Source organism: Saccoglossus kowalevskii, chromosome 4, assembly GCF_978046115.1.
Source record: "Saccoglossus kowalevskii chromosome 4, keSacKowa6.1, whole genome shotgun sequence".
NCBI classification, from domain to species: Eukaryota; Metazoa; Hemichordata; class Enteropneusta; family Harrimaniidae; genus Saccoglossus; species Saccoglossus kowalevskii.
This window is the reverse complement of record NC_140644.1, coordinates 13,831,936-13,904,024: the sequence shown is the minus strand read 5'-3', so window position 1 is coordinate 13,904,024 and position 72,089 is coordinate 13,831,936. Positions and strand designations below refer to the sequence as shown.

At 36.9% G+C, this 72,089-nt stretch overlaps 2 protein-coding genes and 1 long non-coding RNA gene across 3 annotated transcripts; all 3 read right to left on the bottom strand.

Annotated features, from left to right (window-relative positions):
* Positions 1-28,699: 28,699 nt before the first annotated feature.
* LOC100374780 (cytochrome P450 4F4-like) lies at positions 28,700-35,590 on the bottom strand. Its single transcript, XM_085498500.1, has 9 exons — positions 35,370-35,590; positions 34,303-34,447; positions 33,345-33,517; positions 32,306-32,424; positions 31,560-31,821; positions 31,167-31,363; positions 30,809-30,942; positions 29,780-29,927; positions 28,700-29,277 (listed from the first exon to the last, which is right to left on the bottom strand). The coding sequence occupies exons 1-9, from the start codon at positions 35,541-35,543 to the stop codon at positions 29,106-29,108; spliced, it is 1,524 nt and encodes a 507-aa protein (XP_085354626.1). The 5' UTR covers positions 35,544-35,590; the 3' UTR covers positions 28,700-29,105.
* Positions 35,591-49,035: 13,445 nt separating this feature from the next.
* Positions 49,036-65,281, bottom strand: LOC102809529 (uncharacterized). The gene is made up of 5 exons (XM_085498499.1): positions 64,955-65,281; positions 61,829-61,981; positions 56,577-56,668; positions 51,357-51,616; positions 49,036-50,065 (listed from the first exon to the last, which is right to left on the bottom strand). The coding sequence occupies exons 1-5, from the start codon at positions 65,156-65,158 to the stop codon at positions 49,728-49,730; spliced, it is 1,047 nt and encodes a 348-aa protein (XP_085354625.1). The 5' UTR covers positions 65,159-65,281; the 3' UTR covers positions 49,036-49,727.
* Positions 65,282-69,014: 3,733 nt separating this feature from the next.
* LOC144355818 (uncharacterized) lies at positions 69,015-71,306 on the bottom strand. The gene is made up of 4 exons (XR_014929161.1): positions 71,189-71,306; positions 70,453-70,524; positions 69,643-69,804; positions 69,015-69,217 (listed from the first exon to the last, which is right to left on the bottom strand). It is a non-coding gene; the product is annotated as an uncharacterized LOC144355818 (long non-coding RNA).
* Between the last annotated feature and the right edge of the window lie 783 nt (positions 71,307-72,089).

The window sequence follows — 72,089 nt, the reverse complement described above, 5'->3', positions numbered from 1 at the left end:
AACCCGACATTGCTGCAACGCAGCTATATTTAGGGTTTCGAGCCCATTTGGTCGAAACCCTATTGTAATTGTTCCGTTTATTATTATTATTATTATTATTATTCTTCCGCCTAAATTTTTGGTCACGCTTTATGTCAACACCGTTGGACCGATCAGTTCCATACTTGCCACAATGGTAAAGCTGTATGAGATCTGGTGCATATCCTAAGTTCAGACACATAGGTCACATGACCAGGCCGCCATCTTGGATTAAAGGCGAAATTTTCAATGCCGAATTGCGCACCTTTCTGAGGGTCTGAGTGGTCCAATTTTTTTATGATAGTAGCAGTGCGACAAGGGCTACAAATTTCATCAAAAAAAACTTTAGCGGTCACGTGACTAATTTTTTTCTAGAATTTTTTTAATTTTCTTTTGCATCTCATTTGCATAATTTTCGACTAATCAACTATCCCTGAATAACTTTGAATGATCATATGACATAGTATTTAATTCCAAAATATGAAGTCCAGGCGATGAGCCGTTTTTTAGAAGAAGATTTTAGAATGTTTTTTCATATTTTTTTTGTTCTTTTATATGGTCACGTGACCTCATTTTATAGACATAATTGCAATATCTCAAGCACTGTTACAGATAGGAACATGCAACCAGTGCAATATTGAAGTGATGGTACATGAAATTCTACTAACAAACAAGATGACCATATATGGTCATGTGATCTCATTAAATATGCATAAATGTAATATATCAAGCACTGTTACAGATAGCGACATGCAACCTGTGCAATATCGAAGCTATAAGACACGAGATGTGACTAACTAATGTGATGACCATATATGGTCATGTGACTTCATCAAATATGCATAAATGTAATAACTCAAGCACAGTTACAGACGGGAACATGCAACCAGTGCAATATTGAAGTGATGGTACATGAAATTTTACTAACAAACAAGATGACCATATATGGTCATGTGACCTCATTGAATATGATTAAATGTAATATATCAAGCACTGTAAGAGTTAGGGACATGCATCCTGTGCAATATCGAAGGTATGGGTCAAGAGATGTGACTAACTAATGTGATGACCATATATGGTCATGTGACTTCATTAAATATGCATAATTGAATTATCTCAAGCACTGTTACAGTTAGAAACATGCAACCTGTGCAATATCGAAGCTGTGAGACAAGAGATGTGACTAACTAATGTGATGACCATATATGGTCATGTAACTTCATCAAATATGCATACATGAAATAACTCAAGCACTGTTACAGACATGAACATGCAAACTGTGCAAAATCGAAGCTATGGGACATGAGATGTGAGTAACTAATGAGATGACCGTATATGGTCATGTGACGTCATTAAATATGCATAATTGTAATATCTCAAGCAGAATCACAAATAGAGACATGCAACATATGCAATATCGAAGCTATGAGACAAGAGATGTGACTAACTAATGTGATGACCATATATGGTCATGTAACTTCATCAAATATGCATAAATGTAGTAACTCTAGCACTGTTACAGATAGGAACATGCAACCAGTGCAATATTGAAGCTATTGCACAACAGAAGTGACTAACACATCTGATGACCATATATGGTCATGTGACCTCATCAAATATGCATAAATGTTATATCTCAATCACTGTTACAGATAGGAACATGCAACCAGTGCAATATTGAAGCTATTGCACAACAGAAGTGACTAACATATCCGATGACCATATATGGTCATGTGACCTCATCAAATAAGCATAAATGTAATAACTCAAGCACTATTACAGACGGGAACATGCAACCTGTGCAATATCGAATCTATGGAACAATAGATGTGACTAACTAATGTGATGACCATATATGGTCATGTGACCTCATCAAATATGCATAAATGTTATATGTCAAGCACTGATACAGATAGGAACATGCAACCAGTGCAATATTGAAGTTATTGCACAACAGAAGTGACCGACACATCCGATGTCCATATATGGTCATGTGACATCATTAAATATGTATGATTGTAAAACATTAAGCACTGTTACAGACAGGAACATGTAACATGTTTAGTATGAAGGCCATGCAAATCCATTAATATATTCTTGTCGATGATGCTGGTTTTGGAACGCTGCTAATAAGTCAGTGGGCTCGAAACCCGACATTGCTGCAACGCAGCTATATTTAGGGTTTCGAGCCCTATGGGTCGAAACCCTATTGTAATTGCTTTGCTTATTATTATTTTTCCGCCGTTTTTTGTAACCACTGTAATTTGAAAAATAATGCTGCGATTGATTTGCTATTTTGCATGCTGATAAAGGGCCATGAGTTGTGGTTCATACCCCAAAACCAGCCATGTAGGTCACATGACCTGGCCGCCATCTTGGGTAGAACACAAACCGGAAGTGCTCAATTGCACCACTTTCTGAGGATCTAGGAACTTCCGGTTTTTTTGTGTGGCATCATTAGCTCATGTCTAGCAAATATCAGCAATAAAATCTTTAGCGGTCATGTGACCTTGGCCGCCCTATTGGATTTTCCGAAAATTGACAAAAAACTTTTAAAATCTTCTTCTCAAAAATGGCTCATTCATGTGATTATACATTTGCTTTACAGCACCTATGGCCATAGCTCTACAAAGTGACTGAAGCAGATTTTTGAAAAATGGCTTCTTTTGGCAGCCATCTTGGATTTAATAAAAAGTGAAAGTACGTTATAACTCATGAACAATTTGCCAGATTTAAACCAAAGTTGGCATACCACATCCCTTCAATAAGATGATTATGTGTTCATGAAAATATTTCCCATGATTCAAGTGGTTTTGGCGGCCATGTTGAATTTATCACAAAAATGCCAAAAAACTCAAAAAATTATCTTCTTAAAAACTGCTTGCTTGTTTGAAAAACAATTCGGCATATAGTATCTCTGTTGATAGCTTCACAAAGTGACTGAAGCAGATTTTTGAAAAATGGCTTCCTTTGGCAGCCATCTTGGATTTAGTGAAAAGTGAAAGTACGCTATAACTCATGAACAATTTGCCAGATTTAAACCAAAGTTGGCATACCACATCCCTTCAATAAGATGATTATGTGTTCATAAAAATATTTCCCATGATTCAAGTGGTTTTGGCGGCCATATTGAATTTATCATAAAATTGCAAAAAACCTCAAAAAATTATCTTCTTAAAAACTGCTTGTTTGTTTGACAATCAATTTAGCATATAGTATCTCTGTTGATAGCTCTACAAAGTTACTGTAGCAGATTTTCGAAAAATGGCTTCTTTTGGCAGCCATCTTGGATTTAGTAAAAAGTGAAAGTACACTATAACTTATGAACGATTTGCCAGATTTAAACAAAACTTGGCATACAACATCCGCTCAATGAGATGATTATGTGTTCATGGAAATATTTCCCATGATTCAAGTGGTTTTGGCGGCCATGTTGAATTTATCACAAAAATTCAAAAAACCTCAAAAAAATATCTTGTTAAAAACTGCTTGCTTGTTTGAAAAGCAATTTAGCATATAGTATCTCTGTTGATAGATCTACAAAGTTACTGAAGTAGACTTTTAAAAATGGCTTCCTTTGGCAGCCATCTTAGATTTAGTAAAAGAGAAAAAGTTCTATAACTCATGAACTATTTGTCCTTGCATTAAGTTTATCATATTCCTGTGAAATCAAATCCATATGTTGTGTAGTTTGTCTGCTATCTTGCATTCTAGACATGAAACATTCGTCAAATAATCACATCGAGCAAGTGCAATTTGTCATGAGCCACGCAGGCTCGAAACCCGTCATCGCTGCTATGCAGCTATATTTATTATTATTATTCTTCCGCCTAAATTTTTGGTCACGCTTTATGTCAACACCGTTGGACCGATCAGTTCCATACTTGCCACAATGGTAAAGCTGTATGAGATCTGGTGCATATCCTAAGTTCAGACACATAGGTCACATGACCAGGCCGCCATCTTGGATTAAAGGCGAAATTTTCAATGCCGAATTGTGCACCTTTCTGAGGGTCTGAGTGCTCCAATTTTTCTATGATAGTAGCAGTGCGACAAGGGCTACAAATTTCATCAAAAAAAACTTTAGCGGTCACGTGACTTTTTTTTTAGAATTTTTTTAAATTTTGTTTTGCATCTCATTTGCATAATTTTCGACAAATCAACTAACCCTGAATAACTTTGAAAGATCATATGACATAGTATTTAATTCCAAAATATGGAAGTCCAGGCGAAAAGCCGTTTTTTATAAGAAGATTTTAGAATGTTTTTTCATATTTTTTTGTTCTTTTATATGGTCACGTGACCTCATTTTATAGATATAATTGCAATATCTCAAGCACTGTTACAGATAGGAACATGCAACCAGTGCAATATTGAAGTGATGGTACATGAAATTCTACTAACAAACAAGATGACCATATATGGTCATGTGATCTCATTAAATATGCATAAATGTAATATATCAAGCACTGTTACAGATAGGGACATGCAACCTGTGCAATATCGAAGCTATAAGACACGAGATGTGACTAACTAATGTGATGACCATATATGGTCATGTGACTTCATCAAATATGCATAAATGTAATAACTCAAGCACAGTTACAGACGGGAACATGCAACCAGTGCAATATTGAAGTGATGGTACATGAAATTTGACTAACAAACAATATGACCATATATGGTCATGTGACCTCATTAAATATGCATAAATGTAATATATCAAGCACTGCAAGAGTTAGGGACATGCAACCTGTGCAATATCGAAGGTATGGGTCAAGAGATGTGACTAACTAATGTGATGACAATATATGGTCATGTGACTTCATTAAATATGCATAATTGAATTATCTCAAGCACTGTTACAGACATGAACATGCAACCTGTGCAAAATCGAAGCTGTGGGACATGAGATGTGAGTAACTAATGTGATAACCGTATATGGTCATGTGACGTCATTAAATATGCATAATAGTAATATCTCAAGCAGAATCACAGATAGAGACATGCAACCTATGCAATATCGAAGCTATGAGACAAGAGATGTGGCTAACTAATGTGATGACCATATATGGCCATGTAATTTCATCAAATATGCATAAATGTAATAACTCAAGCACTGTTACAGATAGGAACATGCAACCAGTGCAATATTGAAGCTATTGCACAACAGAAGTGACTAACACATACGATGACCATATATGGTCATGTGACCTCATCAAATATGCATAAATGTTATATCTCAAGCACTGTTACAGATAGGAACATGCAACCAGTGCAATATTGAAGCTATTGCACAACAGAAGTCACTAATATATCCGATGACCATATATGGTCATGTGACCTCATCAAATAATCATAAATGTAATAACTCAAGCACTATTACAGACGGGAACATGCAACCTGTGCAATATCGAATCTATGGAACAAGAGATGTGACTAACTAATGTGATGACCATATATGGTCATGTGACCTCATCAAATATGCATAAATGTTATATCTCAAGCACTGTTACAGATAGGAACATGCAACCAGTGCAATATTGAAGCTATTGCACAACAGAAGTCACTAACATATCCGATGACCATATATGGTCATGTGACCTCATCAAATAAGCATAAATGTAATAACTAAATCACTATTACAGACGGGAACATGCAACCTGTGCAATATCGAATCTATGGAACAAGAGATGTGACTAACTAATGTGATGACCATATATGGTCATGTGACCTCATCAAATATGCATAAATGTTATATCTCAAGCACTGTTACAGATAGGAACATGCAACCAATGCAATATTGAAGTTATTGCACAACAGAGCTGACAAAAACATCAGATGACCATATATGGTCATGGGACATAATTAAATATGCGAGATTATAATACCTTAAGCACTGTTACAGACAGGAACATGTAACATGTTTAGTATGAAGGCCATGCAATTTCCTTTAATATATTATTGTCAATGATGCTGATTTTGGAACGCTGCTAATAAGTCAGTGGGCTCGAAACCCGACATTGCTGCAACGCAGCTATATTTAGGGTTTCGAGCCCATTTGGTCGAAACCCTATTGTAATTGTTCCGTTTATTAGGGTTTCGAGCCCATTTGGTCGAAACCCTATTGTAATTGTTCCGTTTATTATTATTATTATGATTCCGCCTAAATTTTTGGTCACGCTTTATGTCAACGCTGTTGGACCGATCAGCTCCATACTTGCCACAATGGTAAAGCTGGATGAGATCTGGTGCATATCCTAAGTTCAGACACATAGGTCACATGACCAGGCCGCCATCTTGGGTTAAAGACGAAATTTTCAATGCCGAATTGCACACCTTTCTGAGGGTCTGAGTGTTCAAATTTTTTTATGGCAGTAGCAGTGGGATAAGGGCTACAAATTTCATCAAAAAAAACTTTAGCGGTCACGTGACTAATTTTTTTCTAGAATTTTTTTAATTTTGTTTTGCATCTCATTTGCATAATTTTCGACTAATCAACTAACCCTGAATAACTTTGAAAGATCATATGACATAGTATTTAATTCCAAAATATGAAGTCCAGGCGATAAGCCGTTTTTTAGAAGAAGATTTTAGAATGTTTTTTCATATTTTTTTGTTCTTTTATATGGTCACGTGACCTCATTTTATAGACATAATTGCAATATCTCAAGCACTGTTACAGATAGGAACATGCAACCAGTGCAATATCGAAGCTATGAGACAAGAGATGTGACTAACTACTGTGATGACCATATAAGGTCATGTGACCTCATTAAAAATGCATAAATGTAATATATCAAGCACTGTTACAGATAGTGACATGCAACTAGTGCAATATTGAAGTGATGGTACAAGAAATTTTACTTACAAACAAGATGACCATATATGGTCATGTGACCTCATCAAATATGCGTAAATGTAATAAGTCAAGCACTGTTACAGACGGGAACATGCAACCTGTGCAATATTGAAGCTATGATACAAGAGATGTGACTAACTAATGTGATGACCATATATGGTCATGTGAGGTCATCAAATATGGATAAATATAATAACTCAAGCACTGTTACAGACAGGATCATGCAACTAGTGCAATATTGAAGGTCTTGCACAAGAGAGATGACTAACACATCTGATGACCATATATGGTCATGTGACCTCATCAAATGTGCATAAATGTAATAACTCAAGCCCTGTTACAGATAGGAGCATGTAACCAGTGCAATATTGAAATTATTGCACAACAGAGGTAACTAACATATCCGATGACCGTATATGGTCATGTGACCTCATCAAATATGCATAAATGTAATAACTCAAGCACTGTTACAGACAGGAACATGCAACTAGTGCAATATTGAAGGTCTTGCACAAGAGAGATGACTAACACATCTGATGACCATACACGGTCATGTGACATCATTAAATATTCATAAATGTAATAACTCAAGCACTGTTACAGACGGGAACATGCAACCTGTGCAATATCGAATCTATGGAACAAGAGATGTGACTAACTAATGTAATGACCATATATGGTCATGTGACATCATTAAATATGCAAGATTGTAATACCTTAAGCACTGTTACAGACAGGAACATGTAACATGTTTAGTATGAAGGCCATGCAATTTCCTTTAATATATTATTGTCAATGATGCTGATTTTGGAAAGCTGCTAATAAGGCAGTGGGCTCGAAACCCGACATTGCTGCAACGCAGCTATATTTATTATTATTATTATTATTATTCTTCCGCCAAAATTTTTGGTCACGCTTTATGTCAACACCGTTGGACCGATCAGTTCCATACTTGCCACAATGGTAAAGCTGTATGAGATCTGGTGCATATCCTAAGTTCAGACACATAGGTCACATGACCAGGCCGCCATCTTGGATTAAAGGCGAAATTTTCAATGCCGAATTGCGCACCTTTCTGAGGGTCTGAGTGCTCCAATTTTTTTATGATAGTAGCAGTGCGACAAGGGCTACAAATTTCATCAAAAAAAACTTTAGCGGTCACGTGACTAATTTTTTTCTAGAATTTTTTTAATTTTCTTTTGCATCTCATTTGCATAATTTTCGACTAATCAACTATCCCTGAATAACTTTGAAAGATCATATGACATAGTATTTAATTCCAAAATATTGAGTCCAGGCGATAAGCCGTTTTTTATAAGAAGATTTTAGAATGTTTTTCCATATTTTTTTGTTCTTTTACATGGTCACGTGACCTCATTTTTTTAGACATAATTGCAATATCTCAAGCACTGTTACAGATAGGAACATGCAACCAGTGCAATATTGAAGTGATGGTACATGAAATTCCACTAACAAACAAGATGACCATATATGGTCATGTGATCTCATTAAATATGCATAAATGTAATATATCAAGCACTGTTACAGATAGGGACATGCAACCTGTGCAATATCGAAGCAATAAGACACGAGATGTGACTAACTAATGCGATGACCATATATGGTCATGTGACTTCATCAAATATGCATAAATGTAATAACTCAAGCACAGTTACAGACGGGAACTTGCAACCAGTGCAATATTGAAGTGATGGTACATGAAATTTTACTAACAAACAAGATGACTATATATGGTCATGTGACCTCATTGTATATGCATAAATGCAATATCTCAAGCACTGTTACAGATAGGAACATGCAACCAGTGCAATATTGAAGTGATGGTACACGAAATGTTACTATCAAACAAGATGATCATATATGGTCATGTGACTTCATTAAATATGCATAAGTGTAATATGTCAAGCACTGTTACAGATAGGGACATGCAATCTGTGCAATATCGAAGCTATAAGACACAAGATATGACTTACTAATGTGATGACCATATATGGTCATGTGACCCCATCAAATATGCATAAATGTAATAACTCAAGCACTGTTACAGACAGGAACATGCAACTAGTGCAATATTGAAGGTCTTGCACAAGAGAGATGACTAACACATCTGATGACCATACATGGTCATGTGACATCATTAAATATGCATAAATGTAATAACTCAAGCACTGTTACAGACGGGAACATGCAACCTGTGCAACATCGAATCTATGGAACAAGAGATGTAACTAACTAATGTGATGACCATATATGGTCATGTATCTTCATCAAATATGCATAAATGTAATAACTCAAGCACTGTTACAGATAGGAACATGCAACCAGTGCAATATTGAAGCTACTGCACAACAGTAGTGACTAACACATCCGATGACCATATATGGTCATGTGACCTCATCAAATATGCATAAATGTTATATCTCAAGCACTGTTACAGATAGGAACATGCAACCAGTGCAATATTGAAGGAATTGCACAACAGAGGAGACTAACATATCCGATGACCATATATGGTCATGTGACCTCATCAAATATGCATAAATGTAATAACTCAAGCACTATTACAGACAGGAACTTGCAACCTGTGCAATATCGAATCTATGGAACAAGAGATGTGACTAACTAATGTGATGACCATATATGGTCATGTGACATCATCAAATATGCATAAATGTTATATCTCAAGCACTGTTACAGATAGGAACATGCAACCAATGCAATATTGAAGTTATTGCACAACAGAGCTGACAAAAACATCCGATGAGTGACATCATTGAATATGCATGATTGTAATACCTTAAGCACTGTTACAGACAGGAACATGTAACATGTTTAGTATGAAGGCCATGCAATTTCCTTTAATATATTATTGTCGATGATGCTGATTTTGGAACGCTGCTAATAAGTCAGTGGGCTCGAAACCCGACATTGCTGCAACGCAGCTATATTTATTATTATTATTCTTCCGCCTAAATTTTTGGTCACGCTTTATGTCAACACCGTTGGACCGATCAGTTCCATACTTGCCACAATGGTAAAGCTGTATGAGATCTGGTGCATATCCTAAGTTCAGACACATAGGTCACATGACCAGGCCGCCATCTTGGATTAAAAGCGAAATATTCAATGCCGAATTGCGCACCTTTCTGAGGGTCTGAGTGCTCCAATTTTTCTATGATAGTAGCAGTGCGACAAGGGCTACAAATTTCATCAAAAAAAACTTTAGCGGTCACGTGACTTTTTTTTTTAGAATTTTTTTAAATTTTGTTTTGCATCTCATTTGCATAATTTTCGACAAATCAACTAACCCTGAATAACTTTGAAAGATCATATGACATAGTATTTAATTCCAAAATAAGGAAGTCCAGGCGAAAAGCCGTTTTTTATAAGAAGATTTTAGAATGTTTTTTCATATTTTTTTGTTCTTTTATATGGTCACGTGACCACATTTTATAGACATAATTGCAATATCTCAAGCACTGTTACAGATAGGAACATGCAACCAGTGCAATATCGAAGCTATAAGACACGAGATGTGACTAACTAATGTGATGACCATATATGGTCATGTGACTTCATCAAATATGCATAAATGTAATAACTCAAGCACTGTTACAGATAGGAACATGCAACCAGTGCAATATTGAAGCTATTGCACAACAGAAGTGACTAACACATCCGATGACCATATATGGTCATGTGACCTCATCAAATATGCATAAATGTTATATCTCAAGCACTGTTACAGATAGGAACATGCAACCAGTGCAATATTGAAGCTATTGCACAACAGAAGTCACTAACATATCCGATGACCATATATGGTCATGTGACCTCACCAAATAAGCATAAATGTAATAACTCAAGTACTATTACAGACGGGAACATGCAACCTGTGCAATATCGAATCTATGGAACAAGAGATGTGACTAACTAATGTGATGACCATATATGGTCATGTGACCTCATCAAATATGCATAAATGTTATATTTGAAACACAGTAACAGATAGAAACACACAACCTGTGCAATATCGAAGCTATGAGACAAGATATGTGACCATATATGGTCATGTGACATCATTAAATATGCAAGATTGTAATACCTTAAGCACTGTTACAGACAGGAACATGTAACATGTTTAGTATGAAGGCCATGCAATTTCCTTTAATATATTATTGTCAATGATGCTGATTTTGCAACGCTGCTAATAAGGCAGTGGGCTCGAAACCCGACATTGCTGCAACGCAGCTATATTTAGGTTTTCAAGACACATGTCTTGGAAACCTTTTGTAATTGTTATGTTTTTTATTATTATTATTATTATTATTATTATTAGGTTTTCAAGACACATGTCTTGGAAACCTATTGTAATCGTTATGTTTTTTATTATTATTCCGCCAGATTTTTTCGCTAAGCGCCATTCGAACACCGTTGCACATATCTGGAAAATTGTTTCACATGTTTGTTAAGTATGATGAGATCTAGTGCATATCCTAAGATGATGCATATTGGTCACGTGGTACGGCGGCCATTTTGAATTTAAGGCGAAAAATGGCATGCTCATTTAAACACCTTTCTGAGGGTCTAGGAGTCTCAAACTTTCGCTTAAAAGAAGCATTGTCCCTAGAGCTACGTATTTCATGAAAAAAAAGTTGAACGGTCATGTGACTTTTTTTTCTAGAATTTTCTAAAATATTGTTTTGCATCTCATTTGCATAATTTTGATCGTATCAAAATTCCACGCCGTCATTTTGAAGAACATCATACATACTACAGATTAATCAAAGAATCATGAAAGTGCGACCAGTAGTTTTGGAGCAGTTGATTTATGAATATTTTTCACATTTTATATAAAATAGTCAGCAATGTTGCATTATGGGAAAGGGGGGAGGGCCCATATATGATACACATTGAATTGACATATATTGAGAACTATTGCACATACAAGAATGGAACTAACGCTATATTGAAGACATTGGACAAGAGAATTTACCAAAATATTGGATGACCATATATGGTCATGCAACTCATTAAATATGCATGTCTCTAATATCTCAGGCACTATTGCAAGTACAAACATGGAACTAACGTTGTATTCAAGACATTGGACAAGAAAATGTACCAAAACATTGGATGACCATATATGGTCATATAACTCATTAAATATACATGTCTTTCATATCTCAGGCACTATTGCAAGTACAAACATGGAACCAATGCTATATTGAAGACATTGAACAAAAGAATTGATCAACATAGTTGATGACCATATATGGTCATAGAACTCATTAAATATGCATGTCTCTAATATCTCAGGCACTATTGCAAGTACAAACATGGAACTAACGCTGTATTGAAGACATTGGACAAGAAAATGTACCAAAACATTGGATGACCATATATGGTCATATAACTCATTAAATATACATGTCTTTCATATCTCATGCACTATTGCAAGTACAAACATGGAACCAATGCTATATTGTAGATATTGAACAAAAGAATTGATCAACATAGTTGATGACCATATATGATCATAGAACTCATTAAATATGCATGTCTCTAATATCTCAGGCACTATTGCAAGTACAAACATGGAACCAATGCTATATTGAAGACATTGGAGAAAAGAATTGACCAACATATTGGATGACCATATATGGTCATAGAACTCATTAAATATGCATATCCATAATATATCGATCACTTTGAAAGATATAAACATGTACCCAAACCTATATTGAAGACATTGGACAAGAGAATTGACCAACATTTTAAATGACCATATATGGTCATATAACTCATTAAATATGCATGTTTTTAATATCTCAGGCACTATTGCAAGTACAAACATGCAACCAATGCTATATTGAAGACATTGGACGAGAGAATTGACCAACATATTCGATGACCATATAAGGTCATAGAACTCATTAAATATGCATATCCATAATATCTCGATCACTTTTAAAGATATAAATATGTACCCAAACCTATATTGAAGGCATTGGACAAAAAAATTGACCAACATATAAAATGACCATATATGGTCATAGAACTCATTAAATATGCAAGTCCCTAATATCTCATGCACTATTGCAAGTACAAACATAGTACCAACACTATATTGTAGATATTGAACAAGAGAATTGACCAACACAATCAATAACCATATATGGTCATAGAAATCATTAAATATGCTTGTCCCTAAAATCTCGGACACTATTGCATGTATAGATATGCAACCAACACTATATTGAAGACATTGGACAAGAGAATTGAGCAACATAGTAGATGACCATATATGGTATTAAATATGCATGTCTCTGATATCTTAGGCACTGTTGCAAGTAGGAACATGGAACCAGTGCTACATTGAAGACATTGAACAAGAGAATTGACAAACATACCTGATGACTATATATGGTCATGGAACTCATTAAATATGCATGGCTATAATATCTCGGACACTATCACATATACAAACATGGGACCAACGTTAATTTTGAGGGCTATTGCAAACAGTTATACATGGCCATGCATTGCATGTGACTTGGCCATGTGCCATGGTCTTGAAAACCGGTCATTGCTGCTATGCAGCTATATTTATTATTATTATTATTATTATTATTATTATTATTATTATTCCGCCAGATTTTTTGCTAAGCGCCATTCGAACACCGTTGCACATATCTGGAAAATTTTTTCACAAGTTTGTTAAGTTTGATGAGATCTAGTGCATATCCTAAGATGACGCATATTGGTCACGTGGTACGGCGGCCATTTTGAATTTTAGGCAAAAAATGGCATGCTCATTTAAACACCTTTCTGAGGGTCTAGGAGTCTCAAACTTTCGCTTAAAAGAAGCATTCACCCTAGAGCTACGTATTTCATGAAAAAAAAGTTGAACGGTCATGTGACTTTTTTTCTAGAATTTTCTGAAATATTGTTTTGCATCTCATTTGCATAATTTTGATCGTATCAAAATTCCACGCCATAATTTTGAAGAACATCATACATACTACAGATTAATCAAAGAATCATGAAAGTGCGACCAATAGTTTTGGAGCAGTTGATTTATGAATATTTTTCACATTTTATATAAAATAGTCAGCAATGTTGCATTATGGGAAAGGGGGGAGGGCCCATATACGATACACATTGAATTGACATATATTGAGAACTATTGTATATACAAACATGGAACTAACGCTATATTGAAGACATTGGACAAGAGAGTTGACCAAAAAATTGGATGACCATATATGGTCATGCAACTCATTAAATATGCATGTCTCTAATATCTCAGGCACTACTGCAAGTACAAACATGGAACCAACGCTATATTGAAGACATTGGCCGAGAGAATTGACCAACATATTCGATGACCATATATGGTCATAGAACTCATTAAATATGCATATCCATAATATCTCGAGCACTTGTAAAGATAGAGACATATATCCAAACCTATATTGAAGACTTCGGACAAGAGAATTGACCAACACATTCGATGACCATATAAGGTCATAGAACTCATTAAATATGCATGTCTCTAATATCTCAGGCACTATTGCAAACACAAACATGGAACCAATGTTATATTGAAGACATTGGACAAAAGGATTGACCAACACATTCGATGACCATATATGGTCATATAACTCATTAAATATGCATATCCATAATATCTCGAGCACTTTTAAAGATAGAAACATGTACCCAAACCTATACTGAAGGCATTGGACAAAAGAATTGACCAACATTTTAAATGACCATATATGGTCATAGAACTCATTAAATATGCAAATCTCTAATATCTTAGGCACTGTTACAAGTAGGAACATTGAACCAATGCTATATTGAAGACATTGGACAAGAGAATTGACAAACATACCCGATGACTATATATGGTCATGGAACTCATTAAATATGCATGGCTATAATATCTCGAACACTATCACATATACAAACATGGGACCAACGTTAATTATCAGGGCTATTGCAAACAGTCATACATGGCCAAGCATTGCATGTGACTTGGCCATGTGCCATGGTCTTGAAAACCGGTGATTGCTGCTATGCAGCTATATTTATTATTATTATTATTCCGCCAGATTTTTCGCTAAGCGCCATTCGAACACCGTTGCACATATCTTGAAAATTTTTTCATATGTTTGTAAAGCATGATGAGATCTAATGCATATCCTAAGATGACGCATATTGGTCACGTGGTACGGCGGCCATTTTGAATTTTATGCAAAAAATGGCATGCTCATTTAAACACCTTTCTGTGGGTCTAGGAGTCTCAAACTTGCGCTTAAAAGAAGCATTGGCCCTAGAGCTACGTATTTCATGAAAAAAAAGTTGAACGGTCATGTGACGTTTTTTTTTAGAATTTTCTGAAATATTGTTTTGCATCTCATTTGCATAATTTTGATCGTATCAAAATTCCACGCCATAGTTTTGAAGAACATCATACATACTACAGATTAATCAAAGAATCATGAAAGTGCGACCAGTAGTTTTGGAGCAGTTGATTTATGAATATTTTTCACATTTTATATAAAATAGTCAGCAATGATGCATTATGGGAAAGGGGGGAGGGCCCATATACGATACACATTGAATTGCCATATATTGAGAACTATTGCATATACAAACATGGAACCAACGCTATATTGAAGACATTGGACAAGAGAATCGACCAAAATATTGGATGACCATATATGGTCATATAACTCATTAAATATGCATGTCTCTAATATCTCATGCACTATTGCAAGTACAAACATGTAACCAATGCTATATTGAAGACTTTGGTCAAAAGAATTGACGAACACAGTTGATGACCATATATGGTCATAGAACTCATTAAATATGCATATCCATAATATCTCTAGCACTTTAAAAAATAGAGACATGTACCCAAACCTATATTGAAAGCATTGGACAAGAGAATTGACCAAAACATTCGATGACCATATATGGTCATGCAACTCATTAAATATGCATGTCTCTAATAGGTCAGACACTATTGCAAGCACAAACATGGAACCATGTCTATATTGAAGACATTGGACGAGAGAATTGACCAACATATTCAATGACCATATATGGTCATATAACTCATTAAATATGCATGTCTCTAATATCTCATGCACTATTGCAAGTACAAACATGGAACCAATGCTATATTGAAGACATTGGACAAAAGAATTGACCAACATACTTGATGGCCATATATGGTCATATAACTCATTAAATATGCATATCCATAATATCTCTAGCACTTTAAAAGATAGAGACATGTACCCAAACCTATATTGAAAGCATTGGACAAGAGAATTGACGAACACATTCGATGACCATATATGGTAATAGAACTCATTAAATATGCTGTCTCTAATATCTTATGCACTATTGCAAGTACAAACATGGTACCAGCCCTATATTGAAGACATTGGACAACAGAATTGACCAACATAGTTGATGACCATATATGGTCGTAAAACTCATTAAATATGCATGTCTCTAATATCTTATGCACTATTGCAATTACAAACATGGAACCAATGCTATATTGAAGACATTGGACAAAAGAATTGACCAACATAGTTGATGACTATATATGGTCATAGAACTCATTAAATATGCATATCCATAATATCTCGTGCACTTTTAAAGATAGAGACATGTACCCAAACCTATACTGAAGGCATTGGACAAAAGAATTGACCAACATTTTAAATGACCATATATGGTCATAGAACTCATTAAATATGCAAGTCTCTAATATCTTAGGCACTGTTGCAAGTAGGAACATTGAACCAATGCCATTGAAGACATTGGACAAGAGAATTGACAAACATATCCGATGACTATATATGGTCATGGAACTCATTAAATATGCATGGCTATAATATCTCGGACACTATCACATATACAAACATGGAACCAATGTCCAATTTTCAGGGCTATTGCAAACAGTCATACATGGCCATGCATTGCATGTGACTTGGCCATGTGCCATGGTCTTGAAAACCGGTGATTGCTGCTATGCAGCTATATTTAGGGTTTCGAGCCCATTTGGTCGAAACCCTTTTGTAATTGTTCCGTTTATTATTATTATTATTATTATTATTATTCTTCCGCCTAAATTTTTGGTCACGCTTTATGTCAACACCGTTGGACCGATCAGTTTCATACTTGCCACAATGGTAAAGCTGTATGAGATCTGGTGCATATCCTAAGTTCAGACACATAGGTCACATGACCAGGCCGCCATCTTGGATTAAAGGCGAAATTTTCAATGCCGAATTGCGCACCTTTCTGAGGGTCTGAGTGCTCCAATTTTTTTATGATAGTAGCAGTGCGACAAGGGCTACAAATTTCATCAAAAAAAACTTTAGCGGTCACGTGACTTTTTTTTTTAGAATTTTTTTAAATTTTGTTTTGCATCTCATTTGCATAATTTTCGACAAATCAACTAACCCTGAATAACTTTGAAAGATCATATGACATAGTATTTAATTCCAAAATATCGAGTCCAGGCGAAAAGCCGTTTTTTATAAGAAGATTTTAGAATGTTTTTTCATATTTTTTTGTTCTTTTATATGGTCACGTGACCTCATTTTATAGACATAATTGCAATATCTCAAGCACTGTTACAGATAGGAACATGCAACCAGTGCAATATTGAAGTGATGGTACATGAAATTCTACTAACAAACAAGATGACCATATATGGTCATGTGATCTCATTAAATATGCATAAATGTAATATATCAAGCACTGTTACAGATAGGGACATGCAACCTGTGCAATATCGAAGCTATAAGACACGAGATGTGACTAACTAATGTCATGACCATATATGGTCATGTGACTACATCAAATATGCATAAATGTAATAACTCAAGCACAGTTACAGACAGGAACATGCAACCAGTGCAATATTGAAGTGATGGTACATGAAATTTTACTAACAAACAAGATGACCATATATGGTCATGTGACCTCATTGAATATGCTTAAATGTAATATATCAAGCACTGTAAGAGTTAGGGACATGCAACCTGTGCAATATCGAAGGTATGGGTCAAGAGATGTGACTAACTAATGTGATGACCATTTATGGTCATGTGACTTCATTAAATATGCATAATTGAATTATCTCAAGCACTGTTACAGTTAGAAACATGCAACCTGTGCAATATCGAAGCTGTGAGACAAGAGATGTGACCAACTAATGTGATGACCATATATGGTCATGTAACTTCATCAAATATGAATAAATGTAGTAACTCAAGCACTGTTACAGATAGGAACATGCAACCAGTGCAATATTGAAGCTATTGCACAACAGAAGTGACTAACACATCCGATGACCATATATGGTCATGTGACCTCATCAAATATGTATAAATGTTATATCTCAAGCACTGTTACAGATAGGAACATGCAACCAGTGCAATATTGAAGCTATTGCACAACAGAAGTGACTAACATATCCGATGACCATATATGGTCATGTGACCTCATCAAATAAGCATAAATGTAATAACTCAAGCACTATTACAGACGGGAACATGCAACCTGTGCAATATCGAATCTATGGAACAAGAGATGTGACTAACTAATGTGATGACCATATATGGTCATGTGACCTCATCAAATATGCATAAATGTTATATCTCAAGCACTGTTACAGATAGGAACATGCAACCAATGCAATATTGAAGTTATTGCACAACAGAGCTGAAAAAACATCCGATGACCGTATATGGTCATGGGACCTCATTAAATATGCAAGATTGTAATACCTTAAGCACTGTTACAGACAGGAACATGTAACATGTTTAGTATGAAGGCCATGCAATTTCCTTTAATATATTATTGTCAATGATGCTGATTTTGGAACGCTGCTAATATGTCAGTGGGCTCGAAACCCGACATTGCTGCAACGCAGCTATATTTAGGGTTTCGAGCCCATTTGGTCGAAACCCTATTGTAATTGTTCCGTTTATTAGGGTTTCGAGCCCATTTGGTCGAAACCCTTTTGTAATTGTTCCGTTTATTATTATTATTATTATTATTATTATTATTATTCTTCCGCCTAAATTTTTGGTCACGCTTTATGTCAACGCCGTTGGACCGATCAATTCAATACTTGCCACAGTGGTAAAGCTATATGAGATCTGGTGCATATCCTAAGTTCAGACACATAGGTCACATGACCAGGCCGCCATCTTAGATTAAAGGCGAAATTTTCAATGCCGAATTGCGCACCTTTCTGAGGGTCTGAGTGCTCCAATTTTTTTATGATAGTAGCAGTGCGACAAGGGCTACAAATTTCATCAAAAAAAACTTTAGCGGTCACGTGACTTTTTTTTTTAGAATTTTTTTAAATTTTGTTTTGCATCTCATTTGCATAATTTTCGACAAATCAACTAACCCTGAATAACTTTGAAAGATCATATGACATAGTATTTAATTCCAAAATATTGAGTCCAGGCGATAAGCCGTTTTTTATAAGAAGATTTTAGAATGTTTTTCCATATTTTTTTTGTTCTTTTACATGGTCACGTGACCTCATTTTTTAGACATAATTGCAATATCTCAAGCACTGTTACAGATAGGAACATGCAACCAGTGCAATATTGAAGTGATGGTACATGAAATTCTACTAACAAACAAGATGACCATGTATGGTCATGTGATCTCATTAAATATGCATAAATGTAATATATCAAGCACTGTTACAGATAGGGACATGTAACCTGTGCAATATCGAAGCTATAAGACACGAGATGTGACTAACTAATGTGATGACCATATATGGTCATGTAACTTCATCAAATATGCATAAATGTAATAACTCAAGCACAGTTACAGACGGGAACATGCAACCAGTGCAATATTGAAGTGATGGTACATGAAATTTTACTAACAAACAAGATGACTATATATGGTCATGTGACCTCATTGAATATGCATAAATGTAATATATCAAGCACTGCAAGAGTTAGTTACATGCAACCTGTGCAATATCGGAGGTATGGGTCAAGAGATGTGACTAACAAATGTGATGACCATATATGGTCATGTGACTTCATTAAATATGCATAATTGAATTATCTCAAGCACTGTTACAGATAGAAACATGCAACCTGTGCAAAATCGAAGCTATGGGACATGAGATGTGAGTAACTAATGTGATGACCGTATATGGTCATGTGCCGTCATTAAATATGCATAATAGTAATATCTCAAGCAGAATCAAAGATAGAGACATGCAACCTATGCAATATCGAAGCTATGTGACAAGAGATATGACTAACTAATGTGATGACCATATATGGTCATGTAACTTCATCAAATATGCATAAATGTAATAACTCAAGCACTGTTACAGATAGGAACATGCAACCAGTGCAATATTGAAGCTATTGCACAACAGAAGTGACTAACACATCCGATGACCATATATGGTCATGTGACCTCATCAAATATGCATAAATGTTATATCTCAAGCACTGTTACAGATAGGATAATGCAACCAGTGCAATATTGAAGCTATTGCACAACAGAAGTGACTAACATATCCGTTGACCATATATGGTCATGTGACCTCATCAAATAAGCATAAATGTAATAACTCAAGCACTATTACAGACGGGAATATGCAACCTGTGCAATATCGAATCTATGGAACAAGAGATGTGACTAACTAATGTGATGACCATATATGGTCAGGTGACCTCATCAAATATGCACAAATGTTATATCTCAAGCACCGTTACAAATAGGAACATGCAACCAATGCAATATTGAAGTTATTGCACAACAGAGCTGAAAAAAACATCCGATGACCGTATATGGTCATGGGACATTATTAAATATGCAAGATTGTAATACCTTAAGCACTGTTACAGACAGGAACATGTAACATGTTTAGTATGAAGGCCATGCAATTTCCTTTAATATATTATTGTCAATGATGCTGATTTTGGAATGCTGCTAATATGTCAGTGGGCTCGAAACCCGACATTGCTGCAACGCAGCTATATTTATTATTATTATTATTATTATTCTTCCGCCTAAATTTTTGGTCACGCTTTATGTCAACACCGTTGGACCGATCAGTTCCATACTTGCCACAATGGTAAAGCTGTATGAGATCTGGTGCATATCCTAAGTTCAGACACATAGGTCACATGACCAGGCCGCCATCTTGGATTAAAGGCGAAATTTTCAATGCCGAATTGCGCACCTTTCTGAGGGTCTGAGTGCTCCAATTTTTTTACGATAGTAGCAGTGCGACAAGGGCTACAAATTTCATCAAAAAAAACTTTAGCGGTCACGTGACTAATTTTTTTCTAGAATTTTTTTAATTTTCTTTTGCATCTCATTTGCATAATTTTCGACTAATCAACTATCCCTGAATAACTTTGAAAGATCATATGACATAGTATTTAATTTCAAAATATGAAGTCCAGGCGATAAGCCGTTTTTTAGAAGAAGATTTTAGAATGTTTTTTCATATTTTTTTTGTTCTTTTATATGGTCACGTGACCTCATTTTATAGACATAATTGCAATATCTCAAGCACTGTTACAGATAGGAACATGCAACCAGTGCAATATTGAAATGATGGTACATGAAATTCTACTAACAAACAAGATGACCATATATGGTCATGTGATCTGATTAAATATGCATAAATGTAATATATCAAGCACTGTTACAGATAGCGACATGCAACCTGTGCAATATCGAAGCTATAAGACACGACATGTGACTAACTAATGTGATGACCATATATGGTCATGTGACTTCATCAAATATGCATAAATGTAATAACTCAAGAACAGTTACAGACGGGAAAATGCAACCAGTGCAATATTGAAGTGATGGTACATGAAATTTTACTAACAAACAAGATGACCATATATGGTCATGTGACCTCATTGAATATGATTAAATGTAATATATCAAGCACTGTAAGAGTTAGGGACATGCATCCTGTGCAATATCGAAGGTATGGGTCAAGAGATGTGACTAACTAATGTGATGACCATATATGGTCATGTGACTTCATTAAATATGCATAATTGAATTATCTCAAGCACTGTTACAGTTAGAAACATGCAACCTGTGCAATATCGAAGCTGTGAGACAAGAGATGTGACTAACTAATGTGATGACCATATATGGTCATGTAACTTCATCAAATATGCATACATGAAATAACTCAAGCACTGTTACAGACATGAACATGCAACCTGTGCAAAATCGAAGCTATGGGACATGAGATGTGAGTAACTAATGTGATGACCATATATGGTCATGTGACTTCAACAAATATGCATAAATGTAATAACTCAAGCACAGTTACAGACGGGAACATGCAACCAGTGCAATATTGTAGTGATGGTACATGAAATTTTACTAACAAACAAGATGACCATATATGGTCATGTGACCTCATTGAACATGCATAAATGTAATAACTCAAGCACAGTAAACAGACGGGAACATGCAACCTGTGCAATATCGAAGCTATGAGACAAGAGATGTGACTAACTAATGTGATGACCATATATGGTCATGTGACATCATCAAATATGCATCTCTAGCACTGTTACAGATAGAAACATACAACCAGTGCAATATTGAAGTTATTGCACAACAGAGGTGACTAACATATCCGATGACCATATATGGTCATGTGACCTCAACAAATATGCATAAATGTAATAACTCAAGCACTGTTACAGACAGGAACATGCAACTAGTGCAATATTGAAAGTCTTGCACAAGAGAGATGACTAACATATCTGATGCCCATACACGGTCATGTGACATCATTAAATATGCATAAATGTAATAACTCAAGCACTGTTACAGACGGGAACATGCAACCTGTGCAATATTGAATCTATGGAACAAGAGATGTGACTAACTAATGTGATGACCATATATGGTCATGTGACCTCGTCAAATATGCGTAAATGTTATATCTCAAGCACTGTTACAGATAGGAACATGCAACCAATGCAATATTGAAGTTATTGCACAACAGAGCTGACAAAAACATCCGATGACCATATATGGTCATGGGACATCATTAAATATGCAAGACTGTAATACCTTAAACACTGTTACAGACAGGAACATGTAACATGTTTAGTATGAAGACCATGCAATTCCTTTAATATATTATTGTCAGTGTTGCTGATTTTGGAACGCTGCTAATAAGTCAGTGGGCTCGAAACCCGACATTGCTGCAACGCAGCTATATTTATTATTATTATTCTTCCGCCTAAATTTTTGGTCACGCTTTATGTCAACGCCGTTGGACCGATCAATTCAATACTTGCCACAATGGTAAAGCTATATGAGATCTGGTGCATATCCTAAGTTCAGACACATAGGTCACATGACCAGGCCGCCATCTTGGATTAAAGGCGAAATTTTCAATGCCGAATTGCGCACCTTTCTGAGGGTCTGAGTGCTCCAATTTTTTTATGATAGTAGCAGTGCGACAAGGGCTACAAATCTCATCAAAAAAAACTTTAGCGGTCACGTGACTTTTTTTTAAAGAATTTTTTTAAATTTTGTTTTGCATCTCATTTGCATAATTTTCGACAAATCAACTAACCCTGAATAACTTTGAAAGATCATATGACATAGTATTTAATTCCAAAATATGGAGTCCAAGCGATAAGCCGTTTTTTATAAGAAGATTTTAGAATGTTTTTTCATATTTTTTTGTTCTTTTATATGGTCACGTGACCTCATTTTATAGACATAATTGCAATATCTTAAGCACTGTTACAGATAGGAACATGCAACCAGTGCAATATTGAAGTGATGGTACATGAAATTCTACTAACAAACAAGATGACCATATATGGTCATGTGATCTCATTAAATATGCATGAATGTAATATATCAAGCACTGTTACAGATAGGGACATGCAACCTGTGCAATATCGAAGCTATAAGACACGAGATGTGACTAACTAATGTGATGACCATATATGGTCATGTGACTTCATCAAATATACATAAATGTAATAACTCAAGCACAGTTACAGACAGAAACATGCAACCAGTGCAATATTGAAGTGATGGTACATGAAATTTTACTAACAAACAAGATGACCATATATGGTCATGTGAACTCATTGAATATGCATAAATGTAATATATCAAGCACTGTAAGAGTTAGAGACATGCAACATGTGCAATATCGGAGGTATGGGTCAATAGATGTGACTAACTAATGTGATGACCATATATGGTCATGTAACTTCATTATATATGCATAATTGAATTATCTCAAGCACTGTTACAGATAGAAACATGCAACCTGTGCAAAATCGAAGCTATGGGATATGAGATGTGAGTAACTAATGTGATGACCATATATGGTCATGTAACTTCATCAAATATGCATAAATGTAATAACTCAAGCACTGTTACAGATAGGAACAAGCAACCAGTGCAATATTGAAGCTATTGCACAACAGAAGTGACTAACACATCCGATGACCATATATGGTCATGTGACCTCATCAAATATGCATAAATGTTATATCTCAAGCACTGTTACAGATAGGAACATGCAACCAGTGCAATATTGAAGCTATTGCACAACAAAAGTCACTAACATATCCGTTGACCATATATGGTCAGGTGACCTCATCAAATATGCATAAATGTAATAACTCAAGCACTATTACAGACGGGAACATGCAACCTATGCAATATCGAATCTATGGAACAAGAGATGTGACTAACTAATGTGATGACCATATATGGTCATGTGACCTCATCAAATATGCATAAATGTTATATTTGAAACACAGTAACAGAATGAAACACACAACCTGTGCAATATCGAAGCTATGAGACAAGATATGTGACTAACACATCTGATGCCCATACACGGTCATGTGACATCATTAAATATGCATAAATGTAATAACTCAAGCACTGTTACAGACGGGAACATGCAACATGTGCAATATCGAATCTATGGAACAAGAGATGTGACTAACTAATGTGATGACCACATATGGTCATGTGACCTCATCAAATATGCATAAATGTTACATCTCAAGCACTGTTACAGATAGGAAAATGCAACCAATGCAATATTGAAGTTATTGCACAACAGAGATGACGAAAACATCCGATGACCATATATGGTCATGGGACATCATTAAATATGCAAGATTGTAATACCTTAAGCACTGTTACAGACAGGAACATGCAACATGTTTAGTATGAAGGCCATGCAATTTCCTTTAATATATTATTGTCAATGATGCTGATTTTGGAACGCTGCTAATAAGTCAGTGGGCTCGAAACCCGACATTGCTGCAACGCAGCTATATTTATGCCTGTGCTAGTTATTTTTGGAAGGATACACAAAGCAATAAATAAAAAAGTTACAACATTTTCATATCAATCACGTGTTACGAGTAGGAGCGTAGAGTAGAGATTCTCCACCATGTGTTACGAAAAAAAGAACTTGTGTTCAGGGAACTTCGACTCGCTTGGCAGATAACGCTTACAGTGTAAAAATACTAGGTTCGACCCAAAAGAATACATATTTAAATTAATCACAGATGGACCATTTTATTACGAGTCAGCCGAACACCTCTGTTAAATATATTGGCGTCCGTTACGAGTTATCTACCAATAGCTGCAAGCCATTGAAAAATTACGTAGTTTCTACGCCTCGACTTCCAAATGCTTACTACAGTGAATTTATAAACATAATATGTGTTTACCATTCGGTATGATATACGCCCATAAAACGTTTGCTGTTGACGATTCATGGTATAACAAACATCGTGGGATAGCAATATGTACGTTATTCTCTATCAATACAGTGACACATATGCACCCAGCAAATTTTGAGCAACCCACTACCTCCATCGTCCGCCTGCACGGTGTTGTTCCGTTCGGACATTCCTTCGTCGGAACATTCACCTTGAAAATTCAAGATGCCTACCTCAGGTGTAAAAAATTATAATTACAAAACATTACCGAGTGACATATAATTCTGTCAATCATGATTTAATATTTACGATGATGAGTCATAGGTACGTAGGCGAGCGATTTCTATTTCAGAAAAAATTAAATCTTATAAAAGTGCCTCTGAAATAAATATTTTTAAACTCGCAAAAATTAGGAAACAAGAAAACATTGACAACACTGAAAATTTTTAGGACCATGTTTGGGGAATATCCACGGATGTTTTGTTACTACATAAATATACATTAAACTGTTTTAGCAATATCCTTCTCATTATCATATCTCGTACTCATAACTTCTTAAAAACTTAATAAAACCTAAAAATACTATTTGTTGGGAATACTTCGCCAACTGGGAAATGTTTACATTTACCATCATAAAGGACCTCACAAAGTTATTAAATGTCATTCAAAATAGTGGAATAAAGCGTTTACATAAAATATAATTCAACGTCACAAAAAAATCGTTCATAAATTCGACAATATGAAGCATGTATTATGTTACACAAACTAAACAATAGTCCTAAGGTTATGAAAAAGTTCATCGTCGTTGATTCTTTTGTTTTCCCAATGCAAAGCATTCATAATTCTACTTTCACTGTGTTCGTTACTTTAATAATATACAAGCAGTTTATTAGCCTTCTCACAGTTTCTGCTTGACGTAGATTCTTTCATCCGCGTTTGTTCCTCTTCACAATGCGTCCCTCGAAAGAAGTCTAACTTGTTTTTTGTCCATCTTTAACGTCATTGAACGTGTATACTGTCCTAATGATAGTGTCAGCATAGAAGTATTTAGGGTCTTCACCATATGTTACGACTGGGCACGTAGAGTCTATGAACTTCTCTTTCCACTGTGTACTACGAAAGCAGCTTTGTGTTCGGGGAACTTCGAGTCGCTTGGCGGATACTAGTAACTATTGCACTGTAGAAATACTGGGTTCGACCCAAAGGAATACACATTTGAGAAAATTATAGATAGACAACTTTATTACTACAAGGCACCTAAAACAACATAAACTTTAAAACCTAATTAAAAACAAGCAATTTGAATATTTAATGTGCGCGGACACCATGATAATCCTACTAGCATGGAACTATAAACCCCAGGAAGAACAACCACTTTGTTTCCTTTGAACTATGATAGTTGCCGCGATGTCGAATGTTTATTTTGACTGTTTATTTCGTCGCATTAAAAAATAAGCCGATTTACGCAAATGAACGTTTATCTCCGATTATCGGTCATTTTCGGAGTCAATTGGGCGACTTCGGGAGATCACGTGATCGAGTTGTTTCGGTTATAGCATAAAAAAACAATGGCGCCAAGACAAAAACACTGATAAATGAGCGACATTCAACGAGAAAAAAAACACATTGTCACTTCTGGCGATCGAAGGGAAACACGGAATAAGTCGGGATATCTCGACAACAAACAGCATACCAAACCCCATGTTTCGCAAACTTTCGCAACCTTATTTTTTCGAAGGGTTGAAAAAAACAAGAAGTAATCTAAAAACAACATTGAAAATTATGAAAACTCGCTAAAACTCCGACCCGTTGCATGATTTCCGGTACACTGAAGGGCACCCTGCAGACCGACTTGTTTGCGCATGCGTAGTGAACGAAATATTTTACTGCGCAGATATATAATTTTTTTTTCAAGTTTTTCGTTTCCAGCAAAGCGGTTGATACGGGCGTATTGGCGGCAACTAACATGGAGTATGACTAATGTTGTGGAAACAAAAGCGAAAGCACTGTAAGATAAACTAAGACAAGGGTTTTTTTAATCCTCTTAGTTTCGTTGTTCTTCCTGGGGTTTATAGTTCCATGCTACTAGTAATTAATATACTAGTACACATATTCATGGAGCTAACGGCGAAAACACACGACCGACCGATTTTTCTTTACTATTGTTCGTGTTTTAGTCTATTTTGTAGTTTTAGTGACTTTACTTGCTGTATTTTCATGTCAGTTTTTGTGTTAATGAACATATATTATTATATGGAGGCGCAATATTGAACACGGCTCGAATAAGAGACAAGTTGAGAAACTTTTTTTTCAGATTCCTACCAAGGCAAAAATACCAAACTTTCACACCCAAATGATCCGTTTGAGATAATATTAAGCCAGTCGCTGACAAAATTCAATAACATTGTTTCCAGTGCGAAGAACCTTGAACACTTTTCCGGGGTATCTGAAACCGAAATAATCGTTCAACATACGGAGCCATCCAGCGACAACCTTACAGTTGAACGATGATTTCGGTTTCAAATACCCCGAGAAGTGCATTGATTTGATTACATTTGTACGTTAGTTAGCCCGATAAATGCCGACCCGAGGTTGTAGGGTATTGGACTGAACACAACAAGCATACATGTTTTTAATATGGTTATTGATATCCGTACCTAAACACCAAGTAATTCTCATAAAATATATTCGCATAATTCTACAACTTTAACAAGATTGTTTCTCACATATGCATTTGAACTTTTCTACGCGACTACAGACACATCATTACTTTGTTTGCTGTGTTTGATATATAGGTATGGTTGGTTCAGCATCTACTTTAGCATATTAATATGAGATGACGGTGCTCAGAGTACAGTGTATATCTGCTGTCTTTTCTTATGCCTCTAATATGTATGACATCGCGAAGTGGAGCCCTTGCAAAGTCGTCCAATACAAACATATTACCATACCGTAATTATTGAGTTTTCTTTAGAATTCCAAAAAGACTGAAATGTTCTCAATGTCATACATTTCTTCTTGCTTTATTTTTTATATTATACACATTTCTGCAAGATTGTATAATTAGTTTAATTCATTGCCATTGTGTATTGTGTATTTGATTTCAGGGTTCCTTGCATCATAATGTTCCTTTTAGCCAAATTGCGAGAAGTATTGTTTCAAATCAGGGAAAGTGCTAAAAACTCAAATCCAGGTCGGGTAAATTTCTTGCCAACCAAAGTTCTTAATGAATAAGTTCATGATATTAAAAAATATATATTTGTTTCTTCACTAAAGACAAGGCATATCTAAAAACGCAGTAGTTACTTTCTATGTTCTTAATCACATATACTTTCATTGTTGAACTTCATTATTTATTTGTGCATATGCTGGATTGTTTTCAAAGAAACTTATTCAACCACTCATATCACTCGTTTCTTAAGGTTGAGAAACATCCCATTTCTAGTTTTATATATTATCTCCGCAATCGGAACCACTGGCTTGCTCTCATCCGCCGATAACTCAAAATTATGCAGTATATTGGCCAGGGTAATCTTCATTTCATTCATAGCAAAGTTCTGACCAATACAGTTTCTGTAAAAAACATAATAATGGTCATATGATCGAGTATGATATAGTGTTAGTAAACGTATAATCTTTACAGAATTTAAATAATAGACGAGTATTAATTATACTATACAGATCTGTATTTGTGTATAATTTTTATTTGGATCACTGACTATCGACAGTCATATGAGTTACAGCTTGAATTCTTACATTATCACTTAGTACTTTGAACATCATATTTTGTTCCGCCAATTTTCATATTTTAAGATGTTTTCAATATTTTTATTATTTCTTTATTAATTTTGAAACAATGAACATACTTGGCTGTAGGTCTTGATCAAAACCTTTTAAAAATATTGAAACAATTATGCAAGTTAACTTTGCTAATGGTGACAATTGATGACTTTGGTATTGGAGGGGTTAATGTATAACGTAAGACATTTTTGTTCTTATATGCAATATATGCTGAAAACAGGACTATAGGTGTTATCGTCGCACATGTGTGAAGTCAATCTACATAACCACTTACCTTGGTCCAGCTGAAAAAGGTATGAATGCATGTGGTGATCTCAGTTTGACCTTTTCTGGTAAAAATCTAGATGGGTCATACACTTCCGGATTTTCCCAGACAGAATTGTTATGATGAGTGGCATAAACATTGATGGATGTCCACATTCCTATAAATAAATGACTGTTATGCGCACGTCTTATAAGGCATATATACGTATGCGAATACATCTATAAGTTCAGGATGGATAAGAGCGATGTACCGGTATATCCAGGATTATAGTTGTATTTCCGGTAAAACTTACTTTAAAGACCTTTAAATTTTGAGTAATTTTGCAAAAAAAATCAAATCTGAAAAATACGGCGTTCGTAGGTTACACTAATTGAAAGCTAGTTTATGGCGTACTATTCTTTATCATTACAATACATCTTATGCTGCATTGTTGTTGACTCACGCTTCGGGAACCCGTTAAAACAAAATCAACACGAGAAGTACGTAATGTTCGAAGTTCATCCGGACGCATTTGGCAACGTGAGTAAAATAGTCGTCATAGAAAGACGAAATTAAAGGAAGGAACTTAAATGACAATACAAGACACAATGCATGGATCTGGTGAGGATCTCTTGTGTGATCTTATGGGAAAATGTTTCACATGGAATATTTATTTTGTAATATAGCCCATCTATCATCGTCGAACAGTGAATCTCGTGTGCTATTTGGTGATTTGTTGTCACCCTAAGATGCTGAAAGCTTAATCACAACAGAATCTACGAAACTGGCGATGTTCAGCTATTGGCACGAAACTACTAAATGCGCTTCAAATTATAACGTCTATGTATTTCCGAGGCAATAAGGTACTGATTTTTTTTGCCTGATTTTAATATCGTAATAATGAAAAAATGTCTTGACAGCAAACATGTTGGCTGACAAAACAACGTTTATAGTTTGCAACAAATCATACCGTTTTATTTGAAGCATGATAACAAATAATGTAAATTATCCACATCGCCTCTTGAAAGAAATAAAACGTTGAGGCGTAATTTTACTTACCAGCTGGTAAAGATGTTCCATCCGGGAAATGAAGCGGTATAGTCAATTCTCTGCTGTGATTGAGAACTGGCGGTGTTATACGCAGACTTTCTTTGATGCACATTGTCAAGTACGGAAAGTTATTGAGGTCATCCCTGCAAAATGAATGCAATTAATTTACTCATTATCAGAGACTGTACATACAACTGCACGTTGTTTCAGTTTTTCTGGTGAAAATATAACATTACAAATGAAATCAATAATCAAACACACTCAGGATATATGAAGACAAAATAAGACTGGTTGGCACTTTATAAAAAAGATCTGTCATTTGAAGTGCCCAATGCTTGGTCAGAAAATTGAGCGATGCGTCACCAACCATGACAGGTCCGCATTTGTCTTCTTTGCAAAGCAGTCGTCAATTTCTGTTTGGCATTTACGTTGGTGATGCGCATGTTTGGCTAGATTGTACAGACACCATGATATACCGCTAGCAGTTGTGTCATGACCCTCAAACATGAATGTGTCGACTTGATCTTGGATTTCTCTATCAGTCATGCCATTGCCATCTTCATCCTATGAATATACGAGACATACGATCATCCTTAGTCACACCCCGCAAAACCATCACATTCAATATTTGTTTTATAACACCAATAATTTGAAGGGCGGTGGTCGTCGTGCATTCAAATATCGTTTCAAGAAACAATACATTCTACACGTGATCTACACGTCCACGAGACCCATATTCAACATGACATGATGTCACTACCTTTGCAGACAGAAGTATATCCAAGAAATCGATGTACTTTCTCGTATGTTTAATGCCACTTCTTTGTTCTTGCTGTAACGCACGTCTTCGTTGCGTGATGACACTGTGAGAGTATGAATGTAGGATGTCTAATGTCTTCCTCCACTGTCGACCATTAGAACTCAGGTAGTAAATGACGTCATTGTAGTGGAACATGTTAAAGAACCGTTTAGCGAATAATTGAGAAGCGGAATATACGGATCTGATGTAGGGATTATTTTCTCTGGAATAAAAAAATACGTTTTAAAGCGCAGTGGTCGTCGGGCAGTACATGCGTGTTTGAATTTCATGTAAACAAACAATATATGTCAGTTTTACACGCGTTGTGTACGTCGCTGTGGGACACACACCGAACACATGCATTTGTTTTTCAGATTAATGACAACATTGGGTTGCGTCATGATTGCTTTGAATTTTAAGACAGAACGTTGAAAAAAGTCACTGTGCCGTGACGTGTCTGGTTTGGGTCTCATGCGACGTCTACAATGAATGGGGAATGTTTTTTTTACATGAAATCTGACCGCACGGTGTGTGACGTCAACATCGCTTGAAGTAATGCACCATGGGAGTAAAATAGCAAACCCCTTACACACACAGCTTCATTGTGAAAGAATAAAGTCGAGAATATAATTTGACAGAATGTGACATTGATATTATTGGTTGCATATATGGAAATTATAATTCTGCGTTGACGGTGTCGTACTCACTGGCGTTGACAGTCGCCATCTTGGCTGAATACACAATTCATCAAACAGTCTAATGTCAGCAGACTCACGTGGTGAAATACGTCGACGGAACCTTCTTGTGATTGCTCGTGCCATTTGGACTGTTAGTATAGAATACATAACGTTAGTTTGTGTCATGTTGATCACAGTTAACCTAAATGACCTACAATTTGACAGTATGACAGCATTAATAATTAATTCCAACAGATTTAAGGTTGGAACATTTGAGTAGATGATCCGCGTAAAATAAATACCTTAAATTTATATGCAAACATTTTCCAAGAAAAAAAATATATCTCACGCCGAGCTGGTATACATTGCCACCAGATTAAAAGTAAGACCCATTTCTCGGTATCAAAAGCATGAAACATTAACAATACTAGTGTTTTTGTTGGTATTTTTCATTTATATACAGGTTTCCACCGAAATGCACCAAATTACAAATGATCTCTGCACAAGAACACCAACAAATAACCAATGAACATTAGTTTTTCTACAATGTTTTTCTAATTTTATAAACAGCATCGCACATATTATCATTGCATAACATTTGTTATTTGGCAAAACATCGGTGGCAGAAACCACTCTGCATGTTCCTAGATTTAGGAGAACATTTATTAGCTTCAAAACGTTAAAGCCTGGTAACGTCTCAGTTTGTACTCGTTGATCTGCACAACAGACAAAGTCGCCATCTTTGTTTATATGAGACCCATATATCTCGCGCATGCGTGGCGCGACGACTACCGCCCTTAAATAATTACCACCATCATCCATGCAATCAAAATTGTTAGTCAGCAAACTTGAAAACAATACAGAAAACTTATTAATATTAAAAGAATACACTTGATTAATGTTAAATTATTAATAATAAAATTATAATAGAACATTATTACAGTCCTGACTACGTCACTCCAAAATACTGACACCCGAGGGCGAAATTAATACAGCAGACTTTCAATTTCGATAATGATTACAGATTACAGGGCACGTTATCCGTTAAGAGACATTCAGACGTTCTTACCAACAGAACTTTGGAACAATCATTGAATATTTTGGCATATGGTTTTAACACGTCAAAGTGAAATCCTGGCGTCAACAATTTCCTGTCTCTGGCCCATTTACTCCCATTGCTGATAAGTAATCCATCTCCCAGCCACGATTTTAGCATGCCATAACCAAAATCATCTTTTGGTTCTGAAAAGAAATGGCATTATATTTAATACATTGAGTTTAATTTTCATGGAAATTTGTTTTTTCTCATTAACCGAAACGTGAGAAATTCTGCAAAACGTTTCGGCACGAATATTTGGTCGACGAAGTGTGAAAAGTATTGCGAACTTTTGCCCATTTCTTACTTCTAAATATGTTTTCTACTATTATACATTTTCTATATCAACTCACTGATTACACGATGAGGAATCACAAAATTTATTGGACAAAAAGAAAAAGGAAACAAACATTGAATTACTTTATGTTTTGGAGCGTTTCATTACATTTTTTTTTTTTTTTAACCCAAACATACTTTATTTTCCCAGAAGATTCGCATTCTCGTAGCTACTGCATGAGATTCAGAAGAGACAAAACATTCTATTTACGAGATCTTGAGAGTGGCAACGTTTTTTGTTTTTTTTTGCAAATCTCAATAATGATTTAATTTTTGCTTCTCAAATTACAGTCATAGGTACTTCCCACAAACGTTTGTATTTTTGAGAATGTTTAAATCATAATGTTCGATATTGCATACTAAATGTACTCATATATGTTTTTTTGATTAAAGCGGAAGGGTCGTCACCTGTGCATGCGCGTGAATTGAGTCCCACGCGACGATAACAACGCATGCTAAAACGCAAAGGTTCATGGGTAGACGCTTGTTTGTAAACAATGACACGCTATGGCCATCTAACGCATGCGCAGGTGACGACTCCCCCGCTTTGAACTTGTAATAAATACAATTTGAATATTCATAAAATAATACTGACCAGCTGTTGAGAGTAAGGCTTTAACTGTGGTCGGATGTGAGCACACATATGAAGCATTAAACGGACCAATCCATACAACAAATCCTGGCACGTGTTTAGAACCCCACTCCGCTGACAGGTCCAATGAACGCTGAGTTTCGTCAAACTGTAGAGAGGAAAATATCAATGTCTTACTCTATTACTCTGAGTAGAATACCACTTGTTAAGTGTGCAAACCTTTCTCGCATATTCCTAATTTAATATTTCTATTCGTTATTATTATTCCTATTTCCAAAGTGCAAGCGCACTGCTTTTTTTTGTTGACTCGTCCAGTGAATTCTGCTATGTTTACTGAAGAAATAATATTTATAATTTTGCAACTGAAACATTCAACTTTAGTGATTTTGTTTTGGTGGTAGAAATATGTAATTCTATAGCTAACATTTGAAATTTGCCACGTGACCAGTGTCTAATAAGCGCCCTCTATGGCATGGCGTTGTGTTCCGGCTGGTCTATGTTTTCTTTGTGGGTCCAATCTGACATGACATGACCTGTTACACTAAATGAGTATGTCGTAATAAAAATATGTGGGTGGCCTCAATACTGAACCCCAGGTCAGTGTTTCTGATGTACGGTTCAATGACCTGTCACTAATGAGTTGATAATTAATCTCAAAGTCATTGAACTGTGTAGCAATAAGCGCAAGTTGTATCAACTGGCACACTGCTAGGTGAAAGTTCGTTGTTTATGGTATGGTCTATATTTAACACAGTTAAAGGGCGGCGGTCGTCTCGCAGCGCGTGTTCGAATTTCATGTAAAAAAACAAAGTATTTTACACGTGTTGTGTACGTCGCTATGAGTCCCATATCGAACGCGACGCGGTTCGACGACCACCGACCTTGAATACAACTTCGGCCATTGTCAGTTATACAAGTATCGTAGTAGTGAAAGTAGTAGAGTAGAGAAAACTGTGCATACATTCAGTATGTTGTATACGAGTTAAGCAATTAAGAATTAATCTCAAAATATCAATTGAGCAGAAGCCAAAATAACATGACATTTGAATCACAAGTGGTGTTTTACTCACCAAATGCAAATGTCCAAAAAGCCAATGTCTAGGCTCTGTTGGGAAACCGGAAAGTACTTCTTCCAACCACTTTCTTCTCTTGAACCCCTCAACGATTCGAGGTCCAAATGTCAGTAGAACCACAAGAACCAGGGTTACTAAAACCAATGTCCACGAGTCGAAAGGAAGAGACATTGTTTGTGTCAGTTCACAATCACATTGCGTATCCCATTTGTGACAAAGCTGTGACACCTTTCCAAAGGTCAACTGTTCAAGTACAATGTGAACTACGCCACCATCGTTCTTTGTCAATATTAAGGATGTGTAGCAAATGTTACTGCACACTCAGCACTCCGAACACATTTGGTCTACTTGCTCAGTACGCTCCTTTTCAGGAGAGGTTGCCGGGTGTATGGAAAACGAAGACCCTGGAAAACGAAGACCGAAGACCTAAGACCCTGGAAAACGAAGACCCTGGAAAACGAAGACCATGGAAAACGAAGACCCTGGAAAACGAAGACCATGGAAAACGAAGACCCTGGAATGTTCCTATGACGCCAATGATACACGAATTCGCCCAATATCGGGCATTTACTTTCATTGTGAACTAACTTCCCGTACGAAATTCTTCATAATAAATTAAACTAACTATTTTTAATTGTGAAATTACAACGTATGGAAAACGAAGACCCTGGAAAACGAAGACTCTGGAAAACGAAGACCCTGGAAAACGAAGACCCTGGAAAACGAAGACCCTGGAAAACGAAGACCATGGAAAACGAAGACCATGGAAAACGAAGACCCTGGAAAACGAAGACCCTGGAAAACGAAGACCATGGAAAACGAAGACCCCGGAATGTTCCTATGACGCCAATGATACACGAATTCGCCCAATATCGGGCATTTACTTTCATTGTGAACTCGTTAACTAACTTCCCGTACGAATTTCATTGCGAATTCTTCATAATAAATTATTTTCATACACATTTGCGGATATAATCAATGTAAAACCCAGTACTATGCCTAATTTCATCTTGGTTTCGTTTAATATATAGCGGTGTCTGAACGAACCGACCCCGTTTTGATGTTCAAAGTACTAACAACACTGTGTGAAATTTTAGAACTATCCCACATGCGGTTCAGACGCTATTTCAAATTGAAGTTTCAAAAAAGTGCTTCAAAAGAAACTGAGATAATGGCCGGTTTGCATAATCGGCACGTCGTTGTGGGAACATGCCAAATTGCGGTCACTTTCACAGTCGCTGTTACAATATTTACCAGCTCACATGATAACTATGACATTATGAAGGATAACTGACAAATTAGATAAATGTACGGATAATATGAGAATAGTCGCACTTGAAAGTGCGTTCCGAGAAGTACCATTCAGCGGCACTCTGAATGCTCCCGTTATATTGACGGAATCAATGCATGAACAAACAGGGGGCGGTACTTGCATAAATTATATGTTGTGCGAAAGTGACCTCAAAGCCAGGGTACAACGCATTTACATTCTCATCCATAATATCGAAGACACTGCTCCAAATCGGAAAATTTATTGGGTTATTTATATTACAACCAGTGTCACAAAACCGCGGTAAACTGTGCACAAAATCACAACACGCGACCCCTACCACCGGAAATAGTACTGTTATGAAACTTTTGACTCTTATTTAATTTACATATCATCTGTCAATCAGGAACCGCTAAGTGGCGTGAATATGCAAATCATCCCTCAAACATAAACAAAACGTAAACAGCGCTTCATAATAATAGTTTAACGGTGTTTTAAAGTTGGTTTTAATGATTATTTTTAAATTATTTTTAACAAAATATAGATATGAAACCCATTGTACAGGAAAGCCAAAAAAAGCAAAAACGGTCAAAAATGAGAAAAAAACTGCATCTTATCCTTAAATGTCTTCGGTTGTCTGTATGAAATTATAATCTATAAATAAAGTGCGTGATTAAACTTTGTAACTATACATGCGAATATATTCAAAGTGCAAGTACTTCTAATAAGCACCAAATACCAGTATACGTATTGGAACCGGGAAGGTATTTCTATTGTCTTCGAGGGGCTACAATTGAATTACATCCTCATGTTGGATTATATATGTTTGTAGTGAAATTAAGTATATCACGTTATTGGACGAGTTCGCAATTAAATTAAGTACATCACGCTATTATAGAGTTTGCAGTAGAATTATGCATGTCGTTATTATACGAGTACGTAAATAAATCATTACGTACTCACCATAATTAAATGAGGTCGGAATGGAATTGCAAATTCAATCATGTGTCAGTAAAGTTAACTTCGTAGTTCCATTGGACACGTTTTAATCAGTAACATGACAATATGCATTTTTATTCTGACATAATTTAATCATGCCATTTAATGACGATGACCAATAGCGACGCAATTCCATGCGATCGGGGCGTACGTAATTTCATTTGGTAACTATTTAATAACGTCACGCAATTTATTTAAGAACTCATTTAATAATATGACGTGATTGATTAGATTGAACAGAACCATGCACGCAACGTTACTGATCGAAAAATAATTTACATATGTTACATATGTTTAGTAAAATGCAATTATACATATACGTATTATTTCGCATTCAATATACGCACGTTGTGAGTTCACAACGAAAATAAGTACTTCACGTTGTAATTTCACAATTAAAAGTAGTTAGTTTAATTTATTATGAAGAATTTCGTACGGGAAGTTAGTTCACAATGAAAGTAAATGCCCGATATTGGGCGAATTCGTGTATCATTTGCGTCATAGGAACATTCCAGGGTCTTCGTTTTCCAGGGTCTTCTTTTTCCATGGTCTTCGTTTTCCATGGTCTTCGTTTTCCAGAGTCTTCGTTTTCCAGGGTCTTCGTTTTCCAGGGTCTTAGGTCTTCGTTTTCCAGGGTCTTCGTTTTTCATACACCCAGAGGTTGCCCTCGATACAAACAAATTGATTATACTTTGGCAGAGATTAAAGCGGGGAGTCGTCATCTGCGCATGCGTCAGATGGCCGTAGCGTGTCATTGTTTACAAATAAGCGTCTACCCACGAGTCTTTGCGTTTTTAGCGTGTGTTGTTATCGTCGCTTGGGACTCAATTCCCGCGCGTGCGCAGGTGACGACCCTCCCGCTTTAAGATGTGGTTGACACGTTATTGATTCTAACTTTTTTAGAAGGAATTTACGCATACCAGTCGATTATATAAGACTTTGTTCTACTGTAGTCACATTTTGGAGATGATCAAATATTTGCAACCTAAATTTGTTATAGTTGAATACCCATATTTTCAGAAAGGGGACCTGACTTTCGAGTTTCAAATGGCTGCTCATTTACATAATCATTCCAAGGTTTGAACGCGTGCGAGCGCACTGTGAGTCAGATGAGTGGGGTTGTTTTTAAAATAGCCATGGTACTCCATGGTTCGACGAAAGTTCCAGAAATTCGTAAATTTTACAGAAGCGTGCATAACTTGTGGTAATACAATTTTGTTTCCAAATAGCTAAAAAAAGTCAATGAACACAATTTTTCAGTTTTTAATTATGTATTAGTTCTTCAAACATAAATCAAGCGTTTGTATTTTAGGGAAGATCCAGTTGACTTGAATATGAGTGAACTAACCTAATTGAAGACTTCATTTGGTCAGAAGCTTATGAGAGTATGATAAATGTATACAATGGGGTTGAGGAATTAGTGAGGTAATTTTGCATCTATGGCAAAGGTTTGCATTTTATTTTATAGTGTTATAGTTATGTTATAGTCTAACAACATAATACTTCCAGATGAAAGAGCTTGGCAAATGTGAGAACATGCAATTTACAGCTTTTTCATATCACTTTTCATTCTCTAGATAATCAATTTTTCATTAATTTATGTAGTCCACCATCGTGGTTCTTCAGCAAAGGATTATGGGTAAAGTATGACATCATATCCACTGTTGTCAGAAATTGAGAAAATGATTTCATCTATAACTTCAAATTGGCTGAAAACATGGTAGCATGCATATTCCGGCTCCAAACATGCATATAAAAATAGTTGTGACAACAGAACTGTAAATATTCATTTTTGTGTTTTTCTACCAAATTTCCTTATATTGTATACAATTTATCAATGTAAGTAAGTTATATGGGTGATATATAACCTGTTCACCACAAAAGGGGAAAAAAAAGTGTCATTCTACTTTTAACGATTAAAGTAACATTCTAATTTCCATTACTATAATTATATACACTAGAAATACGCACACTGAAAATTTGCATCAGTATTTCTCGCGTTATAGATGAATACATTTTCTCAATTTTTCAAATATCATGTCAAACTTTACCCACAATCCTTTGTTGGAGAATCAAAATGGCAGACTACACAATACTGATGAAAAGTTGAATATCTAGAGAAAGAAACGTGATATAAACAAACTGCCGAGCTCTTTTATCTGGGAGAATTATGTGGTTAGCCTTGACTTTCTCTTTAATGACACTCTGTACTCTCCTGTATTAGCGTTTATATCCATGCCCAAATATCTGTTTGTCTGAATCGATGTAAACAGTCATGTCCAAGGCTGCTGCTAGTTGCCAGGATTGAAAGTGCCAATGTCAAAATTGCAATTGTCAATCAAGAATTCTCAAAACTAGTAGCCTGGTGACATCCTGTCAAGAGTTTCTGCTAAAATTTGCCATCGGTGGGTAACCGATGTTGATTGGCCAACAAAAAAAACGCACTGCTAATATGAAAATGCCAATTTTTCCCCCAACAATGGCAGTAGTATTCCCCCCCCCCCCCGATTATTTGCTTGGTTTTATTTTAGTGATTTTTATGGGTAGCTTAATTAAAAGCTAGTGAATTTTAAAATTTCTATATAGATTGTATTGCTTTCTTCACAATTCAGTGAAAATCCACGCAGCATCAAATCCGTCAAAATTAAACACAATGAATATTTTTCCCAGTAGTGACAACAGCTATGAGAATGCAACCGCCCCATTCTCAGACATTGCAAATAAATTTGACTATTTGGAGATGGGGTACGAGACACAGAATAGGATGGTCGTGCTTGGTGCTTTCAGGACCAAAATGTTCTTTACTGTGTTTGAATTATCCTGGATCCTCATCATTAGATATTAGATACAAGTCAACTGACAACATAAACATTCTGAGAATATAAAACACACAATTTACAAGTTTATTTTATAATCACTTCACAATAAGTAAATTATCAATTTGTTTAAATAGTAATCTACATTTTATCAATGTAAAACATTTAAAAACAAAGACCCCTACCCAAAAAGTAATAAATGTACTCTAGAAGTAAAACATTGGTGGGTAAACAAGGATTTGTAATATATTAAAGTGCAAAAATAAAAATTGATGAATCATCAATAATAAAATCCTTGAGTTGCACCTTAAATGGTGGGCAATGTAAACTATTCTACAAAGAAGGTTGTTCAAAAGTATAAAAGTTTCTTAACTGGACATTTCAACTTCAGCCCATCAAGTTTATATGAATATGTATATTACGGGCAGTTTAACTGCATTTTGGGACAAAGCTAAAGAATCATGTTTTATGCCTGCTTACAGAACAAGTCCAATGTCAATTAATATTGGATAAGCCATGGCATTACCAAAATGACTAAAAATAAAAAAACAATCCGAGATTTTCAGTTAATGCACACATAATAGTTTTATCTAAGCACACATTAATTATATTGAAACATATCAAAAAAAGCAAAACAAAATGTGACGTTTAATGGTAGCACATCCAGAAGGAGACAGTCCGAGTAATAAAGATAACTTTAGGTAGTATGAGTTTGAAATAGAGTTTCGGCATGCTATTCATAGTGTCATGAGAAATCAACTCAAAGAACATGAGAAAACTGAAAAAAACTTGTGCAATGACCGGATTATTCAGTTATTGGCACTTGCATCAAAATATCCGATACTGATATTGCATTTTTTTGGGTTGTTCAAATTGCCAAAATGCCACACAAAGGAACTGCAGAAAGGCTTATTCCTAATAACCAATATGAATGCCAATCAACTTTTGCCACCTTTTGCTGCAGACGTTTTCACTATTGTTATTTTGATCAAAGTCTGAAAAAGAAACTGAATAAATGCATAAAAAAAATTATCCAAATCAGTTGAAGATTCTTTTTTTTTAAACAGATACAAGACATTAAAACTTGACATAATGTTCAGTACGATGTCAGACAATGGTCTGAGTTACTATGCAAAACATTGCAAAATCTAGAAAAAAAATTTCAAAAGGAACATTTTGTGAATATTTCAATTTGTTAACTGACCAGCTACACAGACAGAGAATTGAATAACTTGTCCCTGTTTAATATTACAAGTTGCTAAGAAATTTGTCTAAAAATAAAATTTAGAAACAAAATGGGAAAAGCTGACTAAATGACTAATACAATCATTCTCAAAAACAACAAAAAATAAGTTTTAAATCAGCTGAATAAATTTAGAAATTTACCAACATAATATATTTTTCTAGCTACAGTAAAAAACAAATTGTCAAATTAAAAACAGAAAATCACAAAACCAACATTTAATTCTTCCGCAAAAATTGTCAAAATGAAAACATAAAAAGTAGATTCAAAATAAACTACACTAACTCAAATTTATGATGCATGAACGTAATATTACATTTACCAGTACTCTATTAGAAACGCATATAATTAGCATTTGTTGTACACTGAATAATTAAAATATCAACCTACATTACTGACCATAGAAACACTTCAGTAATTTATGTAAGCATATACGAAACTAATAGAGCAAATACGGTAAATATAAAAAGTATTTGCATCTATGAGAATATAAATTTAAAATAAAATCACACCATAAAATATATTTCAGTTCAAATATATCACTGCAAAAAGCAAAATGGCTGCAAAATTTTTTTACCATTTCTGAAACATTTTTTTTTGGCACATTAGTGTTTATATACTGTAATCACTAATGCATCAAATGGCAGCTCGTAGATTGGCTAGAAATTATTTTTATTTAACCTTTTCACCACCAGATTTTCTCTCAAATTTTTCTGTACTTTTCGTTTATATTCCTCAATATATCTGCAATGAACCGTGATTTTGGAGCCATCAAATAAAATTTGAATCCATTTTCATTTTTTACTCAGAAAATTTGGAAATTTTTGTCCCAATCTTCTGAAGGAAAGTGCAGACTACAAATGGAACTACTTTGTGATGAAAACAGGGTACTGGTGGTGAAAAGGTTAACCCTTTGAGTGGCATAATCAAAGGGTTATTCATCGCCCAGTTTCTAGGTGCTATCTACATGTTCATATTCTGAAAATCTTAAATTTTTTTTTATGCATATTCAATTTGTACCACAAAATTTATAAAAAAAAAAAACTACTGACAATAAAAAAAAAAATGCACGCAAATCAGGTATAAATTTAAAGAAATCTGTTTAAATTTTTGTTGAGAAAAATCATAGATGGAACAAGATCTGTGTTTGGGTCTAAGATGAAACAAGGCTCGAGAAACAGAACAATTTCATCCGATAGTTCATCTTGCACAGGTTTGTAAAGTCCTACAAATTTAGGCGTGGGGTCTCCGAACCCGCCTATTCACATAGTTCATACCCACCATAGACTCCGGTCGTAGGCATTAATCAGCGATTCTGCCGGTGACTGAGAGATAGAATCTAGGTCAGGGGAAGCCCCATGGCCTCAAGATTCTTTTACCCCTTACGTCACGAACCCACGTGACCGAGGCCACATGGCAACGCCATAGGTAGCCGTTCATCACTCTGGTTCCTTTCTCTCCGCCTCGAGGACTTAGACCAACGCGACGGAAAGAGTGGGGAGGTTGGGGGGGGGGGGTCCCGGAGTCTATGGTGGGTATGAACTATGTGAATAGGCGGGTTCGGAGAACCCTCGCCTAAATTCACTACGTTCAATTACCCACCATAGACTCCGGTCAGTCAAAATGACTATTTTGCACTGTAGGCAGAGTCAGACACCGATGGGTGGCGGGTTTTTCCGAGAATGATGAAAGTCTTTTTCCAGTCCGGGATGAAAACAAACTCAAAAAACCTAAGTTAAGACCCAAGAAGGGTGGTGTTTTACCTTGCCTGTGCTGTCCCCGAAGCAAGAAACCAATGCTGCTGTGGTGACAGGGTTCGGTGCACCCGAGAAAGCTAGACCCAAGCCGAATTCGGGGGTGATAAGCTTGAAGTAGGACCGAAACAGTTCGCATGAGGGCGTAGGTCGAAAGAAGCGAAACCTGGGAGCATCCAGGGAGTGCTAGTGGTACAGACAATCTGCCCGCAAGAATGCCGAGACTGACTTATCGCCTATGCGCAGGGGCCCCTGCAGTCGTACGGGCTGGGTCAGCAAACAAAGCCTGACCCGTTACGACGGGGCCTAACCTGAAGAGACCCTGCTCAATAGATTGGGTGTCTCTTAGGTAGTAGTTGATGAAGACGTTCTGCGTTCTCCAGAAGCCTGCCCTCAAAATGTGTTCGAGGGGGGCGCCTGACGCTAGCGCTAGTCAGTTAGCAATCGCACGGACCTCATGTGCTCGTACTTGGTGTCTCTGCAAGGTCTGTGTTGAGGAGGATAATGTATTATAGATCTCCAGTACAGTCGCAGTAATCCACCTGGAGATGGAAGTCGGGGAAGCCGGCTTATCTTGTTTGCCAGGGCCGTAACACAAAAACAGGTGTTTGGTTCCCTGTCTGGAAAACCTGGTACGGTTCTCGTAGCAACTCAGCGCTCGGACCGGGCAGAGAAGCAATTCCTCCTGATCCTCCGGACCGACAATATTTGACAGCCGGGGGATGACGATCAGTTGAGGATCGTGTCCTGGAATTTGGTTCTTGGCGAGAAATCCGATACGTGTCTTTAGTACAACTTGATCGTCCATAAAGGCGGCACAACCGTCCCCAAAGGACAGTGCACCTAGCTCTGACCGGCGCCTACCTGAGGCGAGGGCCAGTAGGAAGACTGTTTTCCACGTCAAAAACTTGAGTGGTGCTGAAATGAGGGGCTCAAAGGGAGGTCTGCTTAGGGCTGATAAAACAACCGACAGGTCCCAATCGGGCGGTTCCCTTGAACGGGCCCTGGGCCTCTGATTATGGAAAGCAGTAAACAGTCTCCTAATAATGGGACAATCGGCTAAACTTGACCCCAAAGAGTTTTCTGTGGCAGGGGACAAGGCTGACCTGTAGCCAACGATCGCTGCGTAGGACAGACCCACTTCGTCAAACAAGTGGACAAAGAAGTCTGCTACCTGGCCGATAGAGGGATGGCATGGATCAATCTCCCTTCCACTACACCAACCGGTGTATGCTCGCCACTTCGAGTCATAGGCAGCGTTGGTGGAATCCCTGTTCACCCTGGCCAGGACGTTGGCAGCCCGCTTAGATAGACCTTTCGTCTGCGCGAGTCTACTGAGAGCCTCCATGCGTGTAAGTGGTACACTGCTGGGCTTGTTGGTAGTGTGCCGTCCGGCTGGGACAGCAAGTCTGGTATGTCCGGCAGTACTACCGGTGTTTCGACTATCATTTCCAGCAGGAGCGGAAACCAGGCCTTGGTCGGCCAATTGGGCGCCACCAGAGTTAATATGCAGGTGGGCTCTTGTCGAAGTTTCTCCAGTACCCGGTGAATTAGCGGGAAGGGAGCAAAGGGGTACGCATCCATGTGGGACCAGGGGATCGATAAGGCATCCACGGCCCATGCTCCTGGTGTCGGCAGGAGTGTTACGTACGTCGGGAGCTTGGCGTTCCGGGGTGCGGCGAACAGGTCTATCTTTGGACCGTCCCACAGCCGAAACAGTCTGAAGGCTACCCACAGGGAGACAGAGGCGCCTCGAAAGGGCATCTGCCAGACCGTTTCTCACCCCTGGAAGGTGGTGTGCGGTTAGCTCCACATTGTATTCCAGGCACCAAAGGAGAATTTGCTCTGCTAGGACTGACAACGATGGGAAACGCATCCTCCTTGTTGATGTAGGAGACCACCGCTGTGTTGTCTGTGCGGAGCAGGACTCTGTGGTCTCGAACTTCGGGTCGAAAGTGTGAAAGTGCTAGGTGCACTGCTTTCAGCTCGAGCCAGTTGATATGGTGGTCCCGAACCCATTGCGGGGGCCATATTCCTTGGGCTTGTTTGTCCAATAGATGCGCTCCCCACCCTTGGAGGGAGGCGTCTGTTACCAGAGTCATGGTTGTGACGAGTGGGTCCAAGGGGACCCCCTGTCTGAGGTTGGTCAGTGACGACCACCAGGACAGGGTTTCCTTTACTTGGTCCGGGATCAATACCCGTCTGTTTAGTTCCCGTAGGTGAGCTAGGTATTCCAATAACAAGCGTTGGACCGGGCGGCTGCGTAGTGCGGCCTGGGGAACTAACCCTTCGAACGGAGGTCATCATTCCGATGAGCCGCATTAGTTCTCGGAGAGACACTGAAGGTACGCTGACTAGGCGTTCTGCTAGGTTGCTTAGCGCTAGGCAACGCGCTTGAGATGGGCGAACCAGGCCTACTTCGGTGTCGAACTCCATGCCCAGAAACAACAACTGTTGCGTCGGGTCGGGATGGGACTTTTTGTGATTTACTAAAAAGCCCAACTGGTGAAGTAAATCCTGTGTAACCCTTACATGTCTGGCTAATAACCCCTTGTCTGGGTTGTGTATCAACCAGTCGTCTAGGTACGGATTGATGTGTACCGACATTTGGTGGAGCAGCAGCACTACCTGATTCATCACTCTGGTGAATACGTAGGGCGATAGTTCGAAGGGGTGCACCCGAAATCCGAATACTTGGCCCAGATGAGCGAATTGAAGGAGAGGGCAACTCGCTGGGTGCATCGGTATGTGCAGGTAAGCATCGCATAAGTCTAAAGAGACTAGCCAGTCGAGCCGGTGGATGGTGAGCCTCCCCGTAGATCACTGGGGTTACTAAGCTGTAGCCTGATCTCTTGTCGAACGCAGGCCCATCCCACCCCGTCGCAGAGGTAAGCGTCAAACATGCTTACCCTGCTGCCGGGGATGATGACCACCCGAGGATGAGGAGCCACCACCTGGTCCTCTCTTTCCTGGGGGCGCGTCGCTACCCTTCCCTCCCGCAGATGGGTACCAGCGCTTGCCTCCTGGCTGACTCTGTTTAGCGGAGCTAGTCCTAGGGCGTTGTGCTTTCTGTGCTTGGGGCGCCCTCCGTTTACCCTTGGCAGCGGCCAACTGGCTTGCGGATTCGACTTGGACCATTTGGTTTGTTACACCCCGAAGCTCTGCGACTGCCCCCGCTATCTCCCCATCAAAGAGGGTGGAGGATCTCCAGTCTGCGTAACTGACTCAGTTCGCCAGCGAAAACACACGCGTCTAAAACCACGTCTCGCTGCACAGTAGTAGCCCCGGCCAAGAGAGCCATATGACACTGGAGGATATCGCACATAGCCGTACGGTGGCCTACCATTAACTGTTTCGCCTGCTCTAGGAGGCGAGTGGGTTCTGCATCTGAGGTCTCAAGAGTCCTGGGCGCGCACAATAATGCGCTCCAGTGTGGCGCCCACAAATTCAAGGAAATTGATGGGGCGCAACTCCGCTCTCAGGGCATGTTGGATAGTCTCAGAATGGCAAAACAGAAGTTTGTGGTACCGGGGTCCGGGGAAGGAGCCTTGGGGTCCGGTCGGGGACTTCTGGTTTCGTCCCACGAATTGGGGTTCGAATCCAAGATTGCCCCGATGGGGTAGCATTTAGTCCAGCGAAAGGAGTTATGCAAAAGATTACCCCAGCCCGGGGCTTTCGGCGTTAAATCCTCTGCGGCTGACCAACGACCGCCCCTCAACACCGTCTGCGCGTCATCCCCCACGCTCAGCGCTCGGCTGGACCAGAGGAGACGTGCGGATGGGGTCGATCTGGATCCCGGCGCCTGTGATCCCATCAGCGTAGAAGGGACCGTAAGTGACTGCTTTAGGATCGAGGGTGGGGGAATATACATAGCGTCACCTGGACTGATAATATTTCGCATCACCCCAACGGCGTGGCTCACCGAGTCATTACGCAATGTGGACTCTGAGGGACCGCCCGAGGTACCCACTGTATCCGACACGAGTGAACTGCCACCCCTCAGCCTAAATATGTGGGCGAGAGCGTGTTCAAGAGTGCGTCTCATGACAGGGTCGGTTCCCTCTAGGAGCGCCTGTGGGTCGGCGAGAAGGAAGTCGAAACCCACAGCGGAACTCGGACTTGAGGGTAAATTAACTAGTGCGATACCGCGCGGTGAACCCTGGCTGGTTGAAAGCGGGGGGTGTGTGGTGGGTGGGTTGGTTTGTACAAAGTATGTCCTGACCCGAACGCCCTGCCCCGAAAACGGAGTCCTGGCTACCAGCGTCCCCGTTGGTGTTACGTGTCTGAGGTTCCCAAGGAGACCTGCTGCCACTAGCCTGAGCCTCGGCCTCCCCCGAATCAGCGGGGGGTCACGGCTGGGAACGTGGGGTTCCCTGGAAGAGACGTGTTTAGAATGCGAACGGTGCTTTCTGTGTTTCTTCCTACTTGCCGGCTGAGAGGCCGCAGTGGAGACAGCTCGCTCCGCCTGCAGGTGATCTACTCTGCCTGCCAAGGACGCAATTTGCCCTGACAGTCCTTCAACCAATGCCCTCATTTCGTGGCAAAACCGGCGCCGTGCGAGGATGGGTCCACAACGGGACCCAGCGCGGGCCCCATAGGAGGAAAGACCTCTAGGAGCACAGCCTCGCTGTTGCCGGTAAAGTTGGGAAACCCACTGCCTGAAAAAACAGACTGTGTAGATACCTTCCGATCAGCGAGGGGAGGCCGAAAAAAATTGGCCCTTTGCTTGGTATCCCGGTATGAGAACCGGTAACCGAGCGCGAGGACTTGTCATTCATGCCAACGCACAACTCACTCATACCCATGCCGGTAGCACTTTTCGCGAACGAGCGACCCGGTCAGTCTCGGCTATTTTGACATGCTGCTGGAACGATTCCCAGGCTTCCGAACCCCAGCGATTACACATATTCTCTGGGCAGACACCCGAACCCCGAACGCACGTGAAACAACGATAACACTTTGAATGCGGGTTCCATTCCTGCAATTGCTGCGTACACTGAGTACAAATCCGCCTCATAAACTGAGGAGACAATACCGGCGGTGAGCCTCTGGCGTTGCCAGTGCATCTGTCCATTTCTAAATACATTAAATATAATAGACGACATGCATAAGGGAAAAGAATTACAGTTGTAAAAGGTGCCGCCATGAAATCAACATGTGACTACGTAGTGGCGCCGGGTTTGATTTCTTTGTTGTGGAAAAGCATAACACACAAAGGGGAAAACGACACGAGGGTAAAAAGACAAGAAAAATTTATCCTACCAGCTAGAATGTCGGATGCCGCGGCTGCGGCGACGACCCACGCTAGAAACCCGGACAGGAAAAAGCAACAAAGCCAGGCAGAGCCGCTCAGAATCATTCCCGACGAGGCGGAGAGAATTGAAGAATGATGGACGGCTACCTATAGCGTTGCCATGTGGCCTCGGTCACGTGGGTTCGTGACGTAAGGGGTAAAAGAATCTTGAGGTCATGGGGCTTCCCCTGACCTAGATTCTATCTCTCAGTCACCGGCAGAATTGCTGATTAATGCCTACAGTTCAAAATAGTCATTTTGACTGACCGGAGTCTATGGTGGGTAATTGAACGTAGTGAATGGCAGCTTTTTTGAAGTCTTTAAAAACATTATCACAGGCACATTTATTTTTTCACCACTCTAAAATGGTGGCAGCATCACACATATCTCTGAAAATGACCATACTAGTAATCTATGTTCTGTAATGTGCTGTGCTATAAGAGATAAATAAAAATGAACTTTATACAATTTGTACTCCTTATAAATATGAAACAAGTTTTAGAACATTCTTGAGTCTAAAAAACAATTCTGATAAATTAACTGGTTTGTAGGTCTATAAACATCACAGGTATGTGTGTGTATATATATATATATACACACACATTATATATTGTAGTTGGTTTGTGATAACTGCATTTTGTTTTTAATGATTGGCAGTTACGCAATGTCATAAAACTGACATATTTTGCATAATATTAATTCCTGATATGCACTAGGGTAAAGGTACATAAACTGTAAGTGAAGAATACTTTCACTGATAGTCAGCTGGTGAAATTGAAACCCGGTTTTTTTCAGACAGTCAAACAGTAATGGCCGTTTTCGGCAAAAAATTATTATAATAAGACTAGAGCTCATTATAACAAGCACTGTGCTACACAAATAAATCAATAAGTTTTTTTTTTTCTAATTCAGGTTCAGCGAAATATATTTTAAAGTCTGTCTATGAGTTTTGTTATTGAAGCTTCTTGTCTTGTATATGATCACTTGATAGCATGTGTGGAGCGGTCACATGACTGTTCATCAATTAGTAAAGCGTCACACAATGTACTATCATAGCCTTGTTGTACGTGCACTGTTCGTTCATGTTCTACAAAACTGTTTGATATATTCTCATTGACTACAGTTGGAGAACTCACTTCCATTTCTTCGTCTCCGGTAGACAACTCAACATTTGTATTTTTATTAAAAACTCTATTTAATGTATTCTGACTGTGAAAGAAATTGTAGTCTTTGGATGAGTTATTGTTAAGTGGAATCCCGTGATAAGCTTCTACAGGGATTCCGTGTGGTTCAGCCACTGAAAGTCCAGTAAACACACCTGAGAAAGAATTATAAAAGTACAAAACATAAATAGGACGGGAAAGTTTAGTGTTGTAGCAGCATTTCGTTCAAGCAAACACTTTTCAACAGAGTGTTCATTCCCAATTATAACACATACTGGGCTTCCACCGAGGATAAACTAGTTTAAGCCAAATACCAACCTTTTACGCATTTGGCAAATTTTTAATTTTTATCAAAGATCACAACATTTTTCACGATTCATGTAACAAATTGAAATGGTAACTGTAACATGCAGTTACTTAATAAGATGATACGTTTTCACTGATGTTTAATTTATCTTTCTGTGGGTGAAGACATTTTGTTAAATGACGCACATTTTCTCAAAACAATATTTTGATTGAGCAACTAGTGGTTAAAAGAGACTTTTTTGTCGTCTAATCTCCAAAAGTAATCTGACTTTGGTTTTAGATGAAAGGTTAGTGGAAGCCCAGCCATATATGACATTCCAGATTCAAATTAATTAATAAATTTCACAATAAATATCTGAGAAAACGCTAAGATAACAATGAATGAGGAAACTTTCAGTGGCTGTGAAGGCAACACTCCATTCAAATCAAATGACCACTGAGTCCAAGTGTTTGAAATGTAGAAGGTGGCATCACCCGTGATGGTGACGATGATTGTGGCGATGTCAGAGAAGCTGGCACGTTGAAATGAATTTGTTGTTGCTCAGCAACGACCTCCATTTCTACATCATCAACTTTCATATCTGGACAAGTGTTATAAAAGATAAAAAAAAGAATGTCGTCAGTGTTTCATGATGAGATGGAAATATCATGAAGATGGACATTCAATGCAAGCTTTTACCTTATTATTATGCAATTATTTTGATTTTATAAACTTTTTTTTTATATTAATCGATTAACTTCCTGAAATCCAAATTCAACTTTTGACATCTTTCACTAAAATAAACCTGCATAATATTCCAGAAAAATCATCAACACCTGCAGACAATGGAAAATTACATCCATCTTTTTTTTTCAAAGCTAATGAACTCCAAATGCACACCCTAATATGTGCACATGCATAAGGCTCTGGAGAATTATTAGCCCTTATGAAACATCATGTGAAAAAACACTGAAAAATATTTATTTTGCAAACCTAAATGATTTTAGCACGAGGTAATTAACCTTTGATGAGGTTTTTCAAAAACTTCAAACCTGTGCTTGTTGTATCTGCTTACTTTTAATAATAACCATTGCCTACAAGATAGTTCTGTTGGTGGAAACCATTAGGAAAAACTGACGTAGGGCAGGAAATTATCTCACCCTCCGTCCTGGCTCTCTTTAACTGACAGAGATTGTCTTCCTCTGTAAAACCTCTTTTCCGTCGTGGCAGTGAGCTGTGAGCACACGTTGTGTGACCGTTGGGTTTGTATTGTGTTCCATTTGCATGGAATCCATTCTGATGGAAACCATTGACTGATGACGGCATCTTCTGAGAGCATTGCTGAAGGAATACACAGCAGTGTTGGTTACCGCAGGATACTGCCAGTTGACTTGGAGTGTGTCCATTATTGTTAGTGATGCTGTTAAAACAATGAATTCAGAGATAAATACATATCTATATCAAACAAGAATTTTTTGTTTGAATTGGCAGAAATGACATGAATTTTAAACTTACAGGGAACATGCATTTTATGTTAAGATACAAAAACATGAAAATGCACCTTGTTTTGCAAGAAAGGAATTGCAACATTGTTAAGTAGATAAGAATTGACTATAATACAATGAGAGTAATGTCTGCTATGTGTATGATTTTGTAGACGATACAACATGATACAATCTCATGATTTGAAATTTGCTGTTTTCATCGGATAAAAATGTGTTAAACAGAGCGAAAACATTTAAAAATTGTACGTATTTGTGCTAGATACAAAAAACATATTTTCTTAATTAGAAGCACATCTCCAATAAGAGCGCATATATAAACCAAAAATTGTCTCACAAAAATAAAAAATACGAGTAAGATTTTGTAAAAGAAGAATGAAAATTGGATGAAATAATTTTACAATTTATTAACTGTTATTTGAGGACAATATCAGGTAATCAAATAATTCAAGAACGTGCAACTGTTTACTCAACATGAATGAGTAATTGTCCAATATTTTCTATACTGGTGAAACAATTCTGCCCCACATAGCTTTTCTCACGACGAAAACACTGATTGTTATAATCCCAAAGTCCTTTTTGCTATATTACCTTCAAAGTAGGCAAAATTTGATATGCTAATTACTTTTATATGCTAATTAAACCATCTTGTGGAACTGTGCATGAAACATTATAGTGAAATGTACAGTAGGAATGTATTGTAGAAGCTTAAGGTAGAGATGCAGTTTATTTGTGAATTTCAATCAAAAATAGTTTTTTTCGTTTTTTATATAGATTTTTAGTTAAAGAACATTCTGTGAAAATTTGACCAATGAATTCTTATTGGAGCACCGTTAAAATTGCTGTTTATTTTCTGGTTAAAAATAAAAAACACTCACACGTGGCAATGATTATGTCCAATTGCCTAATTTGCATGAGTAACCAAATAACAGGACCCTTGATTGACAATATGCAAATGAGGATTGTACGGGTCATAGTTCATTCAATTCACGCGCATGTGCAATTATTCTCAAATCAGTTCTCGCTCGCTAGCAAACCAAACATATTTCCCCAGCGTTTTTTCCTAATTTTTATCATTACATTATGCGTGGTGTGAAAAGAAAGAGGTAGAAAGAAGATTCAGATGATTTCTATGTCGGAAGAGGCAAAAGCTACACTGAAGGCATCAGCCCACCGAACGAAAAACAAAATCGATGTGAGCGTCCAAACATGACTTTCCCTGAAGGCATGAATCCGAGTTTCTGATTGACTGAGAGATTTTATTTTTAAATAATTGTTCTCAAAAAATAAACTGAGCATGTGAAGAATAATTTAACATTGTTTACAGTGATAACTGCTCATTGTCGAAACGAAGCTTACCCATTCACGCTAGTCACAATTAAAAACCTCATACTCTTGAATAAGCGTCAATGACTACGGTAAAACTTAGAAAATGACGCCAAAATACACCTTAAAAGTCCCATTTTATTTTTTTCCTAAATCCCATCCCGAATTTACGGCAGAATCTGGTCCCTCAAATAAGGGGCACGTGAGCTTTGATTCTAACCGGATATATTGCACTAGGTCGGGGAGATACAAACTTCTGTGTATCTTTTGTCCAATGGGTACCTGTACTTCGATCATTCGCAAGTTTTGCTAGGTGGTGCGAGACAGCTTTGTTTGCAACCGGTCGAACTCCGTTTAATTCAATGAAGCAAACAACTGACAATGCTAAAATAAATTGCAGAGGTACGCTAAAATTAATTGAAAACAACCAAATAATTTCAATGAAAAATAAATCACAGAGAGAGGTAACTTGATACATTACGGTAACAACTCTTTTGACGCGCTGACTGCTTCTCCGCGTCTGATGTTTTGTTTTCCTTGTCATAATACTTACTGATTGATGATTTTGTTTTGATTTTTGAGTTTTTTAGCCTGCAACTCGGCCACGACCTTTGCTTTTTCCGTGAAAAATGGGGAAGTTTACGTCAATTTGACGGACATTCCATTTTTTGAAACTAACGAAGCACACTGTTTAGCACTCCTATTTTTTTCATTTGCCGATTTCTATTCAGAAAAATTCGACCGCTCGAAAATGCACCTTAATTTTGCACTCTTAAAACATGTCAGATTTCCAACACTAATTATTTAAAACCGGTCAAAATTTTAAAACCTTTTACGTTAGGAGCTGGAGCTCTCTTCTTGCAGGCGACCGTCGCCAGTAGTACAACAGCATGTTTTGTACGTACATCCGTGCGCTGATTGTCTGCGACTGTCTTAGAAAATCTCTGAATAAGGCGTTGCCAAAATCGGAAAAAATAAAAAAATGCCTCCTTAAAAAACGAACAGAATTCAAATATTTCTTTTAACAAATATGTTGCAGTGGGAAAAATGGGATTGGAAACGATGAACAAAACTTCTGTGCCTCGTGTTTCGATTCTAGGATTACGCGATTATTCATTATTGTGGTTCTCAATACTACATAAAAATCATCAAGGATAAATAATTTAATATCCCACTTTGTACTCTTCACGGTAAACCATGGGCTCTGAAATACTCGTAGATTTTTTATTGAAAATACATCGAAGAGAAGCCATGATGTTTTGATCGTGATAAAAGGTCACCTTCCTAGGACCGCCCCCTGTTTAATAATTCATGAGATGACGTCATATTTACTGGGCATTGCCATGTGTTTTTACCGACCCCATCAAAACACTGGTATGAATGACGCGTTTCTGATTTATATATTCAAGAGCAGTTGTTCTGGTCCAACGATTTTACATAAAATGTCTATGTCTATACGTTAACTTTCAATTTCAATAGTCTAGAAAGTATGACAAAGTATGACAAAGCAGTAATTCCCGGTTTAACGCGCAAATATGCAAATTAGCCTTTTTCTCGTCTTCTATTTTTGGTGAATTCTTGGGTTTTAAATTAAAATAGCTGATAGACGCTTTGGCCATTTGCCTCGAAATTTTCACACATTATTGACAAGGTGTTCCCCCCTCAAAATGCGTCCGGACAGTTTATTACGGCGAGTGGAACAAAAATAACAAGTCCGCAATTAACATGGATATATAAATTATGCAAAAATAGAAAAGAGTGAACTTTGAGGTCATGCTGTGCGACTTTGAAAGCCGTTAGAGAGATGAGTGGACGCATTTGAATTAGTAGTGTACCAAGGTATCCAGTGATGTAATTTTACCCACAAACGGACTTGAAGTTTTTAAGCTAATTTTTTTTAAACCACTTTTGTCCAAAAAAGCATATTTTTGACCCAAAATCAAAAACGCATTCTGTATATTTAAAATAAAGACAAGTTTTACAAAGTTTGTATAATAAGCTTTCAGAAAATATATAACATGTTGGATATATAATACCATCTTCATTGTCTAATTACTCAATTAAAAAGAAAGCCAAATAAACTGCATCTCTACCTTAATTTTAATTGATATTAGGTTTTAATTTACTGGTTTACTGGGAAAGAAACAATACATTCCGTTGTAAAATTTTAACATTCAGTGTTTAAATTCAGTGATATAAGCAAAAATTAAATACTAAAATAATTAAGCAATATACAGTATTCAGCATCACAAGAGGTCATACATCTTTTACAAACACTGAGGGCGCTCACATAATTTGTCAGATATGACAAATAAAGACCCTTTAAAATCTAAAAAAATCCTAAAAATATATTATCAAGTATCTTTTACATGACACAGGTGATTTTATTATCTATTTTTAAACACTTTTCCCATAGAATTTTATGACTATACACTACAGCTAAAAAGATATCAAGTACTCATTTATAGTTTTCAGACATGCACGTATTTGTGTATCATAAAAGCAGGGATTGAAATAGAATTTTTTCCCAGCATTCATAGTGTGCATGTTGAATTTGAAATTTACCTGCACTAACTTGTTGTGAAATGCACCACTTTTAAAGTTCAAATAAATTTTCTGGGTTCTCGATTGATGCGATTATGAAAGAATTTGCTTTTTTTCGATGTCTCACAATGTTGGTTGAACTTAATTTAGGCTTAGTGAATATAATGAGAAAATGTTGTGTTCATTTCTACATGCACAGCGTGCACATTATATTATAATCTATGTGCTTAGTGCAGTGTGCACCCGAGTATTTCAACCCCTGAAAAGAGTCAACAGTCGTTAGTGCAGTATTTTATGTGACAGTGCTATAATAGCTATCAAATTGCATAAAATTCCCAATAAAATAATTCTGGAATTTTTTGCATTTTTAGATTATTTTTTTGCTTTTGTCAGCTGCACAGGTAACATGGGTAACACATACTGTTAAACAATTTCAATTTCACCATAGACCTTAAAAGACTTTTAAGGTCTATGATTTCACAGACTAATTTATGTCTAGTAGTGAATACTTCACTCGGGGGACTTCACTCAGGGAGTCGCAGTGACTTGTGTGAACATGTTGAAGTAAGCACACTATCCTAAACCATCTATGTATCAATTATAATTAAAATCTGTAAAAAGGTTCTTGAAAAAAAAGTGAAAAGCATTAAAATTGGCTAATTATTATGCAAATTAGGTCATAAATATGCACAGATTCCAACCAAAAACTAATCAGGTCTGAGCATTATCCTAGAACATCTATGTACTAAGTTTCATTGAAATCTGTAAAATGGTTCTTACACACATACATAAACACAGATGCACTAACCGCAAAGACTTCCATTACATTTTCTCATCCATATTGCATCTGTAAATATGGTTTCCAGAATCTAAAATATGTCATGTTAAAGCCCATATGATTGACACTATCAATCATGTCATGTAGAGATACAGTAAATGATAGTCATAGTAACTCTCGCTGATAGTTGGTAGTTTTTGTTTTTTTCAAAATAAATCAGCAACACTTACTTTATTTGTGCACAATGTGCATGTAGAATTCCGAGGCATTCAACAGTTCCACTCCGAGCAGCTTTGTGAACTGGAGTCTCACCCAAGTAATCCTAATTGCAAAAAAACAAAATGTCATTACTGATTATCACATGCAACTGTCACAAATTCAAAAGAAATTCTGATTATCATGGTTAGACCAAATAAAATAGTGTATTTCTGATATCAATAAAGACGAAAATAGTGTGGGAAAAACTTCTATTATTATTTTTCTATTTCAATTATTAAATATTGTACATTGCTAGTGTATTTATTTTATTTATTTGTGGCTACCTTTTTACATCAGGAGCTCACTAATAGTAGTAATTAGAAGCTGCAATAAAATTACTGGAAAAAACACATACTACTGGTATATAAATGGAAAGAGAAACAGACAATCTAAAACTTAAAGGGGCACTTCCAGTTAAGCCTAATCTCACAACAAATTTACTTTCTTGATTAAAATAACAATGAATAACAAAAGATAGATTAACTTTGTAAACAACATAAACAATAGTGTCCCATGATTCTTTGGTGTAATCCATGGGATTGAGCAGTTCACCTTTAAAGTACCCTCCGGTAAATACAGAAATGAATCTACATATTCTTTTCTATAATCCATGGCATCAATAAGAAATCTAATCAATTTCTTCACATATCACAAATTGTGATGCTGGGTGCTATTGCTTAAAAGAAAACATAGTACTGCTTTACCCTTTTTAATATCTTCATAAAGATTTGTTTCACCATTCCTACATAGGATATGTCTAATATTTTTCATCATATTTTCCCTATGTACTTTGTAGCTTTCACAATCTAGAACAAAGTTCATCACTTTTCTTGCAGCATGGACATGTACAGTGACTATTGACATTTGCCCACTTTCTTTTCTCATATGCAAGACCTATGCTACGTTCACATGACAGTAGCGGCTCTAACCAGCAAAAATGGCTGTGTATACGCGTGCGGCTCGAGCCAAGTTCGGCTCCAATAAACCCTTAGGTTGAACTCCGATAGGGTTGAGCTCCAGAATGGCCCTGACTGTGTATAAGCATCCTGCCCAACTATCTGAGCACAAATCACACTCTCAATCATCTTCAAGTAAGCTCTCATTTCAATTATGGCTGAGATAACATCGTTCGTAATTTCAAGCAATTCCCGGCTTGACGAAGAGGTATGCACCCTAATATCTATTTGGCAGAGTAAAAAAAGTACTGCGATAGATTGAAACGAGAACCAGAAAAATGGAGAACGAAATTATGCGACAAAAACTTGAAAGAAAGACTGAACAAAACTATTTTAAGACACCAAAGATACCAAGTCATTGTCAATGACATTGTCCCCATCATGTTTTTAGTGACTTTGTCAAACATTGAAAAGCATAGTGAGATTATGTTTAAATATTGGGATAGTATTTAGCATGAAACAGGTATAAAGACCAAGCTTGAATTAAATTGGTCAAGGCATGCCCCAGAAACTGTTAATGACATGTCCAAATGTTGATTTTCAGGACAATTAATGGCTGTCAGTTGAAGGCCAACAAAATAAAACAAAGCGATATTCACATGTATTATGACCTGTGATGTACAACATTCAACCCTTTATATCTTGCCTTTTTAGCAAATTTAAACCCAATCAGTTAAATCATCTCTGTAAAATGGTCAGAGCACTCGTAAAAAAACAAAATGGCCACCAGTCTGCCATTTTGAATTGAATCACGAAAAACAATGACGTGCATCAGTAACCCACTATGACTGATGTCATAATGACTTGTCTTTGTACCAGCTTTTAAAAAAATCTGTCCAAGCATATCTGAGAAACGATGACAAACACACAGGCAGACGGACGCACTCACGGAACCCAAAACATAAGTCCCGGTTTCGGACCAACTACGTCTGGTGACGTGTTCCTAGTAGGTTTAGATTGACAACTGTAACACATATCACAACAGTGGAACAATAACAACATGGTAATTTTGCATGACTTAAGCAGTAGGCTGTAACACATTTTAGCTGTCGTGTTTCCTGTTTATTCAAGATACCTAGTACCTAAATCATAACACCAGTGCATTATCTTTTCAACCTCCATACTCAGACTCGCGACTGTTTCTTTTTTTCCCCCAGCTCAACAGCATCATGCCATGTAAAGAAATGACACCAAAGTTGTTTTTGAGGGCACTGTTCCGTTTGGCTCTGATCATGCTGAAGTGAACTCTTGTTCAGCTCCCGGCCACGTGAATGCATTGGAGATAATCTTCTGTTAATCGGTCTGTGTGAATGTAGCACGAGAGTGTATGACCTTGCTTTGAAATTAAGCTGGGCACCAAAATAATTTTCAATTGATTTTAACTATTTTTCACAATGCTTAATCCCAGTTTTAAATTTCATGTAGTGGATCAGACTTGATTTGTTTGTCATGTTTTTTTTGTTCACTTTCCAGAGCTGCTTTAATTTGCTGGTGACTTAAGTGTAGAAATTGATGTTCATCTAGATCCAGACTTTTTTATGATATGAATACATTTTGGCCAGTTCCAGGAAATTCTGAAAGTTGTGTTGTTTTTGTTATTTTCCTCTTTTTGATCATTCAAAACATTAAAAATAATTTTCAGCCATCTGTATGCTGTGTCAATAATTTATATATTTATTTTTTTCAAATAAAATTAACATACTGTAAAACACTCATTTTACAATTTTAAATCCACCAAAAAAGAAGCACCGGTACTATTAATCTGGCAACAAAATTGTCTTTTGGCCAATTTTTCAACAATTCACGGTTTGGGTAAAAAACAAAGATGCACAAAATAATGGGTCTACATGTAGATGTCCTTATCCTGTGGTGTGTTAGTTGATGAGCAGCATTGATACATAAACTTAGAGAATAGTCTCCCAGGTTGATTATTCACAGCAACTTAGCAACCAGACTGTGCTCAGGTTTGAATATTTGTTATTTTCCTTTCTATCCCCCTCCCTTTATGTTTATGTTATAGATTTACAAGGAACAGAGGTCATTCACAATGTGTAATCAAGAATAAAGTTTGCATAAAGTCAAGAATTGTGAATCTATACAACAAACAAACTATTGACAACAAGCCTTGGTTACAAAGAAGCAAGGGATTCCATGATAAAAAAAGAAAAGACATTTTTTTAAATACTTTTTTCTATCAAAATTTTATTTAAAGATGCAATATAGAAGAAAACATTTACCTTCTAATATTGATGTTTGATACTTCATGATTTATCATTAACTAAAAATGTTTACAGGACACGTAGCAGTATTCGCACTCAGACTAGTAATACAACAGACTCGCAACGGCTATTGTTTAAGGTGTTAATCGGCTTAATTGTATATGCTATGCGTGCCACGCTCTGTAGCATTGGCATAGACACCATCGAAGTTTACCGAACACTGGATATTCTACACACTTCGCGCTTCTTCGGAAATTGCGTATTTCTTTGTAAAACGGATCCGGATATTTTTTAAAAAACGGGAGATGCGTTCTTGACATTTTGACCTTTGCAGCTGTGTAAGAATTTTAAGAATCGACCAAGAATCAGGGGAGTTACAAGTAACTGAATGTGTTAGTGTTTACCTCAAATAGTTTTTGAATATATAATGAGCAACTTTGAAACGATATTTCTCGCTGTTGCAGATTTTGCGGAAGGTTTCCAATATTTTTTCGGAGAGAGCATATCGCTGCGTTTTGAACGATCATACTTCTTTGTGTGTTACCCGTTTTGTTTTCGTGTTCCGGGATGCCGAAACATCAGATAGCTAGTGTCATGTACATACTAATTCTCTCAGCGTATCAGCGTGATCCGGTAACGGTAAAAACTGGAGGTGTGTTATTTTTGTCGCGTTCAACTTCATAGTACGCGATCTACGCGTTGTTCAGTGACTGTTTCAATTTTCTATTGTGTGTCAGTATTGTTGCTATTTCGAGTTTCACTGATTTTGTTTGACTTCCGTCATAGTTTTGTATAAAAATAGCCCAGTATATTTCTTCTTATTCTTAATTTCAGGAAATAAAAAACACGAGATCGATCAAGGGTTGCAAAGTTCTACAGAAAAATTGTCATTATCTTCGTCAAAATGTTCTCCTAAAATAGCTTCCCACTCGTAATTATCGTCCTCAGATTCGCCAAATTGTTCCGTAAATGCCATTTTCGAAGTTCACTGTCAACTACTGTCGTCTATGCCACTTCCTGTCTTTATGTCTCGCGATGCATCGCGATAGTTGATTGTAATATGAATAGATCTCGCGTTATTTTGTGAAATATAATGAAAATGTTGTTGCTCAGCAACGTTTACTTGGTACGATAAGAACTGATAACCTAAACAAACGTGGCACGCATTACATCAAAAGAAAACGCCACGTTGCGAGTCTGTTGTATTACTAGTCTGAGATTCGCACAAGTACCACAACTACGCATATGCAGTGATTGTTGTTGTAAGTACTAAAACAGCTTTAATTAGTTATTTTTTAGGTGATTGGAAGGTATCGAAGGAGTCAACAGTGGTAATTAGTGCAGGTCGCGTCCAGGTCAACCTCATACTTGTGATTTCCATTAGATGAGCGCATTGGATTGTGGGAAAATCAATGTTTATCAACACAAAGGTCGCACATGCGTGGCGCGACGACTATCACCCTTCAAGTTATTCCAAATTCTTGTGGTTGAATTTACAAAACCAAAATATATTTGAATTTGTAACAGTGATAAAGTTCTGAATACAGTTTCATCGCATGCAGCCTACTCTGAAGGAGTTGAAAATGGAAAACTTCAATCATTTAAAAATTGATGAGTGAGTAAATGCAATTATATATATTTAGGTCGTTGGCCTTGTACACAACAAAAAGTTCATAAAAACATAGGAGTGAGTAAGCCATCTTAATCAACATTGGAAATAATATCTCTAAATTTGAAACCGCAGAATATATACTTTGATAAACACAGGAGTACATAGGGGTTATGCAAATTTAAAAGTGAAATCAATTTTATTTTTGATGGGTACAGTTTATTTGTCATAGTAAGGGGGGAAGACATTTTTCTCTCAAATGCTGTATAAGGGACATTTTGCAACAAAAATGAAATTCGTCTTCCATTTTCTGTAAAGCACATAAAGTGCAGATTCTTCTTTTTCTGGGAATACACAAGTACATGCGAATTAGGATGAATAAGCTTGTGGAAAACTTACAATGACTCTCTTTCATGGCATAGGTGTACGAATTTACATACCTGTTTATTGACATCAGCCCCTGCTTGTATCAGCCATAGAAGACAGTGTGGATGGACACCAAAAGAAGCAATGTGAGCAGGCGTTTGGTTAAATCTTTTTGTTGCAATATCAATATTCATACCAGTGGCAATTAGTCTACGCAGACACTCCAGCTGTGATATAAAAAGTGAGAAAAAATGTCAAATTTCAATAACTGAACTGAATGAAACAGTACAATATTAACTGGGTTTCATTAAACTTTTTTTACGCTGAAAAGTGAAATTCGCTTATCCACATAAACAGGTTAATTACAATAGAAATTATTCTTTTCATCCTTGAATTTAAAACTCTGAATATGATCAATAAATATCAATTTCAAAACACTGTAAAAAATGCTTTTTACAGAATACATGGTACCGGGTAGTACTATGACAGAACGCCGTAGCTTCACCCTGGCATTTTTTTGGGTTTCAAGTTACTGATTTTCCTGATGTGTGTATTCTGCAGTATTTGCAATCATCAATATTCTGAAGGTGTCAGAATATTCCAGTAACTGTTAGTAGTACAATGCAATATTCTGATTGGTTGATGGCATTCTTGCACTTTGTGGTAAACCACCATAGTACATGTAGGTCAACTTGTGTTCAAGAAAACATAGCGAATTTCAGCATTTGTATGGATTCTATTCAAGTTGATTGTTCTTATAACATATATTTCATAGCTAACCAAAATGAAAAGTTTTTATTGAACCATGACTGAAAAATGAGCAATGCTGTTAAAACCTCAGAAAAGCAAGTTGTTTTTGTGTGCATGTCCCAGTAGTAGATGATCGTTTTAGGGAAGGTAGATTTATCAATTAGTTCAGATAAATCACATTGTGTAAATCAGACCATGTAAACACTTATTCTGCCATCAGAATAATTTGATGCAGTTTCGTCTGATAAAATTGCAATATTTGCATCAAATGACAATCAAAATGGAATTTGAGTTCAGCAACATGGTGTGTGAGTTGGAAATAGCGTATCTGTTTTATTAGAAGTGCATCTATAATTATAACATGGTTAGTCGGAATTTAGCCATCTGATTACTGTAGTGTTTTTTGTAAGAATAAGGTGCCTCAGCAAAATTAAACAAAAACTCAAAATATTCTTGTAAATTACACGTGTGCAGGTAACTGCAACATAAAAATAATGTGATCTACATTATTGAAGCTGTTAATTATAGATATAAATAAATTTGATTGTACATCTGTGGTTTGCAGTCTAATTTATTTTAAAATTGTGAGAATTGCTAGTGTGAATGCAATATTATGAGTTTTATATCATTTTTATAATAATTAGCACATAATTTGCATAATTTATTTATAATGTTTGTACATTTTTATGACATTCCACAAACTGCTTACTGGTACATTTTGTATATACTGTAGTACCGTACTTTAGTTTTATGATATAGAACAAAAACACTAGTCATGGCTTAAATTGGTAAACAAGAACACCAATAACTAAAATATTATTATAAAGTACTATAGTGGCAAAATATGTAATGGTGGATTTTCGGTTATTAATTGACAACAATAACTGTATTATCCCTGGCCATAGTGAAAACTGAATGTTGTGACTATTGTAAACTGTCATGGCAGTCTTGTGTGTTACTTCCAGAATGCGGTAATTTAGTTGTGGCGAGATAACTATGATTAGTCTGTGAATAAGGTAGACCAAAAGGTCACCAGCCATGATGAAAAGCAAGTATAACCATAGACCTTAGAAAGAAACACTGTAGTTGCCTGTCCCTCTCTTTCTCTAAGGTCTATGGTTTAACCTTTCGACAACAAGTTTTCTTGGCCGTACGTAGAGCCTGCAGCAATTGCTTGTTTTCATTGAGGTTTCAATCATTAATAATTTCCTTGAAATTGTTATCTCCAACACTGGAATCAACATTACTTTGAATGATTTGTAATGTTTACCCATTCCAATAAACCAGTTGCGATGAAAACACATAGCTGTAAAAATCATAGACTATAGTAAGGGTTCAGAAATCAAACCTAATCAAGCATGATTTCGAGTGTGGTGGTTTCTCAAAGCAGCATGACAGCACCACCATGCCATGTCCTGGGGAGAACGCTGAATACATTGTTCTAGTGAGAACAAGGTATGTTTAGTGCTGACGCTGAATTTGATCTTCCCAGTCACCATATTTGGTATACGGTAATACTCAGCATTGCCAGTTTATTTTTAAACAAATAAATTAAATTCAGTGACTTTCAATTTGATACTATGATAATGGACCTCTAACCTTGAGGGCCATTGGGTTCTATCCTTGGCTTTATTTCTACTGTACACAGGGCATTACCTAGTAAACATATTGATAAAGGTCACTGATAAGCCCAGCATTCCATTCTGTAAACATGCAGCCAAGGTTGGTGGCAAGAAGAACAGTCATTATGCAGGAGTGGGTGGATAAATGACAACTAAATTTTAAATAATAGAACTTTTTTTATTAATACATTTTTTACTACTCCCTGTAGTACCAGTACTACGCCAATACAGTTGGGAAAAAGTGTGCATTGAAAAACAAAACAAATCAGGGCGTATAAAAAATCAAAAGAATGACTAACCACAGAACAGTCGATGACCATCCATCTTTCATTGCATGCAAGGTTGAACTAACGTCAAACATTGAGCCAACATGCGCCAAGTGAACGTATTAAAAAAAAAACATCATTGCTAAATGTCACGTAGTTCACATGTTACTTTGACAACAATTTAAGTCTTTGTGTGGTCCTCGCTTTTATTAATCACCGACGCTGTGCTGGTCGTTTTAAATTCACCGCCACAAAATTTGCATATGAAAGGAAAACGTTTCTATAAAAGCAAGGAAATGTCAAAATTGCTGAGTACGTTGGTAGTAAGGAAAGCGAATATTCGCTTAAAAATTATACACGTCATGAGGAACAGTATTTGTCGAGCGTTATTGATTTTACATTCGTGTTACTAATATCTGACGTTTGCAGATGGCGAACGAATGAGGAAGTCTGATAATAATAAAAAAATCGGGCAGAAAAACACCGAGAAAAATACAGATATAAGCGTGGAATATCGTGCACATGAGAGAAAACGGAACTAAGGAATATTACGGTTACTTACTTTGCCAAAATATGCTGCCCAATGGGCCGGGGTCCAACCATAAAACTGGTCTTCAGCATACAGCCCCGAGTGTTGCCCATTCGTAATCAACAAAGAAAGACCTTCCGAGTCTCCATCGCGGCATGCACGGTGAACCGGGTAGTCGCGACGAAGAGTTTCCTCGCTCGCAGCACCCCAGTAGCCAAACGCATACGACTCCTCCATTTACAGTTATATTTAGAATTTATGAGAACAAAAATGTTAGTGAATTGAGTGTGATTAGAGTAAGAAATTACAAGAATAAGGACTACCCACGCGACACAATGCAACTAGCAGCTGACAGCTCTCAAATAATAACAAAATAGTACATCCGGGTATTCAACATTTGATTTTCAATAAATGTACTGCCCTCTCTGGTGGAAATAACAACTAGTATTTGTCACCGCTCATATACCTCCCTCAGGGTATACCTAAAACAATCGTACATTGTAAATAAATAAATAAATAAATAAATAAATAAATAAATAAATAAATAAATAAATAAATAAATAAATAAATAAATAAATAAATGAAAGTGAACAATGAAAGCTATGTGTTTTTCATTAAACGTCGAGTGATATTTAATGTATTTACGATAACTTGAGTCGGAGGTAGCTTGTTGTTTGTCCTACGAGGAATACACAACGACTCAGTGAAACAAAATCAACACATTTTTCAATTCTAAAAGTCACGTATAATATTCAAATACATAAAAAAGGGAATATGTGGCGAAAATTAGGTAAACGTTTGAATATTTCCAAAATTGCATTGAACATTCGTTGTGTCTACCAGTAAACAAACAATTCTTATCGTAAAAGAACTACGATATGACACTATTTACGATGGTGTATCACATACATCTAAAACCGCACAGTTACATGTATTTAATATTAGTTAATAATAGAACAATTCACACTTCTCACAGATTAAATTCAGGCTCAATGAAGACGTATTGACAACACTGAACACGTTGTCAGTCAATTGGCACATACTCCTCATAGCCTTCTTTGCAACAGATTTTAGAATTGACACCGTGACGAAAAACTTAAATTACCCATGATCCCCTACTTCGTTCGCGTATGATGAACGCCCCAGAACACAATGTTTCTTGCGCGATCAGTTTAATAAATCTTATAGTTCCATATTCAATTAAAAACATTCAAGTGTGAAGCACATTTATTAACCAGGTTAAATTACTAGTATTTTAGGCAGTATGTGTCTCACATCTGTTGTCAAGCAGTGCGTACCTACATGTTATTTAACAATGCAGTGTACACATATTGTATATGTTTATCCCATATCAAATATGGCGCAGTGAGACAAGTGTGAGTAGGCTTAAATACTTTTGTTTTTCATACTAAATGTGTATCAAATACCATGATTCATAATCATTTACAACCAAAATTAGCAAAGTTACCAAACTACGTATATCTGAACGACGTTTTTTTTTCTTTTGACGCGCCGCAAAATTGACTACATTGTTATTGCTTTGTCGCCACTGCGAAGACACTGGCATATACCTGACACAGAGCTAATTAACACAAGACAACATGTTTTATGTGGTTATAGATTTATTACACAAATATAAACATGATTGTAGTACACTAAACTCTCAGATAATTCATTGGTGTGTCTGTAAAACTCTAAAATATCCATAAGCGTTATGATGGACAGTGCGTCGTACACCGCCACAGGTACACTATCATGTAAAATAGTACGGTAATGGTTTCTCTGTAGCACAGTTTTCAATTTGTTGAAACATTCTTCAACTCAGGGGGAGTACACTGGCAAAAATACAAGTTTCATTGCCATATCTTCCAACCAGGCTGACAAAGTCGTTCTCTCTCGTGTCTCTGAAACGATGCATTGTCGACTTATATAGTATCACCTGGTAGCAACATTGGTTGACCATCAGTTTTTAAATAAGGCAAAACAGAAATCAGGTATATGATAGCTTTCACCTCTACATTGGGAGAATCCTCCAACTATCATTATTTTTTTTTCATCTTTTAATTTTAATTTTATCTTATAGTTTGGCTACTGTATTTTTTATGATTTGTATTTTATTTACCATACTGCGCCCTCTGATGGCATAGTAGTGTAATAAAGTTATTATTATCATGTGCCTCGGTTGCATCAACGAAACATCTCAAATATTCATTTGTATTTGAAGGTCCAGCAATGACGTCACTGTACTTCACTCCATTTACAGACTAAGGGAATAGTTGGCACTGTTTGCGTATTTACTAATCTCAATGATACATCTCTCCCCCGGGACCCGGGGAATGTCCATAGCGCCACTATTTATTTTTACCCCTGATTCATCCATGAACTTGACTGTGTGAGGATTTTTTGTTTGGATGTACTGAATAAAGGCGTTGTAATATCGTATATTTTCGGTAGTGAACTTTTGCTGTGGTATTGACACTAACCGTTTATGTGTCAAATTACGACCATTTAGTGCATACTTTGCTGGTAATAACCTCATATTATTACAAGTAATACTAGTAATGTATTGCTGGAAGAACAGTGAATATTCACTCACGAATAGTTTGGCCATGTTGAATTGCACTTCTGAAAAAGAATATTAATACACACCAAAATAATGTTATCACACCCTTATACAAAACACTATGAAACCGTTGCCGCCAATTTACATTGTCGATTTCATAACACAGGGCTGTAAAACGAAAGGCACTCTGCAGCATCGTCAAGTAATTAACGAATTTTTCGGTTTTATCGTCCCAGCACTGCTAAAATACGTCGATGTATTTTTGTTAATTAATGTATATACCTTATTTTTCTTGCACTCCGTTTCATTTTACATAACATAATAAAAAAAACAGGGAACTATCCGACAATTTCCTCATTGAATTGAACTTATTTTTAGTTTATTCTCAAAATAATGTGATTACCGTCATCGGTATGTCATGGGAGATATTGATTGGACGAGTGTGGAGTGTACTTGCGCGCGGCCGTCACACAAACATTGTCGTTGGTCGACTTAAATACATTGTCAAATATTCATGATAATACACCTTGATTTAATTGATGTAATCATTTTGAATTGTATATTAACCTATATACACAATATTATTCTTAATGAAAACACTCGCTTAAGTATTAATTGTAGTGGTATGTGGCACGCTGTGACCTGGTACGAAATGCGCATGTCTCATGAAGTAACATGGGCCAAAAGGATCTTGTGGTACGAGGTGATTCAGGAATGCCGTGACGGTGACCCATCCCACCTGTCCGTCTGATACATGCCTGTATGTATAAGGGCCTGTCGTATACATCCGGGTCATCGATTCATGAAACACAACATCCTGAGCGAATACTATAAAACACTGACAATGATTGAGACATTCAATCACGCTATAACTGCGTGGGATGAAGCTCGAGACATATCGTGCATACCAAAGTGTAAGGGAAATAACAACCGCAAGAGTCGTACAGGGAAAATACATTACCATAACGTATTCTGGGTGACACAAGATATATGGTTTATATCCAAGATTGTGCGGTGATCACCAAGGTGTTCACAGTCTGTTTTGTTTCCAGGTTTTATTTACATGTACGTGCCTTGCATGCCGGGAAAAGTCGTTCTGTTTTATTACGTTCTACTTTTCTAGACAGGAAGAGAAAAAGACTTACATGTATTGCCGTTGCCAAATATGGTTATTGTGGTAAGAACAAGTACATTGCAGCTACGTGTCACAAAAACTGTGATTATAACTGAATTTGTATAAGTAAAAATAAAGTTTCTGAAAATTCTTTCTCGAAGGGTCCAAACTGCGTGAGGCAGGATAGCCCGGTCATACGATGGTTCACCATTTATCGTTGAATAGAAACACAAATAACTAGAACTCATAACAGAACGGCGTTACTGTACTGTGAATCATAATGCGTAAATTGCTTCCAATCTCTCAATATTTTCACAATGGTGGAATGGATGGGCGTTTAGCTACGGTGAGCTCTTCACTACGAACGAACGGTGAACTCGGGGTTATCAAAGGGGCCATACAAACACACTCAATAGTTGTGCTTGCTAATCATATTGATTTATTAGTTACACTACAGTAAATATCACGAAGAATGGAAAAAAACGCAAATGTATCAAAGTGGGTAAATGGTGTCACTTAGCATAATCGTCTAATCGGCATCAGTAGCGTCCGTTGTCATAGTGAATCAGGTCGGTTCGGCATCACATGTCTTCATATTGATTATTTCAAGCCAAAGAGCCTGGAGAGAAAAACAAATATAGTATCAACAAACTCTTAGGTGACAAAGATCCACAAATTACCTCCCATACTGCGTGCGTTCGAATACTCAAATATTGCGTAAACAGACAACGCGTATATATACTAGTACATTGCTGTGCGTAGTATGAGACCTGCATTGAAAGCACACAGTTACGGCAACCACTGCTTTTTAACTATATACCCCGTCTCAAATGATTCTCTAATACATCGCGGGAGGCTTACAACGGATGGACACAAGTTTATGGATATGTTTGAATTGAAAAGAAACAGTCAGTGGAAAACAAACGCACCACTACCGACTCAGAGGCGGCAACTAGATCACCTCTGTATAATGAGGTTACAGACTTTCCGAAGCCTAACATCGGTGGCATGGAACTTTGTTCTCGTGATGTAAAATTCACTTACATAAATCGCAGGCGTTGTCACGATCACCGCATACTAAGTAATCGCTACAATGAAGTGGATCCATTGAATTGCCTAAGAGTGCTCTAAAAATCTCCCCCGCTTTATTCTTGTTGTAATCCAAATTCACGTTGAACGTAATTTCATAGTCTTGTAGAGGAGGAGCTTTAAAATAAATCATATAGAAAAACTAAACATGAAGCGTGTTAGTGTGGCTGTTTGGGACTTGAGAATGATCTGCTTTAGAGACCATTACCTTCGTTTAGTCAATGACTATAGTCTTTGACGTAGTGTACCTGGGTACACCATCGTGTCGTCAGGAGTTGTATTATTGAACACATATTTCGTTCTTGGCATTTGTTTACTAACAAAGTTGCACAGAGAATGCATTATGGTTTGAACTTGAACCAGAATTAATTAATAAACACGTATAAATAAGCGATTTGGTTTCCAATTGAATACTAGCAGTTACGTACAACACGAATGTACTACTAACAATAATAACATGGTGGACTTTCATTTAGCAGGATAATATTTACGAATTACTGAATTTCGTAAATTGTATCTTCCAAAATACTATTTCAACCCTCCTACTTTTCATAAATTTGTAGAATTATTAACTTCACAAGAAACCAATGTAATTAAATACTTGGTAGCCTATGCTTATCACACATTGAAACTTAGGGGTAAAATTGCTGATTTTTTGTAATTTAAGAATATTTATGTATATACTTATTGGGCCGATGGCCTTGACTTGTAAATAAAGGCCATTTATATATATATAAATGATATTTATCGTAAAAAGAAGCTCACCCTGAACTTGAGCTCTTATATATCCAACAAGACACGCTAAGAACAATACGCACGTGAACTTCATTTTGTTATCTGTGGGGGAAACAAATAAAATAGTTTCTCCAACGATTAGTAATTGATTGTATTGCAATACAATACTACACGTATTTGTCGCTCATGTAACTGAACTCTGGCAGTGGACGAAATGAACAACTGTATCTGCTATTGATTCGACCATTATGAATTCTTAATACCCATGCGTTCAGGACTGTTATGAAATATGTGCAAATGAATGCCAGTTTTTTACTTATAATAATGTTATTTAGACGTCTTAATTGTTGATCCCCTGAGATTAAATTGTTTGAATAAAATGGCAACAAATAATGTGAAAGCTGAAAACAGTTGAATTTGGCGCTTAAAAATATTGGACATAACCAGTGGATGTATTTTACACTGAAACGGGAGCATAATTTACATCAAATGGAAACCGGGGAATTGGAATAAACTACCGCCGAATGAATGTAGCGCGCGGTTACAGTTATTAAAGCGCAGTAGTCGTCGCGCAGCGCGTGTTCGAATTTCATGTATTAAATAAACAATGTATTTTACATGCGTTGTATACGTCGCTTTGAGTCCCATATCGAACAGGACGCGGCGCGACGACCACCGCCCTTTAAGTTGACACGTCACTACAACCACGGAATGACGACACGCGACACCCGGAATAATACCACACAACTAAAACAGTTCTACTCACCAATAAAGTCGGGTGAAAACTGCGGAATAACTTGTGATTTATCCGTTAGTCTTGTCCGTCTTTTATATTCGCGAGTTGCGTGAGATGACAAAACACTGCGTGTGCGAGGCTTTAAGTTGGGGGAACGTTTTTTCAACTATTCACAACAATTGGTCTGTAGAATTAAGTACTGATCAAAAAAAAAAAAGATTTAATTTTTCGGAGTCAGTAGATTCGCTACGATAACATGTTTGTACAGAGAGATCACTGTTTGCTTGTTGACGGGAGTCATTAAAATGTACGCATCATAAATTTTGGTGTATTATTTCAAAACACATCGTTAATATCTATGCGAAACACGCAATGCGTCGTTAGTGTTTCTGAAAATGAGAGGGTAAAAATGAATACGTTACGCAAAATTGCGATTTATTTAGAAGCTCACTGTTTGCTTGCTGGTGGAAGACAGTGCAATGTGCGCAGTAAAATTGGTGTAGTAGTAGACAACACATCGTCTTGCAACTCGAAAATACGGGGTAGAAAAAAATATGTTATGTAAATTGTTGTTATGGTGACATACATACATGCAATAATCGATTGAACAAATCCAGTGCGCATACGCCTCGAATGTACGTACATAATAATACTATCAGATGCAATATCAAACAAACGTTATTTAAACATGTTTATTGTTATCCTAATTTGTTTCTCTAAAATTGACAGTTTACAATTTCACATAAATAGTGCAGTGTAATATCTTTTTATCAAAATATGACGGCATTTTCAATAATAATACATTGACCACAAACATAAATTAAAACATATTGCTTAGTAAAATATCTTAAAACTAACCAGAAATTTAAAAAATGATAAAAATACATCAGATTTTCATTGTTATTTTAATAAAGAATCTATAGTGCCTGAA

Bases quoted from the DNA above. Each gene is read 5' to 3' on its own strand.
- LOC100374780 (XM_085498500.1), bottom strand. From the start codon at position 35,543: ATGTCTCTTCCTTTCGACTCGTGGACATTGGTTTTAGTAACCCTGGTT. The intron at 34,448-35,369 runs GTGAGTAAAACA...TCCTCTCTACAG, and splicing joins TTTTTGGACATTTGCATTTG to TTTGACGAAACTCAGCGTTC. The intron at 31,822-32,305 runs GTGAGTACGACA...TTTTTATTCCAG, and splicing joins GATGGCGACTGTCAACGCCA to AGAAAATAATCCCTACATCA.
- LOC102809529 (XM_085498499.1), bottom strand. From the start codon at position 65,158: ATGGAGGAGTCGTATGCGTTTGGCTACTGGGGTGCTGCGAGCGAGGAA. The intron at 61,982-64,954 runs GTAAGTAACCGT...TTTATATCACAG, and splicing joins GGGCAGCATATTTTGGCAAA to CTGGAGTGTCTGCGTAGACT. The intron at 51,617-56,576 runs GTAAGTGTTGCT...TTGTTTTAACAG, and splicing joins GCACATTGTGCACAAATAAA to CATCACTAACAATAATGGAC.